Consider the following 72,089-nt stretch of genomic DNA (forward strand, 5'->3'; position numbering starts at 1 on the left):
GTACTCTTACTTGGCCCAATAATTGACAGCGGCCTCTAGCAAGACATGTCAACTCCTATGTACACGTAAAGATCGTATCAGACGAACCATTGCGACATTACGTACATGATGTTCCCTTTGTCTCACGATATTTGGTCTGGCTCTAAGCTGACCTCTCTTTCTCGATACTGTGAATTGGAATCCTTTCAATGGTTAACTCTTAACCCTAGCACGGCCATGCATTTCTTGATCCAATCACTCGAGGGGCCCAGAGATATCTCTCTCACAAAGAGAGGGACAAATTCCATCTTGACTGACCATGCCTCACAGCATGCTTCCTGACAAACCCAAAACTACCTTTATAACTACCCAGTTACGGGATAGCGTTTGATAGTCCCTAAGTAAGTCAATTCACATCTTGAGAACATGCGACAATCTCAGTTCTAAGGATACAGTATTCATGTTGCAAGAAGAGAACTATATTACAATATCTCACGTTGGGTCGGTCTAGCCTCATGTCATACATGCGCCCACATTATTAGTTTAACATCTCCATGTTCATGACTTGTGAAATGTAGTCATCAACTAATACATGTGCTAGTCATCGACTCTGACTAGGGACATCATTTAGAATAACCATATAAGTAAAGAATCTCACAAACAATTCACATAATTGCTAATCAATACAAGGTGCCTTCCATGGATATTCAATTAAGCAATATATATATCATGGATAAAAAGAAATATGCTCATCTCTATGATTATCTCTAGGGCATATTTCTAACAAATGAGAGTGCAATCCGCATGACGGACAATCCTGTTGAACACAGTCGCACAAAGCACATAGACATCTGGCATCACTTTTTGAGAGACCACCAGCAAAAGGGAGATATCAAAGTGTTTTATGTTAGCACTGAGAACCAGGTAGCCGATATCTTTACCAAGCCTTTAGATGAGAAAACCTTTTGCAGGCTGCGTAGTGAGCTAAATGTCTTAGATTCGCGTAACTTGGATTGATTTATAGCATACATGTGTTTTATGTCTTTGATCATGTTTCTTTATGCATTTTGTTGTTTATGGTGCTCAAGTTGTGCAAGCAATCCCCGGACCTCAAAAGTCCATGTGTGAGTGATGCACATATTTAGGGGGAGATGTGCTACAACTTGACCCTTTGAAACTAACCGTGTGCTTGAGTTTACTCAATCTAGTCTCAAAGGTGGATTGAAAGAGAAAGGTGAACTTGGACCATGCAAGACTTCCACTGCACTTCGATGAGAGGGTAATTTACTCCAAGTTCATCTCCATGCTCTTATTGCCTTTTTATTAGTAATTGACGATTTTGGTGAGGCAATGGGGTTTAAGGGGCCAAGATTGATCCCGTTTTGGTGCTTAATGCCAAAGGGGGAGAAAATAAGGCCAAAGCAAATGGATCAGCTACCACTTGTGAAATTTTTGAAAAATAGTAGAGTAGGACTTTTGATTTGTCAGAATACTCTTACTATCAAAATTTGGTCTCTTGTGGGGAGAATGGTTGATTATGGGAAAAGGGGGAGTTTTTGGCTCTTGATCATTTTTACTCTTGGATTATATCTCTTTGAGTCTAAACATGTGTGTTTAACTTAGAGATTGGAAAATGAATTTGATTTGCAAAAACAAACCAAGTGGTGGCGAAGAACGATCCAAATATGTCAAATCTTGTCAAAGACTATTTTTGTTCTCAATTGCATTGATGTTGCACTTCTATTTGTTGCTTTTTGATGTGTTGGCATAAATCACCAAAAAGGGGGAGATTGAAAGGGAAATGTGCCCTTAGACAATTTCTAGTATATTTTGGTGATTAAGTGCCCAACACATATTGAGCGAGTAATTATATGCCAAATGATGGATGAAGTGCAAATCGACAAGAAGGTATGGTTCTAGACTTAGTACATTGGTTTTTATGTACTAATATATTTGTCTAAGTGCTATAATCAGGAAAAGAAAAGGATTGGAAAAGAGTTGGCTATGTACAGCCAACTGCTGCTCAGTCTGGGTGCACCGGACTATCCGGTGGTGCACCGGACAGTGTCTGGTGCGCCAGGCTGGACTCTGGTGAACTGGCCACTCTCGGGAATTCGTCGGCGGCGTACGACTATAATTCACCGGACTATCCGGTGGTGCACCGGGCTGTCCGGTGAGCCAACGGCCGCCAGCGCAACGGTCGGTCGCGCAATCCGGGCGCGACGCGTGGCCCATGCCAACGGTCGGCTGGGGGCACCGGACTGTCCGGTGTGCACCGAACAGTGTCCAGTGCGCCAACCAGCCCGAAGATCCAACGGTCGGCTGTGCCATGAATGGAAGGAGATCCGCACCGGACATGCTACAGTGACTGTCCGGTGGTGCACCGGACTGTCCGGTGCGCCACCCGACAGAAGGCATGAATTGCCTTCCTTGTTGGGTTCCAACGACTCCTAGCAGCCTTGGGGCTATAAAAGGGACCCATAGGCGCATGGAGGAGTTACCCAAGCATTCCTTGATCATTCCTAAGCACCAAGACTCCTTTCTCGCGCATTCGATTCTTTGAGATAGTGACTTGAGCACCATTTGAGTAGAAAACTCCTCGAGTTGTGTTGTGAGCTCAAGTTGTGGCTTGTGTGCGTGATTGTGCTCGTGCTTTGAGTCTTGTGTGTGTTGCTCTTCCCATCCTTACTTATGTGCTTCTTTGTGATCATCAATTGTAAGGGCGAGAGGCTCCAAGTTGTGGTGATTCCTCGCAAACGAGAGAGAGTATAAGAAAGAAAAACATCGTGATATTCAAGTCGATCATTGGATCACTTGAGAGGGGTTGAGTGCAACCCTCGTCCATTGGGACGCCATAACGTGGAGTAGGCAAGTGTTACACTTGGCCGAACCACGGGATAAATCACTGTGTCTCTTGTGCTTGTTTTCTTTGTGACTATTGTGTTTCACAAGAGATCGGTCCTTAGCCACTTGATTCCATTGTGCTAACACTTAACCAAGTTTTGTGGCTACAAGTATTTGATTTTTACAGGATCACCTATTCACCCCCCTCTTGGTGCTCTCATCTGTGGCCTCAACTATGGAAACCAAAACATGCACATCGGGTATGGAATGTGCCTCCAATATGGAACCACCGTTTTGTTGTGCCATCTGCACCCGTCGTCCTAAAAAAGACGTCAACCCGCTTTCATCCTCCTCGCATCCTCATCTCAATCTCCACGACGGACAATTTCATCTGGTGAGCATCCAGTCAATTTCATTTGTCGTGTGTGTGCACGGTTTGTGCTTTGACTGATAATTCTGCTTCTGTTAATGTGAAATGGTGCGTCCAATGAGTCACCGGATGTGCTTGTTTCAGTTGTTTCTTGTAGTCTGTTTCACACAAATGCACATTTGTCTGGTGCATTTGGTGCATAATGTTTATTTGTAAAAATCTGGTTGCAATCTTGGGACACATGCAAATCAAGAGGTAGTGTTTATTTGTGTTGCAATCTCAATCTTCACGCTTACCACCAGTCAACAAATTACTACTATTTTTTCTCACTTGGTACTGCTCTTTTGGTACTGCGATGAAGCCAGCTTTATGAAGGTTTTTTTATAATTTTCTAGACTTTTGTATTTATACCTTCGATTTGTGATTTATAAAAGTACTATTTAGAAAATGATTGTAGTGTTATAGTGATGGTTACACGATATGGTTTACCTAACCCTGGCTGATCATTTGTGGGGTAAGCAATTGATATAGATGTGAAAATCACAGTCACTAACCACGCATACTCATAAGATTGCATCATACCACGCGCACTTAGCACAGATCATCATATATGTTGGATGAATACATTTCTCTGGTTACTTGCCTAGGATTTAAGTTTCGTTGTTGTTTCATTTTTTAATTCAAAACTCGGGTGGGAAGTTGCACCAGGCATACCTTCTCATGATGTATGTTTGCTTGTATATATTTTGCTGGCTGAACATTATATATATGTACAAACTGGTTAGCTTCTCATGATGAAATGCAAAAATGTCTCTATCTCATTCTTTGGTTATCGTGTTATTATATGATTCTGTTGCAACGCACGAGCACTCAACTAGTTTGACTTAAGAACGTAGTTCCCCATAAACTTAACAAACAAAGTTCACTGGCCTCACGAACTTAGCGCCACCATCCTTGCAGTCCTCTTAAAAATTTTGGATGCTCATTGAAAAGTTTTAGAATGTTTTCAAACAACTATCCTACTAAACTATAACTCACAGTCCAAGATCACAACCATAGTTTTATCCCGCTTTTAGAATTGACTAGGTGAGTGCCCGTGCGTTGCAACGGAACCGTATAATAACACGATAACTTATGTACATATGTGTGTTATAGGTATATGTCTGTGCGTTGCAATGGCACACAAAAATACTCAGCAAAATATTAGTGCATAATGGTTATATAAAAACGAACAACACTTATATTATCACCGACTTTAATATCTCAAAAATTGTTTGCTAACAAATACATTGTTACCCTTATATGATTAGTGGCAGCGACATGAACACATCTGAGAGTAGCCATGAAGTAAAATTATTTTGGTACTTCTCTCGCAAAGATTGAAATAACTGAAGTTGTGTAATCTGACATGACAGATAACATGACCCATGAAAAAGATGAACCTTAATACGATCCCCTGTAAGCCAAGTACGCCCTCTCTCTCTCTCCTTCAACGCAAGCAGGGTCCATCCCATCTAGATCCAGTCGAGCCTGATGACACCGTCCAACTCCATCAGCGCTATGATGTTGTCCTGGGCAGCACGCATAAACTCGAAGAAGAGTGAGATCGACCTAAACGCCTCTTGTGATGCACAGAACTCCGAACCACCTGGAAATAAAGCGTGTGAAAAAATATAGAATAAGATGAAACTAAAAACGGGGTAAATGCATGTAGTTCTTTGTGTGAACACACACCTCCTTTATAGAGTTTGGTGTATCCACAATCTCTGCAAAGGTTGGTCTTAGAGCAGGATCTTTCTGCCAGCATCTCTGTAGTAGTTCAGCGAGCATAGGATGGGTATCAATGGCAATAGTAAGACTCAGACCTTGCATGCAGAGTTATCGTGTCTGCCAAATTAGGATTCGAAACAAAAACTCCACGACACTTTCATAAGGAGTATTTTACTTCCCACCAAGCACCGAAAAAGATACAAATGAGTTACAACTCAACATTCACCTTCTCTTTAGAGCCTTTTCCTTTCAGCAAATTAAAGTAGAATGATAACAAAAAGATGTGCTATTGTTCTTTTTTTGGCAACCCGCAATAACTTGTGTTAAAGTACGATACCTTTGAACAACGACAACTGTTGCCTAAAGAGGTGCCATGTCTTCGTATGGAAGCTGCATCCGTGAAAGTTGCTAGCAAGCTTCGATCGCCAAAGATCCCATCTAACCGGAACATTGAACGCGTCGCTGCTCTTGAAGCGCTCCAATTCGCCGCCAGAGTCGTCTGTCTGTGGGCTTATATAGAGTAATGTAGAGAGAGGCACACACATAATCAGATCAAGAAGCACAGACAAAGCTGTCAGGCGAGGAGTTAAGGTCTGTCCATACCAGATGGCAGCGGAGGAATCGTCGGCTGCGCGCGATCCATGGCGCGTCGCGGACTCACGGTGAATAGAACCTTGGCACTACTACCGCCAGGTCCACTGGGTGTCTCCGGTCTCCTTCTCTTTCAACGCAGGCATGGGCTTGGCATCCACGACGTCAGCCAGGACGCCATGGCGACGGGGCTAAGAAGCGAGCGGGAGGGTGGATCTGTTGCTCATGCCATATTTCAGATTATAAACAACTAAACACGAATATACATGCACAAAATGGATCTTACTATAGTGTTAACTTAACCTTGCTAATCTAACCATGCAGCCCGTCTGAAGGCCAGCAACTTAATGCACTATAGGATGAGGATGGAGGGTCATGCAGCGTTTGCGGTGGGGAGGGCGCACGCATTGAACGAGGTGGTGTTTGCTGTTGGACGCGACGTGGGAGAGAGGGGGCACATCGGACGGTTGAGATCGATGAGAGGCAGAACAGCAGGCTACCCTTTCAGCCTTAATAGAGTAGTATAGATAGGGTCACATTTAGAGCCTTTCTTATGGATGCTCTAAGAGCACTCTAAATCCTACTATCTATTTCTCGCCTGAACACTTCAGGAAAAAAATCAAGCTAAAGAAGTTCCAGGAAGTAGCATCATGGTACATCATTGATTATCAATATCACGAGTGTTGGGGACTTGTTCTCAAATGCTTCGGTCTTAAGAACAAGGCAACACGGAAAATGTTAAGTATTAATGTCCTTCGTCCTTCATAACGATATATCCCTTCGGGATATATGGCATCTCGGACGAAGGTTACAAAGAACATACCTTCGTAAGCATAACAACGAAGAATAAAGCATTCACATAAATCATGAAATAAACATGTAAATATTATCATAGAATTATCTCTACTTGTATTAATGAATATAAATGACTTTGAAGTACAAATGTACCTTCGGTCTTGCGGAAGGCAAAAAGTACGAATGTGATGCGAAGGCAAAAAGCAGGTTCGCGTGAACAGTACAGAGGTACTGTTCATCTATTTATAGACACAGGTCGCAGCCTGTGACAAATTACAATTATGCCCCTTGCGGAAGTTTACAACATTGACTCGGACATACATGTATAAAAAGGTCATTCTGCCTCTATGTCGGTTTAATACGCCGAAGCTCCATGAAAAGGGACCTTCGGCCATCTCTTAGAAACGACTTTGGCCGAAGCTGCTTCTTCGTGTGAGACCTTCGGCGTACCGAAGCACGACCCCAACAGTAGCCCCTTTCGCGGTGCTAGATCGTTCTTCGTAACGAGCTTGGCCCGTGAAAAAAACCTCTTCAGCTTCGGGAAGCCGAAGGTCCAAAAAACACCTTCCCTGAGCTCGTTGCGGAGAAACGATCCGACTTCCGAGCGCGTGCCAAGCCCACTTTGTAGAGTTACTGTTTGGTCTTTGCGGTCCACTGCACAGCGGGTATGAGTTACTGCGCGCCTGGTGTAACAGTTCCACCGCTTCGCCTTCCTACCTGCAGCACTATATAAACAAACAGGTGGGTGTGAAGTTACCACAGCATTCATTGCTATTTGCACTGTTTCGCTGCCAAAATTTTTCACCATAGCCGAAGCTTAAGTCTCAGAATCGAACGAAGGTGCTTCTCAACGTCCGCTTCGTCAGAAAGAAGAGCTTCGGAGAAAAGAAAAAAGGAAAAAGTTTTTGACTTCCCAAACTTAGAATCAAATGGCGAGAATACGATCTACTGCCAAAGTTGTACGTGAGGGAGACGAAGCCGAAGGTTCAGACACTGTGCCCATCTCCGAAGCAATGCAGCGTTCCGGTCTACTGACTACAGAAGAAATGCCTGCTGCTGAAGCAGGCCCAACAACTGCCGAAGGAAAAGAAAACATTGAAGGGACTGACTCCGAAGATGACTATCACCTTGCTATGCCCAGCAAGCCCAGTCACCTGGATTTTGGGAAATCAACTGTTTCAAAAGCTGACCTTTCGAAGATGGTGAAAGCAGGTTATTTCAATGAGGACCAGAAGAAGCTACTCCGCTTCGGGGAAGAAGAAACCACCCCGAAGCCAAGGAAGGATGAGATTGTTATTTTCAAGAGTTTTTTAAAAGCCGGGCTTAGATTCCCTCTCCACGATATTGTTGCGGAGATACTAAGGAGGTTTGGTATCTACTTTCATCAATTGACTCCTAACGCCATCGTTAGGCTCAATGTTTATATCTGGGCCCTCCGAAGCCAAGCTGTGGAACCATTTGCTGACAGCTTCTGCCGAGCTCACGAATTACATTACCAAACAAAGGCCAGAAAAGATGGGCTACATGATAATTTCGGTTGCTATAATTTTGCCTACCGGAAGACAACAAAGTGCCCTGTCATCAGCTACCGAAGCAAATGGCCAGCAGGTTGGAAATCTGAGTGGTTTTATGTAAAAGTCGATGAAGACAAAGAAAAATTGGTACAAAGCCCTCTGGAGTTAATCTTCGGAGAGACAAGGCCACAATGCCACATTGGCGACCTAAAAGGTCCCACCTGGGCTGCTCTGGGTGAATTTGAAATTATCTCAGAACATATTGGCACCAGGGATCTAGTTCAAGAGTTCTTGGCATTCAGAGTTTTCCCTACTCTAAAAGAGTGGGAGATGCCGAAGCTGGAGGGAGAGAAGAAGAAGGGGGAGCTTGTCCGGCTTCCCTATTACTTCAAGTTCAAGAAGTTCTTCAAAAAACCCTGCAAAGAATGGTTAGACACTGTTGAGGTGATGTGCAACGAAATCCTGGGGAATTACTCCAAAAAAGAGGATCAACTAATGACAGCAGCCTTCGGTGCCCGACCGAAACGAAGGCTGAACCGAGTGCTTGACGCCCTAGGCTTCGAATACCCAGACTACGAACAATTGAACAAGGGCGCCGAGGGCCTCAAAAGAAAAAGAGTAGCCGAAGCTCTGATCAGGGATGAAGAAATACCAGCAAAGGAGAAGAAAGTTCTCAAGAAAAGAAAAATATCTGCTCCGAAGCGCAAATCACCCGAAGAAGAGGAGACCCCCACACCGCCTTCTACCAGCGACGTGGAGGAAATTTTAAAGGTAATGACTGAACCCATGCCTACGAAGCTAAGTCCACTAGGGCTCCAACTGACGAAGCTTTTTGAAAAGGTGGACGAGCCGGATCAACCGAAGATAAACAAACCCAAACGGCAAAGAATTATTGCGGTAACTGAGGTTATCGACAAAACTCCACCTAGGTTGTCAATTCAGAAAACGGCAGCTGCTGAAGGTAGAGCTTCGGAAGTCGCGGCTACCGAAGCTGCCACACCCGAAGATGTAAATTTAGAAACTACTCTTGAAAATATTGACAAAATTTTGACGGAAAACATTGAAGAAGCTGCCACCGTCACTGAAGAAATCCTGGCCACAGTGCCAGGGAAAGGGAAAGAAATAGTCAAAGAAACTCCGGACGACGAAGCCTATTCTTTCCAGAATCTAATTGGGCAAAAACTGACGAAGGACGAAATAGAAGAACTCAAAGACTATGCCAAATCTTGCGGCTACAAGCCAGGAGCCCTTCTATTTGGGGGTGTAGATGATGAAAAACTAGGCTGTATTCGAGACCAGACTGGAGCTAAGGTAATCTGTACTCTATCGAAGAGTATCGGTTTTCCGAAGTTAGAGACAGACATCAGCCGCTACCGACGACAACATATCGTCGGCAGCTTGTTTTATTCTAACTTCAAGGTAAACAACCTTTTTCTCTGGTTTTTATTGCCGTTAACAATGAAAATATTACTTAACATAAGTTGTTTCTGTTCAGAGCATGCTACTGAGCAAAGCTCTGAAGATGCAACAAGACTTGGAGGACAAAAAGCACGAAGCTATAATTGAAAACTTGGAAAGCAAAATAAAAGAGCAAGCTGCCATCATTGAAAAGAAAGACTTCGAGCTCCAATCGACCGAAGGCTTGCTGGCTGAAACTGAGGCTAAAATATTAGAGTTAAATTCGAAGCTTATCAATCAATCAAAACAATTTGATCAGGAGAAGCTAGAACTGAATTCGAAGCTTAAAGCCGAAGTCCAGACCAGCTCAGAATTGAAGAAAGCATTAACAAGCCTTCAAGACAAATGCTTGAACTTTGGCAATAATTGTATTGGACGATTAAAGAAGATATTTTACTCTGTTGGAGCCAGCAGTGGGAAATTTAACCCTTCGGCGGAAAATTTACCCCAGGCCTTCGATCATATTGAAGCTGAAATCGAAGAGCTTGACGAAGTTATAGCCGGGCACGGCGACTTCTGTGCCTGGGTAGCTTCTCGGGGTACCGCTGCTGCATTTCTGAAGGCCGGCTGCGAACATGGAAAGGTTGTCAACAGGCCCAACTTCACCTTATCTTCATCAATCCTGGATGATATGCCCGACCTCGCCCGAAGTATCTCCAATAGATTTATAAAAATGGTATGGACAAAGGGCGGGCGAGAGAAAGCTGGAGACGAAGCCCGAAGTCATCTTGAACCAGTAAGAAATGACATTTCGTGCTTACCTTTTCCTTTGGGCTTGATTCTTATGATTCCTTGACTCATGTAGGATGACGAAGGTGAAGATGATGCCTAGGATATGTCGCCGAAGTTGTCGTCGAAGCTGAAGCTTAATGAAGACTAGCAGAAGTGTGCTTTAGAAAAACTCAGGATAATTTTGTAACAACTCTTGTAAATAGAATTAAACTGTTCTTCAAGGAACTTTGTACATACCTTGTAATATATTCTTACCCTTCGATTGAGGTGCTTTGATGTGGACGAAATCAGTTTTTTGAGCCGAAGGCGAAAAAACACCTTCCCTTCTTTTCGTACACAACGAAGCATAAAAGGCCGCTTCCTCTTTTTGCCGAAGCCTTTCCTTACATAACAAAACATAAAAGACTGCTACTCTTATCTGCCGAAGCTTTTATTTACATAACAAAACATAAAAGACTGCTACTCTTATCTGCCGAAGCTTTTATTTACATAACAAAACATAAAAGACTGCTACTCTTATCTGCCGAAGCTTTTATTTACATAACAAAACATAAAAGACTGCTACTCTTATACACAACGATTCATAAAAAACCACTTCTTCGAAACCTTTCTTTTACATAACGAATCATAACAAACCATTTATCCGAAACTTTTCTCTGTGCCGAAGCAACCATTTAGGAACACAAATGCTATGAATGAATGCTTATGCATGCAAATGCCATGATGTAATGTGCAAATGAATGTCCGAAGCGTATGTCCGAAGCCACACTCATCCATCATTTTCTTAGGAGCAAACACACGTCAGCTCTGCATTCCCTTAGGAACGACTTTGGAGCATCTTTGCCTTTTACTTAGGCAGTATCAGCGTTGACTTTTCGCTGTAAGCTCTGCATCCCCCTAGGGACGTCTTTGGAGCTTCTTCGTCTTTTACTTAGACGGTATAAGCTCTGCATTCCCTTAGGAACGACTTTGGAGCTTCTTCGCCTTTTACTTTCGGCGGAATCAGCGTTGACTTTTCGCTGTGAGCTCTGCATCCCCTTAGGGACGTCTTTGGAGCTTCTTCTCTTTTTTAGTTTCGGCACTCGATGGTGCGCTCTCAGCTTTTACATTTACATTCTTTGGGGGATTTTGCTCTTATAAAACTAAAAAGGAAATTACATATGATGGCCCCATTAAAAACCTTTCTCCCCCTTTAGAAAGGAAAAGGGTGCCATGAAAAAGAAAAGAAAAGTCAAAATTACATCGAGTTATACATAAAACCGCCGAAGCTCATCCGCATTCCAAGATCTTGGAATTTCATTGCCATCCATGTCCTTCAGTCTGTACGAACCAGGCCTTGACGAAGATGCTACTAAGAAAGGCCCTTCCCATTTCAGTTGCAATTTGCCCACTGTATCCGGATTGGCCACTCTCTGAAGCACCAAGTGTCCTGGCTCAATATTTTTTAGCCGGACCTTTCTATCTCGCCATTTAACTGTTTCAGCCTGGTACTTATTGATATTCTCCACGGCCTGAAGCCTGATCCCTTCTAAGGCATCTTTTTCCACGAGACAATTATCTTCGGGACCTGATTCTGCCGAAGCTACCACTCCTATTGATCCAGCTTTGGCTTCTTCCGGGGTTATTGCTTCGTCACCAAATAACAACTTAAATGGGGTAAAGCCTGTAGATCTTGATGTTGTTGTGTTATGGCTCCATACCACTTTGGTAAGCTGATCTGGCCACTTTCCCCTTGGTTGATTAAAGATTAGCTTCATTATTCCTGTCATTATGATGCCGTTGGCCCTTTCAACAAGCCCATTCGATTCCGGGTGCCTGACTGACGCAAAGTGGATCTTCGTGCCAATTTGATCACAAAAATTTCTGAATTCTTCGGAGTCAAATTGTGTTCCATTATCTACAGTTATAGCCTTCGGCACTCCGAAGCGACAGACAATATTCTGCCAGAAAAATTTTTGGACAGTGGCCGAAGTTATTGTAGCTAATGGCTTCGCCTCAATCCACTTGGAAAAATATTCCACAGCAACTACAACATATTTCAGATTGCCTTGAGCCGGTGGTAATGGGCCCAGCAAATCGAGGCCCCACCTTTGCAATGGCCAGATGGGTTGTATTAGCTGTGTCAAAGACGAAGGTTGTTTTTGATCTCTTGCACATTTCTGACAACCTTCGCACTTTTGAACTAACTCAGCTGCATCCGAAGCTGCCTTCGGCCAATAAAATCCTTGACGGAACACTTTTCCAAGTAACGGCCTGGATCCGATGTGGGATCCACAAAGGCCTGCATGTATCTCCTTCATCAACTCTATACCTTCGGCTCTAGACAAGCACTTGAGCAGCGGGGCACAAACTCCATGCTTGTATAACTCCCCTTCTATAATGATATACGGATGAGCTCTTGCCTCTATTCTTTTATTATAAGCTTCGTCATCTGATAGGAAGTTGCCCTGAAGGTAAGAAATTATTTCAGTTCTCCAATCTTCACTGTACACAGGAGAAATAGTAAGAACTGCTCTTTCAAGTAACTCCACTGAAGGTGCCTTTATTGTTTCGAAGAATACATCCGAAGGTAGCGGCAGCCCCTGTGCTGCAGACCTGGCTAACAAATCAGCATGTTCATTTTGCCCTCGAGGGATATTCTTAACAGAAAATCCTTCGAAGGAAGCTTCGATCCTTCGGACTGTGTCTAGGTATTTTTCAAGCTTCGGGTCTTTAGCCTTGCAACTTTTGTCAATATGACCCGAAACAATCTGAGAATCAGTTTTAAGGATCGCCCTCCTGATCCCCATCGCCTTTAGTTTCCGAAGACCCAGAAGCAAGGCTTCGTACTCAGCAATATTATTTGTGCAGCTGAAGTCCAGTCTTGCTGCATAGCAAGTTTTAACCTTGGACGGTGAAACCAAAACAGCAGCTGCTCCTGCTCCGAAGGTTCCCCAGGAGCCATCACAAAACACTGTCCATGCTTCGGCATCTTTATTCGCTTCTTCGCCCTGAGCCCCTGGCGTCCAGTCGGCAATAAAATCTGCCAATGCTTGAGACTGGATCGAGGATCTGTGCACATAATCAATGTAAAATTCATTAAGCTCCGCAGCCCATTTTCCAATTCGGCCAGTAGCTTCTTTATTTCTCATGATATCTTTCAACGGCTGCGAAGAAGGAACAATAATATTATATGCCTGAAAATAATGCCGAAGCTTCCTGGATGCCATTAGAACGGCATACAACACCTTCTCCAGTTCTGTATAATTTTTCTTTGAGACACTAAGGACCTCAGATACAAAATATACTGGGACCTGCTTCTTGATTTGTCCATCAAACTTCTCCTGCACAAGTGCCGCACTTACTGCTGAGTGCGAAGCTGCCACATACAACAACAGAGGAGCCCCTGGCATTGGTGGAGTTAATGTTGTTAGATCTATCAGGTATTGCTTGAGTTCTTCGAAAGCTTTTTGTTGAGCTGGGCCCCATTGAAAGACTTCAGCTGATTTTAGCACCTCGAAGAAGGGTAGATTTCTTTCCGCTGATCTGGATATAAATCTGTTAAGAGATGCCAGTCTTCCTGTCAATCTTTGGGCCCCCTTTCTTGTGGTTGGTGGCTCCATTCGAAGTATAGCTTCGATTTTATTTGGGTTAGCTTCAATTCCCTTTGTTGAAACCAAGCATCCAAGGAACTTACCCTTCTTTACTCCGAAGACACATTTTTCTGGATTCAGCTTCAGACCAGCTTGTCTGAAGCTGGCGAATGTCTCCTGCAGATCAGCAATATGGTCTTCTTGCTTCGTGCTTTTTACAATAATGTCATCAACATAGGTTAACACATTTCTGCCTATCTGAGATTGGAGAACCTTCGCAGTCATCCTGCTGAAACTCCCTCCAGCATTCTTAAGCCCCTCAGGCATCCGAAGATAGCAATATGTACCACTTGGGGTTATGAAACTAGTCTTCGGCTCATCCTCCTTTTTCATCCAGATTTGATGATAGCCTGAGTAACAATCCAGGAGACTCATGAGTTCCGAAGAAGCTGCTGCATCAACTAAAGAGTCTATCCTTGGCAGCGGGAACTCATCCTTCGGACAAGCCTTGTTGAGATCTGTGAAATCAATACACATTCTCCACTTTCCATTGGCCTTCTTCACCATAACAGTGTTAGCTAGCCATTCTGGATACTTCACTTCTCTGATAACTCCTGCACTTAGGAGTCTTTTTACTTCGTTGCGAGCCCCTTCGGCCTTGTCATCAGACATTTTCCGAAGCCTCTGCTTGCGGGGTCTGAAGGATGGGTCAACATTGAGCGAATGTTCAATAACATCCCGATTCACTCCACAAAGATCATTGGCTGACCATGCAAAAACATCTTTATTGTTGAATAAAAACCTTATCAAGGTTTTCTCTTGATCTTCAGATAATTGCGAGCCCAATAGCACCTTCTGCTCTGCTATATCCTCACACAGCAGCATGGGCTTCGGCTGATCAGCCGAAGCTGCTTTTTCCCTCCTGAACTTGTACTGTTCACAAGCTTCAACTCCATCTATATTATGGATTGCCTTGGAATCAGTCCAGCTTCCTTCGGCCCTTCTGGCAGCTTCCTGACTCCCATGAATAGCAATAGGCCCTTGGTCCGAAGGTATCTTCATGCAGAGATAAGCTGGGTGAAGAATCGCTTCAAAAGCATTTAGGGTACCACGACCAATGATGGCGTTGTAGGGGTATTCCATGTCAACAATATCAAACACAATTTGCTCAGTCCTTGTGTTATTAACAAATCCGAAGGTTACCGGCATGGTAATCTTCCCGAGTGCCACAATCTGCCGCCCTCCGAAGCCACAAAGAGGGTGCGTAGCATCATGAATCTTGTCTTCAGGCTCTTGCATCTGTCTGAAGGCTTTGGCAAATATAATGTCAGCTGCACTGCCTGTGTCAACTAGGACATTGTGAACCAGAAACCCTTTGATCACACAAGAAATGACCATAGCATCATTGTGAGGATAGTCCTTGAGCTGAAGATCTTCCTGAGAGAAGGTAATTGGAATGTGAGACCATTTTGACTTAATGAAGGGTCCCTGCACTCCAACATGCTGCACCCTTCTCTGAGCCTCCTTCTTCTGCTTTTTGTTAGCTGGCTCTGAGCAAGAACCGCCTGTTATCGGGAGCACCAGCTTCGAAGCCGAAGCAGCTCCAGCTTGAGTGTTGAACGAAGCCATCAGCTCAGAAAGGTGGAAGTGAGTTGACCGGAGGTGGGCGCCAATGTTGGGGACTTGTTCTCAAATGCTTCGGTCTTAAGAACAAGGCAACACGGAAAATGTTAAGTATTAATGTCCTTCGTCCTTCATAACGATATATCCCTTCGGGATATATGGCATCTCGGACGAAGGTTACAAAGAACATACCTTCGTAAGCATAACAACGAAGAATAAAGCATTCACATAAATCATGAAATAAACATGTAAATATTATCATAGAATTATCTCTACTTGTATTAATGAATATAAATGACTTTGAAGTACAAATGTACCTTCGGTCTTGCGGAAGGCAAAAAGTACGAATGTGATGCGAAGGCAAAAAGCAGGTTCGCGTGAACAGTACAGAGGTACTGTTCATCTATTTATAGACACAGGTCGCAGCCTGTGACAAATTACAATTATGCCCCTTGCGGAAGTTTACAACATTGACTCGGACATACATGTATAAAAAGGTCATTCTGCCTCTATGTCGGTTTAATACGCCGAAGCTCCATGAAAAGGGACCTTCGGCCATCTCTTAGAAACGACTTTGGCCGAAGCTGCTTCTTCGTGTGAGACCTTCGGCGTACCGAAGCACGACCCCAACAACGAGATTCCAGTAGCTATTTCAATTGATCTAAGAAAAGAAGACGGTTAAAAGCTCAAACAACAAGAAATGACATCAACTGAATCTAACAGCTGGAGCATTTCCAAACCGCAGTTCAAGTATACAGTAATCAGTGTCAAAACAGGCTGGAAAAAAACAGCCTAAACTCACCAGCTGCCAACCTCTATCCCATTTCCCAAACATCATGAGGAAACACAAATCACATTTATGATGTGGAACAAGCTTCGAGCTTTGGGAGGACGTTGCGCCATGCATCCGCAATGTCTTTAGCTAGCTTAGCCTGACCCTTGGCAAATTCATGGAATGCGAGTCCAGTATCAGCTGTCTTTTGCTCCTGAAAATGAGCGAGCTCTTCATTCATTAGTCTAACTATGTGTTCAAACTTCTTAGTAGCATCCTCACTGTCTCCTTTCAACTGTAAGGAGCAAGACATCAGTGAACAAAAACTTATGTAAACCTCGTCGACAAGATTACCTTAAGAATTCTCAATGAGAAGTTACAGCAAACTTGCCTCTCTAAACTCAGATTCTGCTTCGGCATACTTTTCAGGGTTCATGAACTTCAATTTTTCACTGCAGTGAGAACAACATTAGAAAGTTGCGGTATGTAACAACCATGTTATTAACAAATCAGGGAGTCCTAGTTGGTGGAGGACTCTGAATTTGGTATTGCAAACATAGTGATTCCTATTTTCCTGATCACTTAACATTATTCTGGACTGGACAAAACAAAAAAAGAAAATGGATTTTGCAATACGTATAGATTAAGCTCTTTATACTTCCTCTCCTGATCCAAATCGAAGTGCTGCCTGAAAGCATTGGCTCGATCCAGCATAGTGGCCTATAATGAAACCCAAATTAGTTAAAATTTCTGACATTACAACAAATAATATGATACCATAGAGATGACGAGAGAGGGAAATGCTCACTTTTATAGATTGTACAGCACGCACATAATCTTTCAAGGGTTCTTCAAAGTTAAAGAGAAGGTTGTCTGCCTACAGTAGAAGCGTCTCAACATCATGAGGTCATAGAAACATCAATATAAACCCCTATGCTAAAATGCAGAGTAATGAATCCAAACACCACAGGATGATGGAGAATCTAGACCCCTTACAATTCCTACAACAAAAACAGATCCATTAATGATCATTGCGAAAATCTTCTAGAGTGAGGAACATGAAGAATTCCCATTTGTTCTTCTATAATTACAGTTCGCAAATAGACCAGATGAAAAAACACTGGCATTGAAGAAACAATGTTTTAAAAAACATAATTCCCTTTCTAACGTTAGATGTTGGAGAGTAAGTCAGTAAGATTCCCAGAAAGAGAGAGAGAGAGTACCATAATTTTTTATGTCAACTTTTATCAAATTTCATTGCTGATTATACATTGATGTCATTCTTTCAGGATTTGTTGCTTAAGTATCTTAACTCAAATACAATAGAGAGTTCCTGAAGGAACAAATGCTCATGATTTAGACAACAAAATTTGGGAATATGGTTTGACTTTTGAAGTCCGGAAAGAATGAAAATATCTTACTTTGATCATAAAAGAGTACGAACAGCAAAATAAAACACAATTCCTAACAAAATACAATTTACCACGAGATCTACATTTAACTGCGATGAAGGGCATGTCCCATGCAGTGGTGAGACATTGTGAGAGCATTCTCACTAAATCTCCACATTTGCTAGTTCAAAACAGCCTCTCCATATTTGTGGGAAGGCTCGCCTTGGTTTATGCCTTGCCCAGATCACATGTATGCCCTTCTTATCTGCATCTAACTACGCTAATCATACCATAATAGTGAGAATGGGAGAGAAGCAATACCTTGCAGCGCCAGTTGTCGCGGTAGAAAATGAATTAGAAGTGGTTGCTACAGTCACTCCAAAAAAGGGCAGCCCAGCAGGATAATAGAAAACTCAGATGTGCAGATCTGCAAAAAGCCAAAAACAATTGCAGTTCAGGAAACACTTACCCTGCTTAGGACAGTAAATTCCTTAAACAAATTTATATTGGTCATCCAGGCATCATCATGTTCATATCCAAAACCTGTGATGAGAAGTGATTGTTCCACCTAGAGAATGAGTGGACGAGTGCCAATTAAAAATAATAACTTGAAAACTTACATCTACATACGCAATCGGGTTATGTGACATTTAATTCAGATATCCAAAAACACTTCTTACAGATGATTTGATGTGTGAGCGTGTGGTTTAGGCCCGGGCCATAATTGACTTTAAAAAATCCAATGTTTCTAGTGCAGAGTGCTTGCTAGCTGTAGGTTCCAATGTGGCATTTCAGTTTATATCCCCCTTCGATTGCTTGTTTCAGTGGCTATGCTGCAGCTAATGCTGCTAGCAATCAGCTAGCCTAACTGTAGGTGCACGGCCCGGAAACCATTTTAGTGCAGGCAAACATGGGTGCATTGTTTGTATCTCATATGGTAGACTTGTTTTAGGTAGCGAAAGGTGTGATTCTAGAAAGAAAAAATATTTCATGGTCATTGTTGACTCCTTTAGGTAAATATTCAGTATTTAAGTTCAGTAGTATGTGAATCACTCTTAATCTAAATAAAGGAACTTAAGCACCAACTTACTTCTTAAGCACCAAGCAATGAGCTAGCAAGCTGCTTACAATATTTTAGAAAACTGCTACTAACTAATTGACAACCTAGCAAATAGTCCATGCTTTTCAAATTATAAGACATTTTGGATTTTTCTACAAATGTAGATTTTTTCTATTAACATAGCTATACAGTATTTCTAAAAATATATTTAAAGCAATGTATCTAGAAAAGAGAGAAATGTCTTATAATTTGAAAGAGAGAATAATATGTAACTCATAAGACAACCTACACAGTAAGGACTGCCAAAAACGTTGAACTTCATGTAGGCCAAACAAGATTATTGACACAAAAAGAGTGTTTTGATATTTTTTTTCATGTGTGTGTGCAGGAAAGAAATCATGTTTAGTAACCAGAACTTTCTTTTCACACTATACGTAGAAGACTTTACCTTATATTAAAGGAAAGAAGGTTAATGTTATCACATCATAGTCCTAATTGGTCAAACCTGATTTTTGCATATTGTTTCCTCGTCCATGCTTGCCATGTATACCCCCACGCCGAGCCTCGTGGTAGTATTTAACCAAAAGGTTAACACAGTCAGCCTGAACAAAGCAAGTTTCGGATAAAAATACCCAAAATTCGAGATGGTTGAGATGCGAGGCAGCATAGTATAGGAAAGAAAGCAAACCTTAATTATATCAATGCATCCATTTCGCAATGAAGTCTCTGTCCGGTAACCCGCCATAATTTTCACAAGACGATTTCTCAACCTATCAGAAGCATGAGTGAACACTCGAACCAGGGAATGAAATGGTTGGATTAAGGATCATGGCAGATCATTTCGAGCATTTTTGCCAAGGTTTCAGCCATGCAAGAAATTTTTTAGCTTATAGTTTTTTTGTGATAAATTTTGATGAAAGCATACCGAGTTATTTCTAAGCCATCAGGAACCAAACTGACAATTCACAAAGGATCAAGATTGCCAACTGTATGTTGCAATAGATTCCTTACCTGCCCAACAAACATAGAAATTGAACAAAGAAACATGAGATGACTCAGTCTAAGAAAGATTATGCACCATTTATTTCAGTTACCATTTCAAGCTGGAGCGCTATTTATTTCAGTTACCATTTCTAAGAAAGATTATGCACCATTTGTCTAATCAGTTCTTCCCATAGTTCATCATCAGGCTGCTCCATAAATCCAACAATTTGTATGCATTTTCAAGAGTTATGTTACTGTTCAATCATATATATCAAACGTTGGCTAATATAGATCAAGATGTCTCATAAATGGTAATATAATGGATAGGCAAGTTCATAAATATACCTAGCAGTGACAATACAAAAGACCGTATGAACCGAGAACTTATACTAATTCTTTCCTGAAATAAAAGGCATTGAACACTTCCTTTTCTTAAAATAATTTAAAAAGAAAGAAATTCAGTGAGATTTTTGTAGGTATACTTCATCTGGCTTACATAAGATATTTCAGTTATTTCTATAATCATTTATGATAGTTGCGACAAAAGACAATTTGGACCACTTCGAATAGAAGTCCATGTTACTCCCCATCTAGGTAAGTTCAATTTACTTTTAGTGATCAAGTACCTGCTCTTTGACCACCCAATCGAGGAATGCTGGATTTCTCACACTGTCGGATTCTACAACTTTTTAAACCACTTCGAATAGAAGTCCATTTTTCTCCCCACTAACTAAAATTTTGTTTGGATGTCAGGCTACATACAGGGGACATCTTTAGAATTTCTACTAAGGTAGCAAAAATGCAGGACTCCGGACAGGTCGACAACAGACATTACCTTTGCTACAGGCACTGTCAACGTCCTTCTGCATCTTTCCAACATGACACATAGAAGTCTTGCATTTTTCAGGTCATCATCCTCATCTCCTTGTTCACTAAGAACAGTGTGCAATGCAGATATGATCCTCTCTGTAGTTCCTCCAGTGCCTAGTCTCTGATAAAAAATGTTGATAATATTTGAGAGAATTTCTTAGCGGAGTACAAGTGCCAAAATAGTATAATGGAAAGAGCGGAAAACCTTACCAGTTTCACAGAACGAGAAACTCTTTTAATAATCCTTATTGCTGAACTGCGAGAACGCTTTTTGGTCATATCCAAAACAGGAAGGGGAGCTGCCCCAAGCATCACATCCTCCATGCCCCCAGCACGTGAGCCAAAAACTCTCCTTTCTCGCCATATGTCAACCTAGGACACCTTTGTGCGTTACTAATATGTTTTTTAGATACACGACAATGTTAACAATCCTTATTATTGATCTACATACAGTCTAGATTCGGAAAATGGACATAGCGTCGAACTGAACTAATCACACACACTAAAAATTCTAGATTCGGAAAATGGACATAACGTCAAACTGAACTAATCACACACACTAAAATCCATGAGGTAGAAGTGCGCAAGCATGTGGCAACTAACCGAATCGGTGAGAGGAGTAAGCGTTGAATGTCCTCTTTCATAAACCCCAACAGTCACCTATCAAGGAAGCAGGCAGGCATTACAGCAAGTAGCTGGCAGGACATCACGGACAGTGACCAGGATAAACATGGTGACTAACAGGATTATAGGACCTCACAAAGCTACATAGTCCAGAATCAATTTATGGGAATAACATAGAACCGAACCAATCACACAAACTAAAAAATCACGAGATATAAGCATGTCAACTAACTGAATCGTCGAAAGGAGCAAGGGATGAGTGTCCTCTTGTAGAATCCTCCAACAGCCACCTGTCAAGGAAGGAGACGGGCATTAAAACAGGTCGCCAACAGGCCAGCACATAGTGAGCAGGAGAAACACAGTGAATAACAGCACCTCATGGATGTACATAGGCCATAATTAGATCATAGGCATAGCGTAGAACTGAACCAATCACACAAACTAAAAATTCACGAGGTACAAGCGTGCAAGCATGTCAACTAACAAAATTGTCGAAAGGAGCAAGGGATGAGTGTCCTCTTGTAGAATCCTCCAATAGTCACCTGCCAAGGAAGGAGGCGGGCATTAGAATAAGTAGCTGGCAGGCGAGCAAACACAGAGAACATGTTGAGCATGTTAAATAATATTTAGACCATGTCTACGACCATTCTTCCACCAGTACCTTAGCACAGGAATTGAACTGGTAAAGAAAATTGTAATTTCTCTACTACCTATTAAGGGGCAGGGGGCATCCACAGGCGAGGCCATGCCCCCGCGGCCCCATCCTCCCCGCCCTCGACCCCCATCTGTGCGATGCCCCCCAGCCTCCGCCCCTGCCATCCGCACTGGTCCGTCCCTCCATCTCAAACTCACACGGTTGCACTGGTCAAAGAAAATCAATGGCATAATTTTGGACATGAATATAGAGTTATTCAGTCAGAATAAACGTAGGACCATTAGCACATGATGTTGAACAAATAGCGACAGTTCTATTCCAGAAGAAACAAGGTGGTATATGTGACCACCTGAGTTCACATCACCATTACTGAGGAACATAATGACAGCACATATAGATGGAGTATCTCATGATTATAGTAATTTAGCTAATATGTTGCTGTGAAACAAATCATAATTATTGAGATACACGAATCCAAAACTTTGCAATATGTTTGCCCAAGTGCAACATGATAGTCATAAGACTTTGCTAGCATGATCCAGATCACTCTGTATGATAATCGTAAGACTTTGCTAGCTATAATATAAGCAACTATGCTAGTCATTCATGCTAGGATCAATTTGAATAAACCAAAACTTCAAATACATGCACCCTGGGAGTAAATTAAAACACCAAAAATAGACCTAGGTCTCCCTGCAAGCAAATAAATGAACAGAAAATGAATTAACGCCTTTCAACAAATATCACTTACTAAAGCATAGCCAACAGATTTCAAGAAGATAATTTGATAGTAACAACATCGATGGGATCATGTGCGTAAGACCAGGTGAGCATCTATGCATACGATGCTAAGATGAGGTCTAACTGTCCAAGTGCATAAAACATTACAAGATGGGTATATGGTATAGACGATAGTCACTGAATAAAGGAAGGCATCGATCTATTAAAAGTAAATGCTGCAAAAATAATTCTAGCACCACACAGATCCGCTAAATTATAAGGCAAATTATCCACTGGTAACTATACCAAATCTGTTGAGATAGTTGATTAACTGTATACTATCAGAATCCAAAAAATCAGAGTAATAGCGGTACTGGAGATACATTCGAAGTTAGTGTTAAACCTGTGCGGAAATCTCCTCAGCTGCGAACTGCTTGCCAAGCGTCGGGCAATCGAGCTTGTCGTTGCCGTTGTCATCCCTGATGACGGGATACGAGACCTGCTTGGACTCCTCGTCTACCTCGTTCATCTTGCGGTTCAGCTGCAAGAAAGAAAGAAAATATTTAGGAAACCAAATTGATGATTCATGGACTTCTGTACAAGATCTGGTACCTCAGTAACCTTTTTAACAAATGTATCCATCGGCATGTTAGTATTACGAACATTCTGAAGCATAACTTGGAAATCATAACATCAAATTAGAAACCGGTGCACTACGACAAAATGCACTAAAAATCAGGGACTCTCTAGCTCCAACCCACTCCACCGGGCCACCCCAAAGAAGACATGAAACAAAAGGTGCAGTTGCAAACTTAGATATTTAGTTAGACTGAAACCTAAGAAGCCGCATGATTCAAATGAAGTCAAGTTATTGACTCATATATTACTCTGGCAAACAGAACAAAATATGAACTTAAAAGTAAATGCTGCAAAAATAATTCTAGCACCACACAGATCCGCTAAATTATAAGGCACATTGTCCACTGGTAACTGTACCAAATCTGTTGAGATACCTGATTAACTGTATGTTGTCGGAATCCAAAAAACAGAGTAATAGCGGTACTGGAGATTTGGTACAGTTACCAGTGGATTCCGACAGTACCGCTAATTATCATAAAATTTTCTTTCTGTTGGTTGCTCGATGGGAGCCCAATATTCAGTGCAGGAGGAACACCATCACCAAAATTCTTTCTTATTCAGTGCAGGAGGAACACCCGCATGGTCATTGATCTAGGAGCATCGATCTATTAAAAGTAAATGCTGCAAAAATAATTCTAGCACCACACAGATCCGCTAAATTATAAGGCAAATTATCCACTAGTAACTATACCAAATCTGTTGAGATAGTTGATTAACTCTATACTGTCGGAATCCCAAAAATTATAGGAGATCAAGCAACAGACACAAACCTGACTCTCATGGAGAAGGAATTGATGTCCTTGTTAAGCATATCCAATAAGTAGTATAGATAAGGCTTGAAAGTGAAGGTTCCTATGTGCCTAGGAACTCTCATCTCTCTTGTCTAAAACAAACCAGCCAGATGAGTTTGAAAAGATTCAGTTCTCTGGACTTTAGTGATCAGTGCTCGACAGATATACTGAACTACTGATTTGCATGCTTTGTTACTCCTCAATCGATCAATAACCTTTTATCCAACTACTAAATTAGCCAACATTTTGTTTCCCACCCTAAGTATCACTTAGCAGCATCTAACTGGAAAATGCAAACAACTATTGACTGAAGTTATGAAGTGGCATACATGTATTTTTTTTAAAAAAATAGGTTAATCCTACCGTAGCTATATGTTCTGCAAATTCTAGAGTTTTTTTTTGGAATCAAGAAGTCTAGTTGTAAAAAACTTTTTCAGTCCTTTTGGAATCAAGAAACCAAGTGTGATCTCTGATTCTTTGAATTAATCTAAGATTGAATTGACAAGCTACACTAACCGTTTTTGGTGGCAGTCTGATGTATCTCAAGGATGAGTGCAGGCTTTCCTGTACTGATCGAGCCTGCATGTTTGGATCCATTGTGGCCATGTTTTGTAGTGTTGTCCTGCACATATAAACCATAATGTTCAACTATGAGAATTGTAAGCTTTATATATATATATATATATATATATATATATATATATATATATATATATATATATATATATATATATATATATATATATATATGGACATCATGGAAGATCAATTACACTGTTTTTATGCAAATTTAAAAAGTATAGATAATGGCAAACTAATTTAAACAAATGTTGTTTAACCTTCTTTTCCTGAAACATCTGAAATAGCTTCACCAGATCGTGAAGGAACAGACTGTTCATTTTTTTCAGCAACAGCATGCATAACATCCTGTGAGAACTGAGATTATGTCATAGTTGCTGTTTGGGAAGCCAGTATCTCAATGGGATCTTGAGTAGTAGCATCCTCAGTTACTTTGAAACCGCGGAATGATTTTCTCATGTCCATTAACAGGAGTAATCATGGATCAGGTCATATTTTATCATGGATTCTTTTGAGCACATTGCAGGTAGGTTGAGAGAATGTTAGGTACAGAAAAAGCAAGTCTAATGTTTCACTTTGTCTGCCTCAACCAGTAGCAATAACACGAGGAATAAACCACGTGGGTGCAAATACATCCAAACAGACATGTCGCATGACACAAGCAAATAGAGAATCCAAGCAACCTATGATTTTCTCAGACTATCTTGTAAATAGTCCTCCTTCCTAAGCAATAATACCTAATTGTTCACTCACAGAATATAGAAAGAGATAAGCAGCATACCCACGCAAATCAGGCTGTCTAATGGGTTCGTCTAAAGGATCAAAAATCAATATGCGCTTTTCTGCCTCTCCATTTAGCCGTTTGATCTCATCCTCAGCTTCTGCAATGATGAACCTTTATTAGTGCATTACTTAATGAAGATCAATGAATAAGTGTAAATGATAATTTTTGTTTTATAATCAGAGAGGACAAATAGAAATTAACAAATGTTCTGTGCATTGAACAAAAAAGTAGCAATAAAAAATTGAGCAAAAATTGTCCAGACAGGTATTTTGAGGTTAAAATCCCCTCACGAAATCCAGCAGCCTGAACTCCTGCAAGCACTTTTGATGTGTTTGGTTTGTGGAGTGATGCACAAGCTGAGCAGGTCGGAGATGGACTCCTCCTCTTTTTTCTCATACTTGAGCCATGCCCCAAAGATGAGCTTCTCGTGTATGGTGCTCACATTCTCCTACACATGCTGGAGGATCCTCCGAACAGCTTGGCCTCGCCGAGGCCACGGAAGACCTAGAACTATAGGAGGTACAGGGAGGCCTTGTCGTCAGGAGGGCGGCACTCTAGCTCCTTGTGTATCTGAGCCAGTATGCTGACATAGTCCGCGGGCTTGAAGTGCGAAAGCACAGCCGGCTCTGACATCTTCATCAAGGACTCTCTGCGACACAAACAAAACAGGATGAACATCTCAATCGGCCAACTTTGCACAGCCAAATCAACACCAGTGCCTAAAAGACTGAGTCTTGCGTGACACAATTGAAGCATAAACGAATGAGCATATGTTGACATATCAAGCCAGAAACAAGTGAAGGACTAAGAGCTTACATGGAGGAGCCGCCAGCAGCATGGCCAGAGAACTTGGAGAGCTTCTCCCACACAGGCTAGAGGATCCTCCAAACAGCTTGGCCAGAAATTTGTACATCATATCGATCATTCATTGCTTCTGTTATGTACCGACAGTGAGAGAGAGACCGGTCTATGTTAGGGTGGAATAGCGTCTCCGGCTCTCAGCCTGAGAAGAGGAGGAGGGCACCACCAGTGATCTCAGGTACGCCTTGGGCAGCGCCATCAACTTCTTCGTCTTAGGAACGTAGGCCCTCCGGGTGAAGTTGTCGTAGTCGTTGGCCTCGATCTCGTCGAGGATCTGCCGGTACAGGAGCAGAGAAGACCACACCTGTAACAGCAACAGTCACTCATCTGACCGGGTTCTGAAAACGGCTAGCGTTGTGTGTCTCACCGGCCATCGGCTCTCCTGGTTGAGCTCGGTGGCGCCTTCCTCTCGAGGGGCAGCCATGAGTGGGGCGTGGTGTGGAGCTTGGTCTCCTTGTAGGCCGACTCGGAGAAGAACAACTTCCTCGTGGCACATACCACGGTGGGGGTCCAGATCAGGACTTCACCTTCACTTGTTCCTCTTGAATCCACTCAAATCATCGCCATCCAGGGCCCCCAAATCACCCCGAATTCACAAGGAAACGCCGGGAATCAAACCCCCGCGCCAGCCACGGGTAACAGAGGAGTAAGCTGCGTCGGCTGGTATTTGGGGGGAGCGGGGCGGCAGTCGCGGATCCGAGGACAGGCACAGTGAGCGGAGGACATGAAGGTGGTGTCTCCGGAGCGAGCATGGTGGAGTCCTCGTTCCTCGGAGTTGAGGTGGGCAACCAGACCTGCGGCGACAGAGTCTGGTGAGGAGGAGGGGAGCGCACTGGCCCCAGAGGACAGGCACGAAGAGCGGGGCGCGCACGACGCGTGGGTAGTCCGCCATGGTCGTCGATGGAAGGGCACGGTGGGCGAGGATTTCGGCGTGGCGCAGGGGCGACGAAGATGCAAGGAGGATGCGCGGCGCTTCGGTAGCGATCTCATCGTTGGAAGGGCGGTTAGGGCGACGAAGACCGGGGCGTGCGCGGCGTGGTGGCGGTGGGAGAGGTTTTCGGCGCGGCGCAGTGGATGATTTCGGGGCGGGCGAGCCTGGGGCGGCAGCCGGAATCGGGGGAGGAGAGGGGAGGTCGGGGGCGACGGTTTCCAGGCGAGGCGAGAGGGTTTCGGGGCGCGATCTAGAGCGGGACCGGTGTGCGGGATCAGGGAGCGAGACTGAAACGTAGGATCGGACGGCTGGGATTACAGAATGGTAGAACGGATGGTTGAGATCGTAGAACGGCAGAACATCAGACTACATTTACTGTCTTAATAAATAGTATAGATATAGATTCAGTGACCGGATATTTAAAAGTATTAATTTATACTATTTAAAATTGAATAGTTAGGGCCTGTAGATCCCTCAAATCCCTAACCGACCCGCGACCCCGACCCGATTGCCGTACCTCCTTCCGTGTGGCATATAAATCCGACGCGCCGACGCCTCGATTCCTCGCCTCCCCGAGAGCCCCCGTTTCTGTCACAAATCGCCACTAAAACCCTAGCCTTCCGCCATGGCCACCTCCCCTGCCGCCTCGTCCTCCTCCGCTCCGACCGCCTCCGCGGTGGCTGCGGCTACGATGGCTGTTGAGGCCACCGACGGGCCGGTGCTCAGCGTAGTATCGAAGCGTCTCCGCGCACTGCGGAAGAAGTACAACCGAATCACGCAGATGGAGGAGTCGCTCGCCGCCGGCAAGACGCTCAACCGAGAGCAGGAGGAGGTTCTCCGCTCCAAGCCCGTCGTCGCCGCTCTGATCGACGAGCTCGAGCGCCTCCGCCCTCCGCTCGCCTCCGCCCTCGCGGAGGAGCTCTCCTCCCGCCCCGCCCCCGCCCCCTCCGCCGCTTCCTCCTCCGACTCAGATTCGTCAGTCCAGGACTTGCTTGCGCTCGTCTACTTCGGCTCCCTCTTTGACGTCAAGCAGCAAAGCGACTTCGTCTCTTTGGTTTACACGCGCGAACTCGAGCGGAGCAGCTGCCTCACTTATGACTACGTCGGGGATGATCCGGAGGACAGTCTCGCGGAGACCGATCTGAACGCGGTTTCTGCCCTTGCCTCCCTCGCCGCGTTGCGCCCTCCTGCTGCAGCCGGAGTCTCGCACCGTGACGCCCTTCAGGCTTGTGCTCATCACGCCCGCCTCTGGCTCTGCCGTGCGGATGAACCCATCCATCCTGACTCCACCATCACATGTGGGTATTTCTACAGGGCGTGCGCTTGATTTTGTTTTGAGATGGTATGGTAGTGTGACATAAACTTAATCTGCATTTCCTTTTGGCTGTAGATGCTGGGGTGAGGGCAAAGCTGGATAGGATCATGGCATCGGGCTACTTCACAGCGCAGCTAGAAATGAGGACACCATTGGATCTGGCTGCTGCAGTGGCAAGTTTTGGAGCTGGAGGTGTGCAGGTGCAAGAGAGCATGGTTGTGTCACCTCAGGCACCGGAAGCAGTGGAGGAGAGCCAGGCTGTTGAAGGACACAAGGTGAAATCATACTTTTATTTTGCTTTCGTCAATGTTTGGCTGGCTTTCGTAATATTTGGGTTTAGGTTATCAAAACATCACATGAATATACTACCTCAATTCCAAATTATAAGACCTTTTACCTTTCCTTGTTACATAGCTTTTACTATGCACTTACATATACAATATGTCTAGATACAAAGTAAACAAAGTCAAACATCTCATAATTTGGAATGAAGGGAGTACATCTCTGTGCTCTTTTCCAAACGATTTGTTACTTTGATGTTTTGGAAATAGTAATGCGTTGAATGGAAAATTAGTTTGTGTGCTTGTCTCATTTGTTCTTTTTTTGTGTGCTGAGTAAGAAATGATTTCAGAATCAAACAATATCATGGTTATTAAAGCGGTAAAACGATAAAACGTTAGGAACCACCATTTCAACATTTAAACGCTGAAATGTCTTTTCAGACTTGACGTAAAACGACACGGTAGAATATGTTCATACTCATAAGTTGAGTATTTAAACAAATAACATAAAAAGGAAACAGATCAAGTTCAACCACACAAGTCTACGCAACCAATGATTTCAAGTCGCCTGGTCGCCTGGTCGATCCCTGGGACTGACCAGGCGACTAGTCGCGATTAGGCGACGACTAGGGCGATTAGTCGACTCCTAGTCGGTCCTAGTCGTTCCCTGGTCGTCCTAGTCTAGTAGTTATACTTATATAGCTATATATATAAATGTACATGTATACAACTACATTATATAAATTAGAAAGTCACTACTTAGCACAGGCTTAGGATTAGGGCAGCCAGCAACCATCCACTAATTTGGCAGAACTGCGGAGAAGGGGGAGATGGGGGGAGAGCAGGAGGAACCTTGAGATGACGAGCTCATCTCCTCAATGGTGCAGGTCTGCTGGAGCTTGGGAAGGGGCAGGGTGGAGACTACAGTTGGTGAACCTTAAGACATTCGCCGCATGTGGAGACTGCAGCAGGCGAGCATGAGAAGGGGCAGGGTGGTGTAGCCGCTGATGATGTAGCCGTCGGTGAGCTGTAGGTCTGAAGGGGCAGCCACCGGCGACCAAGTGTGAATAAGGGCTGGAACAGTCGAGCTAGCAAGAGAGGAGAGTAGGAGACGTAGTGCACTGTTTGACGGCTAGGTATTACATTGGAGAGGAGAGGGTAGTCTAAAGTATACTGTAGATGGGTTGAAAATGGCCCAATAACAAAACCCTAGCCAGGACGACCAGGAAACAGTAATCGGGCGATTAGTTGCCCTAATCGGCGATTAGTCGGACGACCAGGACGACCAGCCTATCTAGTCGAGTCGTCCATCTAATCGAGCCCAAATCGCAACTATGTAACATGCAAGCTAGACCTTGCATCTAGGATCAGTAACCATCATCCTACTCATCAATATCAAGAGCATGAACATCCCTGGAAGTCTGGAACCTGATGGTTGCAGCTATTGACGGCGTTGGCTGCTAGAGGAGCTGGCGGGCAGTGTGCTGGCGTTAGAGGCGGCCGGCGCTGGAGGAGGGAGAGGGGAGGGGGCGCTCGGGCGCTGGAGGAGGTGGTCTGCGGTTGGCGCTATTGGGGAGTGTCGTGGAGGTGGCGGACCTGGCAGTGCTGGAGGATGGAGGGTGCAGAGGAGAAGAGGGAGGCACGAGGCGGTGGACGGGCAGAGCTGGCGGCGCTGGAGGAGGGAGGCGAGCGACGGCGTAGCAGGAGCTGGACGAGAGGAGGAGGCGGGCTACGCTGCACAGGTAAGAGGCTGTCTTGACCTAGTTTTTTGGGGCCTTTGAGAGGCCAACAACATAAAACGTCTGAAACACACCTAAAACGTTTAAACGACGCAAAATGACGTTTAAACGTGTTTAATGGACGTTATACGCGATTTGTTTAAAACGTTCAGACATTCTACCCTGTAATCACGTTTTATCGTTAAACGACGCTTAAACGGCGTTTAAGCGTCATTTTAAAAACCTCGAACAATATGTTGATTTTAGAGTATTACAAATCTGTATTCTGTGGTGGAACTAAGACCAGGTCTTTTTGTTTTTTGGGGTGTTCATATCATTAATGGGGTACCATGTCAGTGTTTTTGTTTCATGCATCCTGGATGGCTGGATCTTAGTGCTGAATTAGACTTGTATTGTAAGACATTGATGTTACTTTTTGTATTGTTCTAGTGACAGGAAGCTAGTTCCTTTTACATTATATCTTGTCATGGAACAAAACATACCATTACTTGTTTTGTTTAATACAATGATTTTATGATTTTCAATGGTCTTGCTGATAACACTGGCTATTGTTGATTTTAACCTTTTACTGTATTCTCTCCGTCCCTGAAAGAATGACATTCTAGATTTTCTTTAATTATACTATCTTAAGTTTGACCAAGAATGCCTATTTTTCTTAGTAAATAAGAGTCAACAGATTCATCATGAAATGTAGTTCTATGATGGACCTATATTAGTGTCCTAAATTTTGATAAGCTTCCTATAAACTTGGTCAAAGTTAAAATAGTTGGACTTCAGACAAACTGGTGTCATTCTTTTTTGGAATGAGGGAGTATCTTGGATATTGTTTTGTATCATCATACATATGGGGACGTTGAAAAGCCATAACAGATAGGTTTTAGCTAAAGAAAATGTGATGTAACTATGTAGGCTCTAGGGTTTATTAGGAAAATCAGTAGTACTTATTTGTTTAGATGTTGGAAATTTAGGTTACATCTTTTATTTTGGGCAGTAGATACTGACTTTCAAATTGATATTTTAAAATTTACTAATAATAGTTTCCATTGCCGCAGCAATTTTATGTCATGACAATGAGATTGTAGTGTCTGGAGCTGTTATCTCATGTTGTCCTAGACATAGTTTGGGGTTTCTATGATGACATAGCTAAACTTTTTAATAAAGGCTGGGGTTTTTTCCCATAGACACCTGGGTTTCATAGATTTAAAAACTTGGTCCATGAAGTCATGAGAGCTTAAATAGAACTTTTCTCTCTGTTCAGTCAAATTACAAAAAAATGGTTCCTTGGTCTGTCCTGTAGATTTCCTGAGTCCTGACATTCATACTACCTCCGTTCATAAATATGACACCGTTGACTTTTTTAGAAAACTTTGACCACTTGTGTTATTCAAAAAAATAATGAGTTATCATTTATTTTTTGTGATTTGTTTTTATCAAATTAAGGTAGTTTGTGCTTAACTTAAAATTTCACATTTTTTAATAAATATTTTGAATAAGACGAGCGGTCGAAGTTTTTGAAAAAAAGTCAACGGTGTCATATATTTGTGAACGGAGGTAGTATTTGTCAGTCATGCCAACTCCCTTCACACCTATAGCTACTGCATTAACAATATGTATGGCATGTTGTTATCCCTAGTATATGTTTTTTTCCTTTCGATGACACTGACTGAACCGAGACAAATGCAGGTTCATAAAAAAGTACATTTTTTCTGTATATATGTTGTAAAAGTTATATCAGGATATTGTCTGATCAAGTCTTCTGTCAGATGCGAATGCCACCATCAGTCTTAACTAACTGGAAGTCATAAAATTTAGAGCTCATCTTAGTTTTTGCATAAAACAGACACACTGGCCTATCCATCATATATTGGGGGGAAATGTCATTTTTGTGCAAAAATGCATCTGCAGTAATCATGTGATTTAGTCTACTGATAGCTCTACAAATGAGACAAATAAAACCTGTGTGTAAAGTGTAAACATTAAGGAGAACAATCTATGCGTGGGATGAAAACATTATGGTAGCTATTTAAGATAATTTAGTAAGCCTCACATTTTAATTAGTTCTAAAAAATTGGAAAAAACAAGAAGGAAAACTTTACCCGCCTTAAGTTATCAACTTCTTATACAGGGGACAGACATATATTCAGTTCTGAATTATGTAGCATTGTACCAATAGATGACAAATGCGTACTAACGGAATGAACTTTAGACTGGAATCCATAATCAGGCCTTAGTCATCTAATTGAATGTTTGTATACAGGATAATGCTCACAATTCACAAATTTGTTTATGAAATTTAACTTGCAGGTTCATTCATTATAGTAGGAAGAACAATTGTAGCTGTAGCTTTTTGTAGAACATTTTTTAGCATGCAGATTCATTTTGTTGTCAGAACAATACCCATTGTAAACCTGACAGTATTTCTTACACTTATGCTTTTATTCCTTTGATAGCTTGCTTATTTATAGATTTTAGTTTAACATAGTTTATAACATGTAGCCAGAGTGGATAGAGCGGATGATAGCTAGCATTTTGTGGTTTTCAGTATACAATAAACTTTAGTAGGTTTGAAATTGAGCTAAACAAATTTGGTCACCAGACAAGGTTATCCTATGTCTACATAACAGGGATAAACTACCCTTGTAACGACCTAGATAGGTGACACGTAAGAACCATGTTGCTGGAAAATGTGTATCACCAAATTCATCTGTAGTCAGTGCATGGCTATCAGTTATCACGGCGCCCCAGCGAGGCAAGTCGCCTCTGGGGCGCTTGGACTCCTAGGCGCCTGCCGAGGCGGTAGTTAGGCGACCAACTAAGCAGAGCATCTTGCCTCGCGCACAACAAAGCAGAGCATCTCAAGAAGGCAAGGCGGTGGTGCGGAGGCGCGCAGCAGAGGGCGGAGCCACGCTGGCGCGTGGAGGGGCGGAGTGGAGCCACATGTGCGGAGGTGAGGCGCGCTGCAACGCACGGTGATGCGGCGCAGATGCGCTGAAGGGGGAGCGCTGCAGGTGAAGCTAGCAGGCGCTGCACGGAAAAGCAGAGCGGGAAGGGGAGGAGGATGGGCATGAGGATTACCGGTGTCATGCGTCCATCGAACAAGCAAGAGCAACTGAGGGAGTCGAGCGAGCATGCGTTTTGCGGCTGGCGGCTGGAGGCAGTGGGGTTTTCCCTTCTTCAGCCTTAAATACCAAAGTTGTATTGACTTCCCTAGACCTAGGCGCTCTACTGGGTGGCACATGCACTAGACGACGCCTAGGCATCCATGCCGCGACGGCTTGACCTGCAGGCGTTCGCTTAGATGTCTTCTGGCGAGGCGCAACATCATGGCGAGCTTAGCCGGGCACCTAGACGCCTAGTCGGTGCCTAGGCGTCACCATGATAACCATGAGTTAGTGTTTTCCTAAACACTAAATGGTAAACAGTCAGCAACCTACCATTTATCCATTATTCGGGTAGAACAGCTATTTCAATGGGTGGGATAAACAGATGATTAAGTGGAAACTGCATGCCACCATGTGGTGTTTACCCGGTGTATAAACGTGCTAAATGACACTTCAGATGTATAGTGTTTGTATTATGCAATATCTCATGAGTTAATTCTTTGTATTTAGTGATTGTTGAAATGTATCTTTGAAAATGTAGGAAAATTTTTTAGTTGCTAACTGGGTTTCATAAAAAATAACCAAAATCATATCTCATCTTAAATAAATGATACACAGCTCTCCTATGTCGTTCAAGGGAAGAAAGCAATAACCAAAGTCACTGAAACAGTGAAAAATAGCTTGTTATCATATATATATATATATATATATATATATATATATATATATATATATATATATATATATATATATATATATACATACATACACACACACACACTTGAATGTGCTCATATATATATTTACTTACGCCCATCATGGACATTGTTTTCGTTTTACTATTTTGTCTCCCCTGGATTTCATCTCTATTTTTTTTACTGATGTATGTGTTCACTAACAGAATGAGAAGGAAGATTCTCAGGCTACAGAAATCTACAATGATCATCCTGTTGTTGACTCTGAACATGTGGTACTGCTTTGTACTGCTTTTATGATTACTAATGCGTCTCTGGTTTGAATGTTTCCGCTTTGTACTAACTATATGTGGTTTCAGGAGGATGAAGTCCTGGTGCATCCAACTGATGAAGTTCCTCCAGCTGAGACAGAGCAGGAGCAGGAGACATTTGATGCTGATGTGAAGGATCAGGAGCAAAAGGACCAACAATTCATCCAGCGGCGGTCTTACCAGAACCAGCGTGGTGGTGGTCGTGGTGGCAGCAGGAGAGGCTATCCTAATGGTCGTGGAGGACGTGGTGGCCGAGGTGGCGGGTACCAGAATGGCCGTGGTGGATACCAGAATGGTCGTGGCGGTGCTGGCGGGTACTACTACGAATCTGGATACTACCAGCCGAGGAACTACAACAGAGGCCGGGGTGGTCGCTCCGGCGGTGGCAACTCTTACTACAACAGCCATGGTGGAGGTGCACAGGGGCATCATCCTGGGAGTGTTGAGCTGGGCGCAAACGCCTAGCTTCGCTGACTGTTCTGTTTGATAATGAGGAGCGAGTGAGTCGTGCCATTTTGTTATTATAGAACTAACTTAGCCTGTTATTACGTCACCGTTGGTCCCATCCGTGAGTCTTTTTGCTGCTCGAGTGACTGCATATGGTCGGTCGGTATTGAGGAAATACTCTGGGAAAGTAGTTTCAGGTCATATTCGTTTTCTAAGTTACGTTTTTTTTTGTGTTAATATGCCCTTATTTCTTAATTATTATATACTCTGCTAGAGGTGTCGATGCCGCCACCAGATTTTGTCGTCGCATCAGGCTGCTACTTACTAGTATGTTCTATCGGACCTTTGCAGCATTTGGAGGTGATTGTTGACCTGTTCGTTGGCCTCGAAGTGTTTTTTTTTGTTGCAACGCCTACCAATCCGAACCGCTGGTACTACGGGAGACGAATGGTTGGTGCCTTGATGGCTCCAGCTCCAATTGAAATTGTCGGACTTCTGCCTTCATGGAGTCTCACCGCTGTCCTATATTGATTTGATGTACAGTTGACTATTGTTTGGAGGCTTGCCTGGTTGTTTGCCTTCTTTAAGACTGGTAGCAACGTTAGCCTGTATATTGCATCCCCTAAATACTAATTTAGAGATTCCTCCAAAAGAGTTTTCCCCTTAAATAAATTTTATCCGCAGCGGTATCCTGTACGGCGTATCCTCTATGTCATACGGGCCCATGCCCAGTCACGCAAACGAGAGGAGCCGGGAGCTAGGACTTGCCGGATGCTCCCTCGTCCTCCATATCTGCGGGATGGAGCCGCCCCCTGGATAATACGGAACGAAGTACCGGGTACCACTGCAGACGTTTTTTATTCTTAGATCCGGTATTCTACAGGTCCAGGACGACATACAGGCCACCGCTGCTACCAGTCTAAACTTTGGCGTTGTTTGTCTTCGGAATGGATTTAGATACTTATTCATGTTAAATTGTCTTTATTCGAATGCGAGCAAATAGGATATAAAATTTGTTATGTAAATTTATATTTTTGTTTTTTATATTGAGTTTATTGAGATTCATAAAAAGTAATTTTCAAATTCGTTCTATATATTTTTTAAATAATTGATACAAATTTCGGATATGAATGTGATTCGGATTTAGATGTTTTTCACTTTTTTTTCTTGTATGGGAAAATAATGTAAAAAAACATTGTGCACAGGTTTATTCTTGTCCTTAAATAATATGCTTGACAATATGACTAAAGTTTATTAAATTATATATATATATATATGTTAAAATATTAAATTTATTAAATAATTCGGATATTTAGGACCGATTCGCCTGTGCCCCACGTGAGCCGCAACAGGTCGTAGGTCGGGCTGAGGCGCATGTTCTCGACGACAGCGACACGAAGCAATTATGATTTATCTTTTGGCTCGCGCGTGGTCGTGTCAATATAGCTAGCGTTTTGGTAGGATTTGTCGATTTGATCAGACAGCTCACATATGTTATCTTTAAAAACAGATTTAAAAAGGCTAGAAAAACATGTCTGATCAAAAGTCAAGAATTAAGTAGTCCTTCAGCCTACAGAAGAGAACGCCAGTTCGTCTAAAGGCTTTTCCTTCGATACAACGTGGCTTGAGCCAAAATGCCTGAGACCCAAAACATATCACAGCGACTCGGCCCATAGAATCAGGCCCGACAGTATTTTCAGGGCGGGCTTGTTCTATTGGACACAAGTTGTTATCCTCCCCTACACCCACACACCGTGCTTGCATTCATTAGCCTTGTTAGTTGCGGTACGGACGTCGCTATACCTTTCAGGCCGCAACAGACACCGCAGGAGGAAACAAGCAGGGAATCACTGGGCCATACGATACACAGGGGGAAAGGCGATAGCGATGATGACACTGCGATCCGAGTAGTCCACTGCACATACTAGCACGTTGCGAGTTCCGACAATACGCAGCAGTACGATCCGAATGGACGCAGCCACAACGACAATGTATAGCAGACGTCTTTATCAAAACTCGAAAGAATAGGGGGGAAAGGACAACGCTACTGCATAGAAGTAGCAGCCATCAGCAACGGCCAAGCAGTATCTGTGTCGATCCGATTCGAAGATGGACGAGGGAATCAGGTTCGTCACCGCATCCATCTCAATCGGTAGTGTCCTTCTGTGAACAATGCGGACCCGTGTTTCTTATGTGAAAATAAACTTGTTCCTATAAAAATTTATGTATGGTTTCTCTGGAATTCATCAGCCTGTTTGGTTTCCGATGCCTAGGGATGAAAACGATCGGAAACACCGGTGTCGGCGTTTCGAAACCCGGGGGTCCCTGGACCGACAAGTAAACTGTCGCCGCGTGCCCCAGCCCAGATGGGTCAGCGCGAGACGGAGCGCGAAGGGGGAGGCAGCCGAAGAGGAGACGGGTGTGAGAGGTAGAAATCCCGCGGCCTTCGTGTTTGTCCCGCGCCCAGGTCGGGTGCGCTTGCAGTAGGGGGTTACAAGCGTCCACGCGGGAGAGAGCGAGCGGCCTCACGCGAGCGCCCGTCCCGTCCTTCCCCGCGCGGCCAACCCTCTGTAAGAGGGCCCTGATCCTTCCTTTTATAGGCGCAAGGAAAGGATCCAGGTGTACAATGGGGGTGTAGCAGTGTGCTAACATGTCTAGCGGAGGAGAGCTAGCGCCCTAAGTACATGCCATCGTGGCAGCCGGAGAGGTTTTGGCACCCGGTTCGTGTGGTGTCGTGCCCGTCGGAGGAGCGCCGGAGCCTGGCGGAAGGACAGCTGTCGGGGCTGTCGAGTCCTTGCTGACGTCCTCTTGCTTCCGTAAGGGGGCTGAGAGCCGCCGTCGTCATAGAGCGTGCGGGGCGCCATCATTACTTGTCTGGCGGAGCGAGCCAGATGGGACGCCGATCTTGTTCCCCGTAGCCTGAGTCAGCTTGGGGTAGGGTAATGATGGCGCCTCCTGTTGACGTGGTCGGTTCGTGCCCTGGGTTGGGCGATGTGGAGGCTCCTCCGAGGTCGAGGTCGAGTCTGTCTTCCGAGGCTGAGGTCGAGTCCGAGCCCCTGGGTCGGGCGAGGCGGAGACCGTCGGCTAAGGCCAGGGCTGAGTCCGAGCCCTAGGGTCGGGCGAAGCGGAGTTTCCTATGGCGCCTGAGGCCGGGCCTGGCTGCTGTCAGCCTCACTCTGTCGAGCGGCACAACAGTCGGAGTGGCGCAGGCGACGCTGTCCTCTTGTCAGACCGGTCAGTGGAGCGGCGAAGTGACTACGGTCACTTGGCTCTGTCGACTGGAGGGCGTGCGTCAGGATAAAGGTGTCAGGCCACCTTCACATTAAATGCCCCTGCGATTTGGTCGGTTGGCGCAGCGATTTGGCCAAGGTTGCTTCTTGGTGAAGGCTGGGCCTCGGGCGAGCCGAAAGTATGTCCGTTGCTGGAGGGGGCCTCGGGCGAGACGTAGATCCTCCGGGGTCGGCTGCCCTTGCCCGAGGCTGGGCCCGGTGAGGCGTGATCGAGTCCCTCGAATGGACCGATCCTTGACTTAGTCGCACCCATCAAGCCTTCGCAGCTTTGTGCTGATGGGGGTTACCAGCTGAGAATTAGGAGCCTTGAGGGTACCCCTAATTATGGTCCCCGACAACCGGTAAACACTAAAACCATTACCATTTTCATATTTTTTTATCAGAAACAAAATCGAAAACGGTAACTTCGGAAACAGAAACGATATCGGTATTTCGGAAACATCGAAAACGACAGTTCGGTGCGGAAAATACACCGGTAACGGATCGAAATCTAAAATACGATCGGTAAACATATCAAACTTCACATTACAACAAAGTTGACAAAAGATCACAAAGACCACAAGTTCACAATTCATGATACAACAAATTCACAATATAACAAGTTCACAAGGATCACAAATTTATAATATAAAAAGTTTACAAATATCACAAGTTCACAATATAACAAGTTCACAGCATAACAAGTTCATAAAGACCACAAGTTCACAGACTCAAAGTTCACAATTTACAATATCCACTCGATTTAGCTGACATGACATGCTTACTCATGAAATATTTTTCCTCACATAAAGGGTTCTTTCACAGTCTCACAGGAAAACCCTAAAATCTAGTGTGTGGAAAAGACAGACTATCGGCTCTCTATCATTATATATTACTAATACATAACATATGCATAGAAAATGGTGGATTCATTCGAGAGACCAAATCATTAATCTCAACTGTCTTCCAACACCATCTATCCCCCAAAAAATCTTAAAGCGTCCAGAAAATACAAAATAAGTAATCCTTATCCAGAGACGTACAGGCGATGCGAAAAAATCACATGCTGGAAAATTCCGAAAAAAAAATCTGAGACACAATTCCGGAAAATTCCGAGAGACAAATCTGGTAATTTCCGACAAAAACCGGTAACCGAAGGAAACAGTCGGTAAAACACCACGCCGATTCTGATAGAAAATTCTGAAAACCGATTCCGTTTTAAAAAAATACCGTTACCGGTGAATCCGATCGAAAAATTTCGAAATTGGTTTTCGGAATTCCGAAAAAATCCGAAACCATTTTCATCCCTACTGATGCCTGAGGCCTGGGGCAGAGGCTCCGAACAAACGGTCTCTAAATCTGCCACACTATCATCTCCAACTTCAACCCAGCAACACAGATCGACGGCATGCGCAGGCAGCCCTACTGCGGCTTAGACCTGTTCAAACGTCAGGTCTAAGTCGGGTCGGATCAAAGTTGGATCGTGGACCATTTATTATAGCTCGTACCTGACTCGTGTCTAGTGTCGGGTCGGGTTAGTCCGTGCCTTCCTGTTTGACGTGTTGGGTCAGATTTTTTTCGGGTTGAGTCGGATTTTTAGCTTTGAGTCAGTTTTTTCGGGTTGGATCGGGTTTTGGGTCAAAAATCACAGCTCATAACCGGCCTGTGAATTATTATGGGTTTAAAATTATGACCCTTACCTGACCGTTGCATTGATCGGGTTGAGTCGGGCCGTGTTTTTTTCGGGCGGGTCGGGTGGCCCATGATCAGGTCTACTACGTCTGGCCTGCTTTCCTCTGTTTGATCTGTAACGCCCACGACATCACTCTCTGTCCCTGCAGAACCGACGGCGCCCATCGTAACAACGTGCCCGGTCGTATGGTATCCGAGGCTAAGTGAGTCTTACGATGACAATTTTACCCGCGGGTTCGGATATCTGTTGGATATTCGACATGTCGGTTTCGAGTTCAGATACGTAGTTTGACCCGCGAGTCTCGTCCGTACCCGGCTCATAATAAAATCGGGTCTGGTACGAATTTTATTTCTCACCGGTGGGTATTAGATGGATATCTAAAATTAGTCACAAATTTTAGCTAACCAGGCGTTGGCCCAAGGCCTATCACTATTCACCAATGTATAACTTTAGTCCTCACTCCGTTGGTTTATAGGTGTACGTTCAGGCCACCCGGCCCGGCCCGACCCAAGCCTAAAAAGGCCTTTGAATTACGGGCCGACCCAACCTATAATTATTACAGGTCGTGCCAGGTCGGCCCATGGGTTAGCCCATTGCCTATTAAAAGGGAAATGTGCCCTTGGACCATTTCTATATTATTTTGGTGATTAAATGCACAACACATTATGTTTAGGCTAACATGATGTATGAGAAAAGGTATATGAAGCAAATTGAGCTCATAAAAGGACATAGTGCAAATCTATATGGATCAAGTAAAAAGGTAAGCTCTAGACACTTAGTCAATTATTTTGTGTACTGATCATATTTGTCTAAGTGCCAGAGACTTTATGAACTCAAGTCAAAAGGAGCAAAAGAGAACGAAGAAAGAAAAAGGAAACACGTTCTAGACTGAAGAGCACTGGACGGTCCGGTGCCACTCACCGGACAGTTCGGTGCACGGTCCGGCCAACTGCCTGCTCTCGGGAATTCTAGCGTCCGTCAGCTATAATTCACCGGACCGTTCGCGCGAAGCGTCGGACAGTCCGGTGTGCCAGCCGCCAAAGGCTAGCTGTCACGTTTGATGAGGGTCAACGGTCAAGTGGAGCACCGGACAGTCCGATGCCCCCCACTGGACAGTCATGTGCCCCCCAGAACAGGAAACCAGCCAATTAGGGATTTCGTAGCCGTTGCACTGTTTACTGTCCGGTGTGCACTGGACAGTCCGGTGCACCCACGGACAGAAGACAACCAGGCCCTTCTAAATGGAGCTCCAACGTCTCCTAGGTCCCTTGGGGCTATAAAAAGGGCCCCTGGGCGCATGGAGCACTACACCAAGCACCCATTGAACACTCTACAACGCCGAGACTTTGCAAGCACGCAATTGTTTCATTGAGATAGAGATTTGAGCGCTTATTTAAGCTGTGACTCCACTGTGTTGTTTTCGTGTGCTCTTTTCTTGACTTATGTGTGAAAGGGAAATAGTCTCAACATTTTCTATAATCGATTTTGGTGTTTGACGACCATCACAAACCTTGTGGATAACCAGCTTGCCCAGTTGATCATTTCACAGGTGCATAAGTTCATCTACAACCATTCTAAGTCGACTGTCCGGAATATCATAGATTATTCCGGACAGGAGAAGCTTTTTGGGAAAACACCTAAGCGCGGACCATCCGGGCCCTTGCGGCGGACCGTCCGCGACACCAAGGTGACCCTCGGACAGGAACACTGCATAAACGCGAGTCTACACTACGGACCGTCCGATGCAAAAGCAAGCACCGTCCGAGACCAAGAGCGGACCGTCCGGCCTCAGGTGCGGATCGTCCGGTCGGCGCAGAACCAAAAAACCCAAAAGTGACGGGTTCGGTAAAATGAATTTTAGTGTCCTCGCGGACCATCCGGGGTGCACGACCGGACCGTCCGCGATTGCCTTTATCTGACACCTGACGACGCATTAAATGCTATATAGCCGTTGATATAGCCGTTACTGCTGACCATTGTGATTTCAGCCATTGATGTGCAAGGGCGGACCGTCCGGACCAGGGGCGCGAACCGTCCGCGGTCGGCAGAAAGGGAGCAACAGCTAGGAAGTGGTTGGGGGCTATAAATACAACCCCAACCGCCTCCATTCACTTAAACCCAAGCATTCCAACCTTTCACATTCAATACAAGAGCTAGCAATTCATTCCAAGACACAATCAAAGCTTCCAATCTCTCCAAGTTCCACAATTGAGACAAGTGATCATTAGTGATTAGCGACTTGAGAGAGAGAGTGAGTGATCCGTGTGTTATTTGTCGCTCTTGTTGCTTGGCTTTTGCAATCGTGCTTTCTTCTATTCCCATTCTTATTCTCAAGTGACTTGTAATCAAAGCAAGAGACACCAAGTGTGTGGTGGTCCTTGTGGGGTCTAAGTGACCCGTTTGATTAAGGAGAAAGCTCACTCGGTCTAAGTGACCGTTTGAGAGAGGGAAAGGGTTGAAAGAGACCCGGTCTTTGTGACCACCTCAATGGGGACTAGGTTCTTTGGAACCGAACCTCGGTAAAACAAATCACCGTGTCATTCGCTCTATTTCTTTGCTAGATTTGTTTTCACCCTCTCTTTTGGTCTCGATTTTATTTCTAACGCTAACCCCAGCTTGTAGTTGTGTTTAAAGTTGTAAATTTCAGTTTCCGCCTATTCACCCCCCCTCTAGGCGACTTTCAGTGTGCGTATTGCTGCTGCGACTTATGTTCTTGTGTGTGTTTCTACTCCCCTTACTTTGGCGTTCATTTTAGATCGATTGTATAAGGCGTGAGAGACTACAAATTGTGGAGATTCCTCACAACGAGATATTCTTAAGATAAAGAGAGAACCATGGTATTCAAGTTGATCTTTGGATCACTTGAAAGGGGTTGAGTGCAACCCTCGTACATTGGGACGCCACGACATGGAGTAGATAAGTATTCTACTTGACCGAACCACGAGATAAAACTTGTCGTGTCACTTGTCTTTATCTTATTGCGATTTTCTCTCTATTCACTTCACTTACATAATTGCTCTAAGTTTAATACTCACTTAGTGAAGAGCAATTAAGTGAATAAGTTCACTCCTCTCATTCTCTTCATTCGAACTGCTCTTGCTTTCACTAATCCAATATTAGTCCAAGTTTGTTTTGTTGAGCTGTTTTACAGGATCACCTATTCACCTCCCTCTAGGTGCTCTCACCTATGGCCCGACACATTATTGGTTAAACGTGCCAGACTCAGTTTGGGCGACCCAAAATTGTAAAAATCCCGAAATTCACATCGAGGCCAAAAATCATATCATAGCCTAAAATTCACACCAAAGCCCAAAATTCACAACAAAGCTCGAAATTCAAAACACACATATCATTTAGTAGATATTAGCATTCCAAGCTTTATAATTAAAAAAATAAAACAACACGAAACCAATGGGTGGTTGACACTTCATCTACATGATTAAGCATGTAGCTAGCCAAATTAGAGTGAATGATTTCCATTATTAGAAGCGGATGACCAAATGAATATGGACCTTTTCGTGCCTGTAAATAGGCTATTTCGTGCCTCCATAAACGGGTCGTGCTCGTGACTGCCCATGGGTCGCGACCTCGGCCCAAGCATGGCCTGATGTATAATTTTGGGTCGCACCGTGTTTGGGCCGTGCTTTTTTCGTGCTTCAGACCTGACCCAAATGTACACCTCTACCCTGGTCCCCTTCTAGCTCGCACTCCCACGCCAAATGAGCACCACTCTGGCTGCCAGCCCGCCATGTGAGCCACGCACAAACTAGCCCATCCACAGATCAGCATGGCCACAAGCGCAGTAAGGCTGGTGCCAATGGGGGCGACAGTGCGAGCGGTAGGAGACCGCTGTCGCCCGGCACGAGGCAAGAGGGGATCGAAAGGGTAGCTACGGGTGACACGCCTGGCGAGAGCGGGCGATATCGTCCCGCTCTCGTCCACGCAGGAGCGCGTCCCCGGGTGAGAGGTGGGCGACACATTGGCGGAGGCGTCTCACGAGCGAGAGTGAACGGACGAGAGCAACATGGCGGCTTGTGATTGGTCTACGTGTGGTAGCCGTGTAACTAGCCATTTTTACCATTTGGAGTGCAAAAAATTTGAAAAAATTGCAAAAATCACAAATGGACAACAATATGACAGACACATCGATGTGTACACAACCCCAACATGATTTGGTTGAGCATGTATGGGGACCTAATAATCATTAGATTTATGTAATTTTCTATTAATCATTATGTAATTTTTATTTGTCATGTACTTCTCTTTTAATTAGTATGTGCTTTGTATTTTTAATTAAATAAAAAATTATGTTGTGCGATTTTTGAGCGTGAAATAAATGCGTATGAATTACTTAATTCTGAAATAGAAAAGATGATGTGGCTATAGAGTGAGGCTATAGGCCGTTGTAGGCTGTACACTAAAGTGACAGAAACAATAGTGAAGTCGAGAGATAACGTGGCATGGGCGAGAAGATGGTACTTAAACCAACCTAAGCCACCGCCCATTGGCCCTAGGCCAGCAAGTCACCGACCACCCACCACGCTGTCTCTACCGTCGCCTGGTTGGCTCGGCCGACTAGAGGGCACCTAAGCCCCTGTTTGTTTCGGCTTTTTGCAGTTTCTGGCCACCAAAAGCTGCTGCGGACTGTCAAACACTCAGCTTTTCAGCCAGCTTCTATAAAATTCGTTTAGATAAAAACCATTCAAAATCAACATAAACATATAATCGGTTGAGTCGTCGCAATTGTAGTAATCCGTCACTTTATAGATCCTGAGCCCCATGGACAACTTTATCTTCCTCCGCACGTAATCCTAATGATACTCAGATTCTCTACAGCCAGATTATCCTTACAGCTAGATTCTCGGAAAAGTTGGTTAGAAAAAAGCTAAACCAAACAGGCCCTAAGCCACCTGTGCCGGCCTTGCTACTGCACAGTATCTCCCACGAGGATAATTGCATTGTATATGTATAAATTTTATATTAGTTGTTGCACTACATCTCCCACGGCGACTGTATTATTTATGTCTAGTTTGGGAATCCTATTTTTTCAAGGGATTTTTATTTTTAAGAGAAATTAGTTTTTTTTTAAAAAAATTACAAATCTCTTAAAAAATAGAATTTCCAAACTAGCCTTTATCAAGAATTTTTATATTACCTGAAAATTTTCCGTCAAAAGTGTAACCATATACATATAATTTGTAAAAATAAAATATGTTATTGACTTGCTATGGTATCCGATACTCGACGAGTAAGCACGGGTACAAAATTATACCTGCGAGGTATAGTCGCAGGCGGGCATAAATAATCTTCGCGATATGATTGTCGGGGACCATAATTAGGGGTACCCTCAAGGCTCCTAATTCTCAGCTGGTAACCCCCATCAGCATAAAGCTGCAAAGGCCTGATGGGTGCGATTAAGTCAGGGATCGGTCCATACGAGGGACTCGATCACGCCTCGCCCGAGCCTAGCCTCGGACAAGGGCAGCCGACCCCGGAGGATCTCCGTCTCGCCCGAGGCCCCCCTCCAACGGCGAATGTGTTCCCGGCTCGCCCGAGGCCCTGTCTTCGCTAAGAAGCAACCCTGACCAAATCGCCGCACCGACCGACCAAGTCGCAGGAGCATTTAATGCAAAGGTGGCCTGACACCTTTATCCTGACGCGCGCCCCCCAGCCGGCAGAGCCGAAGTGACCGCCGTCACTTCGCCGCTCCACTGACCGGCCTGACAGAAGGACAGCGCCGCCTGCGCCACTCCGACTGCGGTGCCACTTGACAGAGTGAGACTGACAGGCAGTCAGGCCCTGCCGAAGGCACCATAGGAAGCTCCGCTCCGCCCGACCCAGGGCTCGGACTCGGGCTAAGTCCCGGAAGACGGCGAACTCCGCCCGACCCAGGGCTCGGACTCGGGCTAAGTCCCAGAAGACGGCGAACTCCGCCCGACCCAGGGCTCGGACTTGGGCTAAGTCCCGGAAGACGGCGAACTCCGCCCGACCCAGGGCTCGGACTCGGGCTAAGTCCCAGAAGACGGCGAACTCCGCCCGACCCAGGGCTCGGACTCGGGCTAAGTCCCGGAAGATGGCGAACTCCGCCCGACCCAGGGCTCGGACTCAGGCTAAGTCCCAGAAGACGACGATCTCCGCCTCGCCCGACCCAGGGCTCGGACTTGGGCTCGGCCCCAGAAGACGATGAACTCCGCTTCGCCCGACCCCAGGGCTCGGACTCCGCCCCGGCATCAGCCGGTGATCTCCGCCTCGCCCGAACCTGGGGCTCGGACCCGACTTCGGCCACGGAAGACAGACTCGACCTCGGCTTCGGAGGAGCTTCCACATCGCCCAACCTAGGGCGCAGACCAGCCACGTCAACAGGAGGCGCCATCATCACCCTACCCCGAGCTGACTCGGGCCGCAGGGAACAAGACCGACGTCCCATCTGGCTCGCTCCGCCAGATAGGCAATGATGGCGCCCTGCATACTCTATGACGACGGCGGCTCTCAGCCCCCTTACGGAAGCAAGAGGACGTCAACAAGGATTCAACCGCTCCGACAGCTGTCCCTCCGCCAGGCTCCATCGCTCCTCCGACGGCCACGACATCACACTAGCTGGGTGCCAAAGTCTCTCCGGCTGCCACAACGGCATGTACTTAGGGCGCTAGCTCTCCTCCGCTAGACACGTAGCACCCTGCTACACCCCCCATTGTACACCTGGATCCTCTCCTTACGCCTATAAAAGGAAGGACCAGGGCCCTCTTAGAGAGGGTTGGCCGCGCGGGGACGAGGACGAGATACGCGCTCGCTTGAAGCCGCTCGCTCCCTCTCCCGCGTGGACGCTTGTAACCCCCTACTGCAAGCGCACCCGACCTGGGCGCAGGACGAACACAAAGGCCGCAGGATTCCCACCTCTCTCACGCCGGTCTCCGGCCGCCTCGCTCTCCCCCCTTCGCGCTCGGCCTCGCGCTCGACCCATCTGGGCTGGGGCACGCGACGACATTCACTCGTCGGCCTAGGGACCCCCCGGTCTCGAAACGCCGACAGTTGGCGCGCCAGGTAGGGGCCTGCTGCGTGTTGACGAACAGCTTCCCGTCAAGCTCCAGATGGGCAGTCTCCAGCAACCTCTCCAACCCGGGACGGTGCTCCGTTTCGGGAGTCTTGAGTTCATGTCCCTCGACGGCAGCTACGACATGATACTCCTTCCACCGCCGCGCGACAACGACAATGGCGGCCGACAGCCCGCCCGCCGGCGGCGGAATCGACGACGTCTTCCCCGCGTGGTGGAAGAACAACGTTCGAGCTCACCCCGTCTTCTCCCCCGCCGACGGAGGAGGAGGCGGGGCAACCAAGGCCAAGCAGGAGGCAGCGCCTCGTCGACTGTCGAGCGAGTCGACGGCCCCAGCGCCCCAACGGGGGGCGCGTCGGGCATCGACCTCGCGTTTGAGGCGAAGGCGAGCGCCGTCTCCCCGCGACACGCCAATCTCGAGCAAGCGGACGACGCCAGCACGCTCGCGAAAGGCTTGCTGGACGTCACCCTCGTACCCGAGACGACGGTGCAGTCAGTCCCCGACGTGACCTCATCGCCGCCCGTCGACCAGAAGGTACCGACCGATTCCCATCCCACGTCTTTCGGATTCAGCCTCAACCCGCCTAGCAACTTCGCTTTGGCGGGCGCTCTCGTAGAGGCAAGTCCAAACCCTCTGGGGTTTCGTACGCGATCACCTTGGACCGGCTGACGGACGTCTCGACCTACGGGCCCTCTGGGTCCGAGGAAGACGACGAGCCCAGCATCTGTTGGGATTTCTCTGGACTTGGCAACCCCAGTGCCATGCGGGACTTCATGACCACATGCGACTGCTGCCTTTCCGACTGTTCCGACGGTAGTCGTAGCCTCGGCGACGAGGACTGCGGCCCAAGTCGCGAATGCTTCCACGTCGATCTGGGGGGTCCCTCCGAAGGCAACCATCTCGGCATGCCGGAGGACGGTGATCTCCCTAGGCCGGTGCCTCGCGTTGACATCCCACGGGAGCTAGCTGTGGTCCCCGTTCAGGCGGGGGGTCATGACCCACAGCTCGAGCAAATCCGCGGGGTGCAGGCCAGGCTCAACGAGGGAGTAGGAGCGCTTGAGCCGATCCGCCGGGACGCCGGGCAGGCATGGGCGGGCCAACCCCCGACCGGAGAAATACGTCATCTACCCCAGGGCTTCCAGCACCGCGTCGCCGACGACGTCAGGTTCAGGCCACCACCCGCATCTAGTGGGGTCGGCCAGAACCTGGCTGCAGCAGCGATGCTTCTCCGCGCGATGCCGGAGCCATCAACCACCGAGGGACGGCGAATCCAGGGGGAGCTCAAGAATCTCCTGGAAGGCGCCGCGGTCCGACGGGCCGAGAGCTCTGCCTCCCGAAGGTAGGGGTACCCCTCGGAACCTCATGCCGCGACTTCCCGATTCATGCGGGAAGCCTCGGTCTACACCGGACGCACGCGCAACACCGCGCCTGCGGCCCCAGGTCGCCTCGGCAACGAGCACCATCACCGCGACCGTCAGGCCCACCTCGACGAGAGGGTGCGCCGAGGCTACCACCCCAGGCGTGGGGGGCGCTACGACAGCGGGGAGGATCGGAGTCCCTCGCCCGAGCCACCCGGTCCGCAGGCCTTCAGCCGAGCCATACGACGGGCGCCGTTCCCGACCCGGTTCCGACCCCCGACTACTATCACGAAGTACTCGGGGGAGACGAGACCGGAACTGTGGCTCGCGGACTACCGTCTGGCCTGCCAACTGGGTGGAACGGACGATGACAACCTCATCATCCGCAACCTCCCCGTGTTCCTCTCCGACACCGCTCGCGCCTGGTTGGAGCACCTGCCTCCGGGGCAGATCTTCAACTGGGATGACCTAGTCCAAGCCTTCGCCGGGAATTTCCAGGGCACATACGTGCGCCCTGGGAATTCCTGGGACCTTCGAAGCTGCCGACAGCAGCCAGGAGAATCTCTCCGGGACTACATCCGACGATTCTCGAAGCAGCGCACCGAGCTGCCCAACATCACCGACTCGGATGTCATCGGCGCGTTCCTCGCTGGCACCACCTGCCACGACCTGGTGAGCAAGCTGGGTCGCAAAACCCCCACCAGGGCGAGCGAGCTGATGGACATCGCCACCAAGTTCGCCTCCGGCCAAGAGGCGGTCGAGGCTATCTTCCGGAAGGACAAGCAGCCCCAGGGCCGCCCTTCGGAAGATGCCCCCGAGGTGTCAACTCAGCGCGGCGCCAAGAAGAAGGGCAAGAAGAAGTCGCAAGCGAAACGCGACGCCGCCGACGCGGACCTTGTCGCCGCCGCCGAGTACAAGAATCCTCGGAAGCCCCCCGGAGGTGCCAACCTCTTCGACAAGATGCTCAAGGAGCCGTGCCCCTATCACCAGGGGTCCATCAAGCACACCCTTGAGGAGTGCGTCATGCTTCGGCGCCACTTCCACAGGGCCGGGCCACCCGCGGAGGGTGGCAAGGCCCGCGACGACGACAAGAAGGAAGATCACCAGGCAGGAGAGTTCCCCGAGGTCCGCGACTGCTTCATGATCTATGGTGGGCAAGCGGCGAACGCCTCGGCTCGGCACCGCAAGCAAGAGCGCCGAGAGGTCTGTTCGGTGAAGGTGGCAGCGCCAGTCTACCTAGACTGGTCCGACAAGCCCATCACCTTCGACCAAGCCGACCACCCCGACCATGTGCCGAGCCCGAGGAAATACCCGCTCGTCGTCGACCCCATCATCGGCGACGTCAGGCTCACCAAGGTCCTCATGGACGGAGGCAGCAGCCTCAACATCATCTACACTGAGACCCTCGGGCTCCTGCGTGTCGATCTGTCCTCTGTCCGGGCAGGCGCTGCGCCCTTCCATGGGATCATTCCCGGGAAGCGCGTCCAGCCCCTCGGACAGCTCGACCTTCCCGTCTGCTTCGGAACACCCTCCAACTTCCGAAGGGAGACCCTGACGTTCGAGGTGGTCGGGTTCCGAGGAACCTACCACGCAGTACTGGGGAGGCCATGCTACGCGAAGTTCATGGTCGTCCCCAACTACACTTACCTGAAGCTCAAGATGCCGGGCCCCAACGGGGTCATCACCGTCGGCCCCACGTACAAACACGCGTTCGAATGCGACGTGGAGTGCGTGGAATACGCCGAGGCCCTCGCCGAGTCCGAGGCCCTCATCGCCGACCTGGAGAGCCTCTCGAAGGAGGTGCCAGACGTGAAGCGTCATGCCGGCAACTTTGAGCCAGCGGAGACGGTTAAGTCCGTCCCCCTCGACCCCAGCAGTGACGCCTCCAAGCAAGTCCGGATCGGCTTCGAGCTCGGTCCCAAATAGGAAGCAGTGCTCGTCGACTTTCTCCGCGCGAACGCCGACGTCTTCGCGTGGAGTCCCTCGGACATGCCCGACATACCGAGGGATGTCGCCGAGCACTCGCTGGACATCCGAGCTGGAGCCCGACCCGTCAAGCAGCCTCTGCGCCGATTCGACGAGGAGAAGCGCAGAGCCATAGGCGAGGAGATCCACAAGCTAATGGCGGCAGGGTTCATCAAGGAGGTATTCCATCCCGAATGGCTTGCCAACCCTGTGCTTGTGAGAAAGAAAGGGGGGGGGGAATGGCAGATGTGTGTAGACTACACTGGTTTCAACAAAGCATGTCCGAAGGTTCCCTACCCTCTGCCTCGCATCGACCAAATCGTGGATTCCTCTGCTGGGTGCGAAACCCAGTCTTTCCTCGATGCCTACTTGGGGTATCACCAAATCAGGATGAAAGAGTCCGACCAGCTCGCGACTTCTTTCATCACACCCTTCGGCATGTACTGCTATGTCACCATGCCGTTCGGCTTGAGGAATGCGGGCGCGACGTACCAGCGGTGCATGAACCATGTGTTCGGCGAACACATCGGCCGCACGGTCGAGGCCTACGTCGATGACATCATAGTCAAGACGAGGAAAGCCTCCGACCTCCTTTCCGACCTTGAAGTAACATTCCGATGTCTCAAGGCGAAGGGCGTCAAGCTCAATCCCGAAAAGTGTGTTTTCGGGGAGCCCCGAGGCATGCTCTTGGGGTTCATCGTCTCCGAGCGGGGCATCAAAGCCAACCCAGAGAAGATCGCAGCTATCACCAGCATGGGGCCCATCAAGGACTTGAAAGGCGTACAGAGGGTCATGGGATGCCTCGCGGCTCTGAGCCGCTTCATCTCACGCCTCGGCGAAAGAGGTCTACCTCTGTACCGCCTCTTAAGGAAGGCCGAGTGCTTCACTTGGACCCCTGAGGCTGAGGAAGCCCTCGGGAACCTGAAGGCGCTCCTCACGAAGGCGCCTATCTTGGTACCCCCAGCTGTCGGAGAAGCCCTCTTGGTCTACGTCGCCGCGACCACTCAGGTGGTTAGCGCCGCGATTGTGGTTGAGAGGCAAGAAGAGGGGCATGCATTGCCCGTTCAGAGGCCAGTTTACTTCGTCAGCGAGGTACTGTCCGAAACCAAGATCCGCTACCCACAAGTTCAGAAGCTGCTGTACGCGGTGATCCTAACGCGGCGGAAGCTGCGACACTACTTCGAGTCTCACCCGGTAACTGTGGTGTCATCCTTCCCCCTGGGGGAGATCATCCAGTGCCGAGAGGCCTCGGGTAGGATTGCAAAGTGGGCGGTGGAAATCATGGGCGAGACAATCTCGTTCGCTCCTCGGAAGGCCATCAAGTCCCAGGTCTTGGCGGACTTCGTAGCTGAATGGGTCGACACTCAGCTCCCAACAGCTCCGATCCAGCCGGAGCTCTGGACCATGTTCTTCGACGGGTCGCTGATGAAGACAGGAGCCGGCGCATGCCTACTCTTCATCTTGCCCCTCGGGAAGCACCTACGCTACGTGCTACGCCTCCATTTCTCGACGTCCAACAATGTGGCCGAGTATGAGGCTCTGGTCAACGGGTTGCGGATCGCCATCGAGCTAGGGGTCCGACGCCTCGACGCTCGCGGTGACTCGCAGCTCATCATTGACCAAGTCATGAAGAACTCCCACTGCCGCGACCCGAAGATGGAGGCCTACTGTGATGAGGTTCGGCGCCTGGAAGACAAGTTCTACGGGCTCGAGCTCAACCACATCGCTCGGCGCTACAACGAGACTGCAGACGAGCTGGCTAAAATAGCCTCGGGGCGAACGACGGTTCCCCCGGACGTCTTCTCCCGAGATCTGCATCAACCCTCCATCAAGATCGATGACACGCCCGAGCCCTAGGCACCCTCGGCCCAGTCCGAGGCACCCTCGGCTCGGTCCGAGGCATCCTCGGTTCGGCCTGAGGTACCCTCGGCCCCCGAGGGCGAGACGCTGCACGTCGGGGGGGAGCGAAGTGGGGTCACGCCTAATCAAAACTGGCAGACCCCGTACCTGCAATATCTCCACCGAGGAGAGCTACCCTCCGACCGAGCCGAAGCTCGGCGGGTGGCGCGGCGCGCCAAGTCGTTCGTCTTGCTAGGAGATGAGAAGGAGCTCTACCACCGCAGCCCCTCAGGCATCCTCCAGCGATGCATCCCCATCGCCGAAGGTCAGGAACTCCTGCGAGAGATACACTCGGGGGCTTGCGGCCATCACGCAGCGCCTCGAGCCCTTGTCGGGAATGCTTTCCAACAAGGTTTCTACTGGCCGACGGCGGTGGCCGACGCCACTAGAATTGTCCGCACCTGCGAAGGGTGTCAGTTCTACGCAAGGCAGACCCACCTGTCCGCTCAGGCTCTGCAGACGATACCCATCACCTGGCCTTTTGCTGTGTGGGGTCTGGACCTCGTCGGCCCCTCGCAGAAGGCACCCGGGGGCTACACGCACCTGTTGGTCGCCATCGACAAATTCTCCAAGTGGATCGAGGTCCGACCCCTAAACAGCATCAGGTCCGAGCAGGCGGTGGCGTTCTTCACCAACATCATCCATCGCTTCGGGGTCCCGAACTCCATCATCACCGACAACGGCACCCAGTTCACTGGCAGAAAGTTCTTGGACTTCTGCGAGGATCATCACATCAGGGTGGACTGGGCCGCCGTGGCTCATCCCATGTCAAATGGGCAAGTAGAGCGTGCCAACGGCATGATTCTACAAGGGCTCAAGCCTCGGATCTACAACAACCTCAACAAGTTCGGCAAGCGATGGATGAAGGAACTCCCCTCGGTGGTCTGGAGTCTGAGGACAACGCCAAGCCGAGCCACGGGCTTCACACCGTTCTTCCTAGTCTACGGGGCCGAGGCCGTCTTGCCCACAGACCTGGAATACGGCTCCCCGAGGGCGAGGGCCTACACCGACCAAAGCAACCAAGCTAGCCGAGAGGACTCGCTGGACCAGCTGGAGGAGGCTCGAGATAAGGCCTTACTACCCTCGGCGCGATACCAGCAGTCCCTGCGACGCTACCACGCCCGAGGGGTCCAGTCCCGAGACCTCCAGGTGGGCGACCTGGTGCTTCGGCTGCGACAAGACGCCCGAGGGTGGCACAAGCTCACGCCTCCCTGGGAGGGGCCGTTCGTCATCGCCAAAGTTCTGAAGCCCGAAACATACAAGCTGGCCAACAGTCAAGGCGAGGTCTACAACAACGCTTGGAACATCCAACAGCTACGTCGCTTCTACCCTTAAGATGTTTTCAAGTTGTTCATATACCTCGCTCCCACGCAAAGTTTAGTCATCAAGGAAGGGTCAGCCTTGCCTCGGCAAAGCCCGACCCTCCCTCGGGGGCTAAAAGGGGGGAACCCCCTCTGCGTCGATTTTTTTCCTCGAAAAAGGTCCTTTCTGCCAAAATGTCTGTTGGGGACTTGTTCTCAAATGCTATAAATTAAGAACAAGGCAACATGAAATGTTAAATATTAATGCCCTTCGTCCGCGGAAGCATTATTTCCCCAAGGATTTAATGAGCTCCGGACGAAGGCTATAAACGAAATATCACGAAGATCATACCTTCGTGGTTAGACTTGAAAAACAATATGAGGTAAAATACAGAACACAAAACATTATTGAAAGATATACCGAAAATGAATAACAATATTTTTATATATATTTTATTATATGAACCTAAATATTAAAACATAATATTTAGGTATATTTGTACCTTCGTCTTAGCAGAAAGCAAAAATCCAAGCGTAATGCGCCAATGATTACAAGATTGCGTGAACAGTACAGAGGTACTGTTCACCTATTTATAGGCACAGGGCGTAGCCTGTGAGGAATTACAATTATGCCCCTCATAAGGGATTACAACGGTGACTCAAACATATATGGACTAAAAGGTCATTCTACTTTTATGTCGGTTTGTAAATTCCGAAGCTTCATGAAGAGGAACCTTCGGTCATCTCATACGAACAGCTTCAGCCGAAAACCGCTTCTTCCTACAAGACCTTCGGCGACGAAGCATAGTCCCAATAGTAGCCCCTTTCGCGGCGCTAGATCGTTTTTCGTAACGAGCTTGATCCGTGAAAAAAGTCTCCTAAGCTTCAGGAAGCCGAAGGTCCAAAAAACACCTTCCCTGAGCTCGTTATCGAGGAACGATTCAGTTTCCCAGCGCATAGCGGTCCCACCTTGCAGAGTTACTGTTTGGTCTCTGCGGTCCACCGTGCAGCGAGTGCAAGCGGCTGTCCGCCTGGTGTAAAAATCCTGGCGCTTCGCCTTCTTACCTGCAGTACTATATAAACAGACGAGTAGGTGTGAAGTTACCACAGCATTCATTGCTATTTGCACTGTTTTGCTGCCAAAATTTTTAACCATAGCCGAAGCTTGACTCTCGGAATCGAACGAAGCTCCAGCTTGAAGCCTGCTTCGTCAGAAGAAAAAACTTCGGAAGAAAAAGTATTTAATTCCCACAAATTCAGAATTAAATGGCCAGAGTGCGTTCTACCGCTAGGGTTGAGCATGAGGGAGGCGAAGCTGAAGGTTCGGAGACTATTCCCATCTCCGAAGCAATGCAACGATCCGGGCTGGTAACTTCGGAAAAAATCCCCAGTGCCGATGCAGAACAAGCAACTGCCGAAGTAGAAGAAGAAAACATTAAGGAAACTGATCCTGAAGATGATTATCGTATTGCTATGCCAAGTAAGCCCAGCCACTTGGACTTCGGAAAGTCTACTGTTTCGAAGGATGATCTCTCCAAGATGGTAAAGTCAGGTTTTTTCAGTGAAAGTCAGAAGAAGCTACTACGCTTCGGTGGGGAAGAAACTACCCCAAAGCCAGAGAAGGATGAAATAGTCATTTTCAAGAGCTTTCTAAAGGCTGGATTAAGATTCCCCCTTCATGGGATTATTGCAGAGGTACTGAAGAGGTTTGGTATCTACTTTCATCAGTTGACTCCTAACGCTATCGTTAGGCTTAGTATTTATATCTGGGCCCTCCGAAGCCAAGCGGTGGAACCGTTTGCGGACAGCTTTTGTCGAGTTCACGAGCTGCACTATCAGACGAAGGCTAGAAAAGATGGATTGCATGACAATTTTGGTTGCTATAATTTTGCTTATCGGAAAACCACAAAGTTTCCTGTAATCAGCTACCGAAGCAAATGGGCAGCAGGCTGGAAGTCGGAGTGGTTCTATGTCAAGGTTGATGATGACAAGGAGAAGCTTGTGCAAAGTCCACTTGAACTAATCTTCGGAGAAACCCGACCTCGTTGCAACATGACACCAGAAGGTCCAACCCAACAAGCGTTGGATGAATTCAAAATTATTTCAGAGCATATCAGTACAAGAGACCTGGTTCAGGAGTTTTTGGCTTTCAGGGTTTTTCCTAGTTTAAAAGAATGGGAAATGCCGAAGCTAGAGGGGGAGAAAAAAGAAGGAGAACTTGTGCGATTACCTTACTATTTCAAGTTTAAGAAATACTTTAAAACACCTTGCCAAGAGTGGCTGGATACAATTGAAGTAATGTGCAATGAAATACTTGGCAATTACTCCAAAAAAGAAGATCAGTTGATGACTGCGGCCTTCGGCACCCGTCCGAAGCGAAGATTGAATCGAGTGCTGGACGCCTTGAGTTTTGAATACCCTGACTACGAAAATTTGAATAAAGGTGTCGGAGGCCGGAAAAGGAAAAGGATAGCCGAAGCTTTAAATGAAGATGAGAAAGAACCATCAAAAAAGAAGAAAATTCCGAAGAAGAGGAAAGTAACATCTCCGAAGCAAAAAGTATCCGACGAAGAGGAGACTCCCGCATCACACTCTGCCACTGACGTGGAAGAAATTTTGAAGGTAATGACTGAATCCCTGCCTGCGAAGCTAAGTCCATTGGGGCCTCAACTGACAAAGTTTTTTCAGAAGGAAAAGGAGCCGGAAAAAACGAAGAAAACGACTAAAACAAAGAGACAAAGAATCAAAGCAGTGACAGAAGTCATTGACAAGACACCACCGAGAGCTTCAGCTCAGAAGATACCAGCAGATGAAGAAATAACAAATATTGAAGTCACACCTTCGGAGGTCGCGGCTGCCGAAGCTACCTCAATTGAAGATTTGAACTTGGAAAGCACAATCGAACACATCGACAAAATGCTGCTAGACATGGCCACAGAAGAAGCTACTACTGCCGCCAAAGAGGCCATGGCCGCAATGCCTAGGAAAGAAAAGGAAATTGCTGACGAAGCTGACGAAGCTTCAGAGGACGAGGCCTTCATGTTTCAAAATTTAGTTGGAGAAAAATTGTCAGAATCCGAAATAGAAGAGCTTAAAGAGTATGCCAAATCTTGCGGATATAAACCAGGAGCACTCCTCTTCGGAGGTATTGATGATGAAAAATTAGACTGTATCCGGAATCAAACTGGAGCTAAGGTTATCGGTACTCTGTCAAAGAGTATCGGCTTTCCGAAGCTAGAAACGGACATTAGCCGCTACCGACGACAACATATCGTTGGTAGTTTATTTTATTCCAATTTCAAGGTGAACTACTTTTCCTCTGACTTTTATTGTGTTGGATAATGAAGACATGTCTAACGAAGGTTGTTTTCGTGCAGAGTATGCTGTTGAGCAAAGCTTTGAAAATGCAGCAAGATCTGGAAGACAAGAAACACAAAGTTATAATTGAAAATTTAGAAGGTAAAATAAAAGAGCAATCAGCTACTATTGAAAAGAAGAACTTCGAGCTTCAAGCGACTGAAGGCTTATTGGCGGAAGCCGAAGCTAAAATAACAGAACTAAACACGAAGCTTCTCTGCCAATCTGAACAATTTGAACAAGAGAAGCAAGAACTTAACGCAAAACTTGAAGCCGAAGTCCAACAAAATTCAGATTTGAAAAAACTATTGGCGGGCCTTCAAGACAAATGCTTGGAATTTAGCAACAAATGTATTCAACGACTGAGAAAAATTTTCCACTCAGTCGGAGCTAGAGTGAGAAATTCACCCCATCAGCTGAAGATTTACCAAAGACCTTCGAACATATTGAGGGTGAAATTGATGAGCTTGACGAAGTTATAGCCGGGCATGGTGACTTCTGCGCCTGGGTAGCTTCTCGGGGCACTGCTGCAGCTTTCCTAAAAGCTGGCTGCGATCATGGAAAGATTGTCAATAGGCCCAATTTCACTTTATCACCATCAATTCTAGATGACATTCCTGATCTCGCCCGAAGCATTTCCAATAGATTTGTAAAGATGATATGGACAAAAGGCGGGCGAGAAAAGGCTGGAGACGAAGCTCGGAGTCATCTTGAACCAGTAAGAAATCATACCTTGTGCCTACCTCTTCCTTCAAGCTCGATTTTGACTTACAACAACTTAATTCATGTAAGATGACGAAGCCGAAGCCGATGCTTAAAGAGAATGACGCCGAAGCTGAGGTCCCTTGAAGATTAAATAGGAGTAGACTGTAGACAGACTCAAGAAACTTTTGAGATAACTTTTGTAAATGTGACTAAACTTGTTTTTAATGAATTCTGTTCATACCTTGTAATATGCTCTTATCCTTCCATTAATGTATGAGAGGTGCTTTGATATGGACGAAATTATCTTTTTGAGCCGAAGGCGAAAAAACACCTTCCCTTCTTTTCGTACACAGCGAAGCATAGAAAACAACATTTCTCTTTCTTCCGAAGCTCTTCTTTTCGTACACGAAGAAGTAAAGAAGACAGTTATGCTATGATGATGGTTATCCTACATATGCCTGGATGAATGTTTATGAATGCAAATGCTATGATGTAATGTGATGTGCAAATGAATGTCCAAACACATATCCGAAGCCATAATCACAGCCATTATTTCCTTAGAAATAATCACATATCAGTGCTAACTTTTCGCTATAAGCTCTGCATTCCCTTAGGAACGACTTTGGAGCTTCTTCGCCTTTTACTTTCGGCGGAATCAGCGTTGACTTTTCGCTGTAAGCTCTGCATTCCCTTAGGAACGACTTTGGAGCTTCTTCGCCTTTTACTTTCGGCGGAATCAGCGTTGACTTTTCGCTGTAAGCTCTGCATTCCCTTAGGAACGACTTTGGAGCTTCTTCGCTTTTTACTTTTCGTCACTCGATGGTGCGTTCTCAGCTTTTACATTTACATTCCTTGGGGGATTTTGCTCTTATAGAACTAAAAAAGGAAATTACATATGATGGCCCCATTAAAAACCTTTCTCCCCCTCTAGAAAGGAAAAGGGTGCCATGAAAAAGAAAAAACATAAAAATTACATCAAGTTACACATAATATCGCCGAAGCTCATCCGCATTCCAAGATCTAGGAATGTCGTTGCCGTCCATATCCTTCAATCTGTATGAACCGGGTCTTGACGAAGATGCTACCAAAAAAGGTCCCTCCCATTTCAACTGCAACTTGCCCACTATATCTGGGTTAGCCACTCGCCGAAGCACCAAATGTCCTGGCTCAATATTCTTTAGCCGAACCTTTCTATCACGTCATTTGATTGTTTCGGCTTGATACTTATTGATGTTGTCCACAGCTTGAAGCCTGATCCCTTCTATAGCATCTTTTTCCACAGAATAAACAGCTTCAGAATCTGACTCTGCCGAAGCTACTACTCTTATTGATCCGGTTTTGGCTTCCTCCGGAGTTATTGCTTCGTCACCAAACAATAGTTTGAATGGAGTAAAACCCGTTGACCTTGATATTGTTGTGTTGTGGCTCCATACCACTTTGATTAATTGATCTGGCCACTTTCCCCTAGGTTGATTGAAGATTAACTTCATTATCCCTGTCATTATAATGCCATTGGCTCTTTCAACGAGTCCGTTTGACTCTGGATGCCTGACTGATGCAAAATGGATCTTCGTACCAATTTGATCACAGAAATCTCTGAAAGCTTCGGAGTCGAACTGTGTTCCATTATCTACAGTGATGGCCTTTGGTACCCCGAAACGACAAACAATATTCTGCCAGAAAAACTTTTGAATGGTGGCCGAAGTTATTGTAGCTAAAGGCTTTGCCTCAATCCATTTAGAAAAATATTCTACATCCACTACAACATATCTTAAGTTTCCTTGGGCCGGTGGTAACGGACCTAACAAGTCAAGGCCCCACCTTTGCAATGGCCAGATGGGTTGTATGAGCTGGGTTAAGGACGAAGGTTGTTTTTGATCTCTTGCACATTTCTGACAACCTTCGCACTTTTGAACTAATTCCGCTGCATCCGAAGCTGCCTTCGGCCAATAAAACCCTTGACGGAAAACTTTTCCAAGTAACGGCCTAGATCCAATGTGAGATCCGCACAGGCCTGCATGTATTTCTTTCATCAATTCTATACCTTCGGTTCTAGATAAACACTTGAGTAGTGGAGCACAAACTCCATGCTTGTACAGCTCCCCTTCTATCATGACATATGGACGAGCTCTTGCCTCTATCCTCCTGTTATAAGTTTCGTCATCTGAAAGGAATTTACCCTGAAGGTAAGAGATGATCTCAGTTCTCCAATCTTCGCTATAAACAGGAGATATATTGAGGACTGCTCTTTCAAGAAGTTCCACTGAAGGTGCTTTTATTGTTTCGAAGAACACATCCGAAGGTAAGGGCAGCCCCTGTGCTGCTGACTTAGCTAGCAAATCAGCATGCTCATTTTGTCCTCGAGGGATATTTTTGACAGAAAATCCTTCGAAGGAAGCTTCGACTCTTCGGACCGTGTCTAGATATTTTTCAAGTTTCGGATCTTTAGCCTTGCAACTCTTGTCGATATGACCCAAAACAACCTGGGAATCAGTTTTAAGAATGGCCCTTCTGACTCCCATTGCTTTTAACTTCCGAAGACCCAAAAGCAGGGCTTCGTACTCAGTAATATTGTTTGTACAACTAAAATCGAGTCTTGCCGCATAACAAGTTTTAACTTTGGATGGTGAAACCAACACAGCGGCTGCTCCTGCTCCGAAGGTTCCCCAAGACCCATCGCAAAACACTGTCCATACTTCGGCATCTTTATTTGTTTCTTCATCCTGAGCCCCTGGCGTCCAATCAGCGATAAAATCTGCCAACGCTTGAGACTGGATCGAAGATCTATGTACATAATCAATGCAAAATTCATTGAGCTCTGCGGCCCATTTTCCAATGCGCCCAGTAGCTTCTCTATTTCTCATAATATCCTTCAACGGCTGCGAAGAAGGAACAACAATATTGTATGCTTGAAAGTAATGCCGAAGCTTCCTGGATGCCATCAAAACAGCATATAACACCTTCTCCAATTCTGTATAGTTTTTCTTTGATATACTAAGAACTTCAGATACAAAATACACTGGGACCTGCTTCTTGACTTGGCCATCAAGCTTCTCCTGAACAAGCGCTGCACTTACCGCTGAGTGCGAAGCTGCCACATATAACAACAAAGGAGCCCCTGGCGTTGGTGGAGTTAATGTTGTTAAATCTATCAGATATTGCTTCAGTTCCTCGAAGGCTTTTTGTTGGCTTGGTCCCCATTGAAAGACTTCGGCTGATTTCAGCACTTCGAAGAATGGTAAATTTCTTTCTGCTGATCTGGATATAAATCTATTAAGAGATGCCAACCTCCCTGTCAATCTTTGGGCCCCCTTTTTTGTAGTTGGTGGCTCCATTCGAAGTATAGCTTCAATTTTACTTGGATTAGCTTCAATTCCCTTTGTTGAAACCAAGCATCCAAGAAATTTCCCCTTCTTTACTCCGAAGACACATTTTTCTGGGTTTAACTTTAGGCCAGCTTGTCTGAAACTGGCGAAGGTCTCCTGCAAATCAGCAATGTGATTTTCCTGTTTTGTGCTTTTTACAATGATGTCATCAACATAAGTTAACACATTTCTGCCTATCTGAGACTGGAGAACCTTCGCAGTCATTCTGCTGAAACTTCCTCCAGCGTTTTTGAGCCCCTCAGGCATCCGAAGGTAACAATATGTTCCACTAGGGGTTATGAAACTGGTCTTTGGCTCATCCTCCTTCTTCATCCAAATTTGATGATAGCCTGAATAACAATCGAGAAGACTCATATGCTCTGACGAAGCTGCTGCATCAACTAAAGAGTCTATCCTTGGTAAAGGGAATTCGTCCTTCGGACAGGCCTTGTTGAGATCTGTAAAATCGATACACATTCGCCATTTGCCATTGGCCTTTTTTACCATAACAGTATTAGCTAGCCATTCTGGGTACTTTACTTCTCTGATAACTCCTGCACTGAGGAGTCTTTTGACTTCATTACGAGCACCTTCGGCCTTGTCATCAGACATTTTCCAAAGCCTCTGCTTTCTGGGTCTGAAGGATGGGTCAACATTGAGCGAGTGTTCAATAACATCCCTGTTAACCCCGCAAAGATCATTGGCTGACCATGCAAAAACATCTTTGTTGTTGAACAAAAACCTTATCAAGGTTTTCTCCTGTTCTTCGGATAATTGAGAGCCCAACAGCACCCTCTGCTCTGCTATGTCCTCACATAAGAGCATGGGCTTCGACTGATCTGCTGAAGCTGCTTTCTCCCTTCTAAATTTGTACTGTTCACAAGCTTCAGCTCCATCTATGTTATGGATTGCTTTTGAGTCAGCCCAGTTTCCCTCAGCCCTTCTGGCAGCTTCCTGACTCCCATGAATAGCAATGGGTCCTTGATCCGAAGGTATCTTCATGCAGAGGTAAGCAGGATGAAGAATTGCTTCGAATGCATTGAGGGTGCCACGACCAATAATTGCATTGTAAGGGTATTCCATGTCAACAATGTCAAACACAACTTGCTCAGTTCTGGTGTTGTTGATGAATCCGAAGGTCACTGGCATGGTAATCTTGCCCAGTGCTACAATCTGTCTTCCTCCGAAGCCACAGAGAGGGTGTGTAGCATCATGAATCTTATCTTCTGGCTCTTGCATTTGCCTGAAGGCCTTAGCAAATATGATATCAGCTGCACTGCCTGTATCAACCAAGACATTGTGGACCAGAAACCCTTTGATAACGCAAGAAATAACCATAGCATCGTTATGAGGAAAATCCTTGAGCTAAAGGTCCTCCTGGGAGAAGGTGATTGGTATGTGGGACCACCTTGACTTGATGAAGGGTCCCTGCACTCCAACATGTTGTACCCTTCTCTGCGCCTCTTTCTTTTGCTTTTTGTTGGCTGGCTCTGAGCACGAACCACCTGTTATCGGGAGCACCAGCTTCGGAGCCGAAGCAGCTCCAGCTCGATCATTGAACGAAGCCATCAGCTCAAAAAAAAGTGGAAGTGAGTTCACCGGAGGTGGGCGCCAATGTTGGGGACTTGTTCTCAAATGCTATAAATTAAGAACAAGGCAACATGAAATGTTAAATATTAATGCCCTTCGTCCGCGGAAGCATTATTTCCCCAAGGATTTAATGAGCTCCGGACGAAGGCTATAAATGAAATATCACGAAGATCATACCTTCGTGGTTAGACTTGAAAAACAATATGAGGTAAAATACAGAACACAAAACATTATTGAAAGATATACCGAAAATGAATAACAATATTTTTATATATATTTTATTATATGAACCTAAATATTAAAACATAATATTTAGGTATATTTGTACCTTCGTCTTAGCAGAAAGCAATAATCCAAGCGTAATGTGCCAATGATTACAAGATTGCGTGAACAGTACAGAGGTACTGTTCACCTATTTATAGGCACAGGGCGTAGCCTGTGAGGAATTATAATTATGCCCCTCATAAGGGATTACAACGGTGACTCAAACATATATGGACTAAAAGGTCATTCTACTTTTATGTCGGTTTGTAAATTCCGAAGCTTCATGAAGAGGAACCTTCGGTCATCTCATACGAACAGCTTCAGCCGAAAACCGCTTCTTCCTACAAGACCTTCGGCGACGAAGCATAGTCCCAACAATGTCTTTCGTGCTTTTTGACTACTTCGAAAGCGGATCCTGAAAACGACAGAGTACACGTAAGCAGCCAAGGCTGACCGAGCCGAGGGACTCCTACGCCTCCGGGATACGGATACCTCACTCATCACCTTCTGCGATAAGTAACTCGTGTTCGGATAGGTGATTCCGCGGACTGAACAAGTCTTCATGTTCGGAAGCTCTTCTGCCGAAGCGATTTCTCGAGCCTTCTCGACTGCGTCGGGAACAGAACCCCATGGACGGGTAAGAGTGCGCGTAAGCGGCAAGGCCGACCGAGCCGAGGGACTCCTACGCCTCCGGGATACAGATACCTCACTCATCACCTTCCGTGAGAAGCAACTCTCGCTCGCACAAAACAATTCTGTTACCGACAAAAAAAGTCCAGATACTCGAAACAAGAGGAAAAGAGACGCAGCTTTACAACACGGCGAGGGTGTGTTTAGGCCTCGGCGGCCGCAGAAAACACACGCTACAAGATAATCCGATCCTGCAGGCTCGGATCTTGATGGCTGAAGGGAGCAGCAGCACCCTCGGCATCGACGACACCTTCGGCGAGGTCCGACCTAGCCTCGGACGGCGACTCGGCCCGAGGATCTCCACTCTGAAGGTCGACATCATCGCCACACCCGGACCATCGCCGCCAGGGTCTTCTCCGAGAATCCGGCCCGAGCAGGCGGCTCGGCTGGTCAACTCCGGCGTCGGTCCCGCTAACGGACGACCCGGCTAGGCTCTGGCCAACCAGGTTTCCTTTTCGAGCCAACCCCGCCTCTGTTCGTGCTGACACCGCTACCCCTGGCCTCGGCTCATCGAAGAGCGGCCGAGGGGTTCCTTTAATTAAGCTAGGGAAGCCTCGAACAACAAGGCCGACCGAGCCGAGGGACTCCTACGCCTCCGGGATACGGATACCTCACTCGTCACCTTTACACGGGGCGACTCACGCTTGGTGAAGCGGTTCAGACAACCAACAGGCGAGTCTTAGTGCTCGGAAAGGAGGAAAAAACACGGCTCCGTGCCAAAATTACATACATGTTCAGGCCTCGACAGCCACAATGAACAAACACACTGGCATCCAAAGTGCCATTACAAATGGAACTCTGGTTCCGTCCCCGCGGGTATGAACAACCTCGAGCCTGCGGGGTGACGAACACCGGGGGACCCGCCAGCGACCTCTGCAGCAGCAGCCATGGTCCCAGGACGGACGCGGCCGCTGGAGGGCTCTCGTCCGCGTTCTCGCTCAAGGGACGCGAACCAGCTATTAAAGCCAAAGAGCGGGCCGCTCCCAAGCGCACCGGCAGGTCCTCGCTGCCGTCCTTGCCGCGAATGCAAGGAAGAGGGCGGAATGTTGCATCCTAGCTGGGCAGCAACAGTTCGCCTTCCCCGGCATGGCTGGAGGACGTCTCCTCCGCAGAGCTGGAGGGTGTTTGCCACCACCAGAAGCTAGAAGAAGAGGTGGCCCGCCGGCCCGTGCGGAAGGTAGAGCCCCGGCTCGCCTCGCTCCCCGCCCCAGCGAGGATGACGAACACCCTCGAGGCTGAGGGCGGGACCAAGATCACAGCCCGGCTTGCCTCTCCCCATCCAGGGGCTGGAGGTCACCGTCTTGGGTGACCACCAGCGGAGGGGTGCAACCGGGCTGTGTGATGAAAATCCTTGAAGCCGAACGATGGCTGAAAGGTACCAACTCCCACGGAGTTGCGTTCCTCCAACGACAAGGCGGAAAGACGGCGGATATCCCCCATCCGGAGGCTTGGAAGGTGGAAAGACACGATGCATAAGGGAGCGCGAAGACAGGTCGCCTTCCAAAGGGGGTCACCCTCCTTTTAAAGGCGACTCTCCCTACTTGCGCCCCCAACCGTCGCGGGCTGAGCCTTCTCCAACACACTCCAAGGTCCTCCCCTGCGGCGCGGGGGCTAGGTCCCGCACGTCATGCAAGCCGGCTCAGAGCAGAAGAAGCCAAACCGCCGTGCGCGGTGCGTACAACCGCCCGGCGGTTACAAGCGACTCTCCACTTTTGCCCAGACCAACGGGCGAAAGGGGCGGGCAACCATGCAGGCGACATGCAACCGCGCCAAGTGGGCGCGCTTCTCCGACTCCCAACACGCCCAGCATGGAGGGCCAGGCCCACGCGTCATGCAACCGGCGCGCCGAATGCTTCGTGCATGCAACAGCACCGCCACTCGCGCCACTACCGTGCCTCCTCGACTGCGGAGCCGATACCGCGACTCGAGGCGACCCAGCGCACGACCCAGCAGCGCCAGCCTGGCGCGGCAGTCAATGCGGCCAAAAATGGGCCGGCAGTAATGGCGGTGGCAGGCGGGCAGGAGCAGCGGCCACATCGTCAGCCAAGCTCACGTCCCGTCCGGGGGCAGCGAGAGAACCCTCTCGCACGGCGTGAAGACAATGCGCCCGTGATCCATTCCTCGAATGGCTCGCGCACGTGCAACGACCGCCCCGCCAACCACTCGCCCCGTCACATTAACTCCGCGGCGGGACAGACGGCGCCTCTGGCAGGAGAAGCGGGCGACGCTTCGCCTTCGCCATAATGACCGCGTCAAAAAGGTACGCCGCGTCGTTCGATTTCGTATCCTTTTTCCTTTTTTCCTCTTTCTTTCTCTTGCAACAGGGACCGGGAAAGGGGGATACCCCGAAAAGGATCCTTCCCCGTGGAGGAACCAGGCTCCGAGCCTCCCTACTGATTAGAGGTTCGAAGGCTGGCCCCCCGGAAGGGTTCGACAGCCGCCTCAGATCGCGTGGGCCCTACACCCACTACTGGTCAGAGGTTCGAAGGCCGGCCCCTCGGAAGGGTTCAACGGCCGCCTCAGGCTACTCGGGCTCCGCGCCCATTACTGATCAGGGGTTCGAAGGCTGGCCCCCGAAGGGTTCACAGCCGCCTTAGACGCCGAGCGAGGGATGACCATGGGTACGTTCGATACATAGCCGAGGCTCGGGCTACGCTCTCGAGGTACCCTAGGACATTTCCGAGACCAGCGGGAATGATCTTGTAACGGAATCCCATCGGAGGGAGGCATCGAGCCCTCGGACCCCGTCGCCAGGGGACCGGGTCCGGCAGATCACCCGCATGTACTTTTGGGCGTGCCCCTGGGCCCCTAGCCGACCCCCAACGAACGGGGCACGGACGTCCACTCGGATTACCCGCTTGCAGCTCACCGGAGACACCATGTTCGGCGCCCATCGAGGGCAACATGGCGCTTTCCCCCTCCTCCTTGCGGAAAGGCGACGCAGGGGCGTATATAAAAAAGTCGAGTCTGTCCCTGATCGTCCTCTCGCCCTGTGCAGAGGCTCGGGGGCTGCTCTCGCAAACCCGGCCGAACCGTTGACAGCGTCAACATACCAGCCCGAGAACTTGGGACCCGACCGTACACCCGGGCTACGGCCAGCTCGCATGAGGGACGACCAGACCAGCCGAAGCATTACGCGAGGCATTAAGACCTCGGAGGAGTGAAACCACTCCTCCGAGGCCTCGGGGGCTACACCCGGCGGGTGCGCTCGCGCGCACCCACCGGAACAAAACGCAACCGAGAAAGGCTGGTCCCCTTGCAAAAAAGTGCGACGAAAGCCTCCAAGCGAGTGCTAACACTCCCTTTGAGGCTCGGGGGCTACTGTCGGGGACCATAATTAGGGGTACCCTCAAGGCTCCTAATTCTCAGCTGGTAACCCCCATCAGCATAAAGCTGCAAAGGCCTGATGGGTGCGATTAAGTCAGGGATCGGTCCATACGAGGGACTCGATCACGCCTCGCCCGAGCCTAGCCTCGGACAAGGGCAGCCGACCCCGGAGGATCTCCGTCTCGCCCGAGGCCCCCCTCCAACGGCGAATGTGTTCCCGGCTCGCCCGAGGCCCTGTCTTCGCTAAGAAGCAACCCTGACCAAATCGCCGCACCGACCGACCAAGTCGCAGGAGCATTTAATGCAAAGGTGGCCTGACACCTTTATCCTGACGCGTGCCCCCCAGCCGACAGAGCCGAAGTGACCGCCGTCACTTCGCCGCTCCACTGACCGGCCTGACAGAAGGACAGCGCCGCCTGCGCCACTCCGAGTGCGGTGCCACTTGACAGAGTGAGACTGACAGGCAGTCAGGCCCTGCCGAAGGCACCATAGGAAGCTCCGCTCCGCCCGACCCAGGGCTCGGACTCGGGCTAAGTCCCGGAAGACGGCAAACTCCGCCCGACCCAGGGCTCGGACTCGGGCTAAGTCCCGGAAGACGGCGAACTCCGCCCGACCCAGGGCTCGGACTCGGGCTAAGTCCCGGAAGACGGCGAACTCCGCCCGACCCAGGGCTCGGACTCGGGCTAAGTCTCGGAAGACGGTGAACTCCGCCCGACCCAGGGCTCGGACTCGGGCTAAGTCCCGGAAGACGGCGAACTCCGCCCGACCCAGGGCTCGGACTCGGGCTAAGTCCCAGAAGACGACGATCTCCGCCTCGCCCGACCCAGGGCTCAGACTTGGGCTCGGCCCCAGAAGATGACGAACTCCGCTTCGCCCGACCCCAGGGCTCGGACTCCGCCTCGGCATCAGCCGGCGATCTCCGCCTCGCCCGAACCTGGGGCTCGGACCCGACTTCGACCACGGAAGACAGACTCGACCTCGGCTTCGGAGGAGCTTCCACATCGCCCAACCTAGGGCGCAGACCAGCCACGTCAACAGGAGGCGCCATCATCACCCTACCCCGAGCTGACTCGGGCCGCAGGGAACAAGACCGGCGTCCCATCTGGCTCGCTCCGCCAGATAGGCAATGATGGCGCCCTGCATACTCTGTGACGACGGCGGCTCTTAGCCCCCTTACGGAAGCAAGAGGACGTCAGCAAGGATTCAACCGCTCCGACAGCTGTCCCTCCGCCAGGCTCCATCGCTCCTCCGACGGCCACGACATCACACCAGCTGGGTGCCAAAGTCTCTCCGGCTGCCACAACGGCATGTACTTAGGGCGCTAGCTCTCCTCCGCTAGACACGTAGCACCCTGCTACACCCCCCATTGTACACCTGGATCCTCTCCTTACGCCTATAAAAGGAAGGACCAGGGCCCTCTTAGAGAGGGTTGGCCGCGCGGGGACGAGGACGAGATACGCGCTCGCTTGAAGCCGCTCGCTCCCTCTCCCGCGTGGACGCTTGTAACTCCCTACTGCAAGCGCACCCGACCTGGGCGCGGGACAAACACGAAGGCCGCGGGATTCCCACCTCTCTCACGCCGGTCTCCGGCCGCCTCGCTCTCCCCCCTTCGCGCTCGGCCTCGCGCTCGACCCATCTGGGCTGGGGCACGCGGCGACATTCACTCGTCGGCCTAGGGACCCCCGGTCTCGAAACACCGACAATGATCATTACAGATATATAGTCTATCCGATTAAAAACCGACCCGTTGTCATCCCTAGTCGCTCAGGCAGTCAATACTGGGCTGCTGGTAGGCTTTGGAGCTTTGCAACTTGGCCACACCAAATCGCTTTCTTAACTCATCAACAAACGACAACAACTCAACGAGTCAGCTTCATGACAAATCTCGATCGCTTTCAGCGGATAAAGCTCCTCGTGCTGTGTCATCACGAGCAAAGCTTTCGGAACTACTATTATGGAGCTCATAATTAACTAGCAAATAGCTACGAACTATCAACAAGCTAATAATTAATAGAGAGCCGCGGGGATGGAGCCATAAAGAATTTTAGAAGAGCCTGTATTAAACTGCTAAATCGATATAATCTCACTAAATTATTCATAATAGACTTAAAATAATATTATATTAAAACATGGATAGACAATAAAAACCATAGAACCGGTTCTAGGCTCGGGAGCGATAGGCCACCCCATCGCTAGAACCGTCCCTGGAGAGCTGTTTAGATATGATTGATCTATAAATAAGTTAGCAATGGATGGTTGTCATGTATTAGCAGTCTTAAATCTGGTAGTAAAACTAATAGTTAGTATATCTTTAGCTAGTAGTTAGTTGATATATCAGCAAATATGTTTAAATTCACGAATACTAGCGTCGGTGTTTCGTACCTCGCTCCAACAAGTAAATTTATTGTGCGCGTTCCGGACTCTGTAGGGTGTGCACGGTGGGCGCAAGATTTATACTAGTCCAGGTAGAACGTCCCTACATCCAGTCATCGGTGGCTTGCGCTACCAACACCATTAATGATCAAAGATCGTAGTATGGGTTATAAGCAAGGCGAGAGAGAGGTGAGGCTCCCAAGTCTCTTGTTCGTGGCTGAGGTGGTTACAAAGTGGAGTCCTAGCTAAGTCTTGGCTTGTGGAAAGAAAAAACCAAAAGGTTGAAAAAATGTTGAAAATATTAATGTTGAAGGTAGATATTTGAAATTAAAAAAGATTTGATGGAGAAAATTGACATTTTAGATAAAAAATGCGAAATTATGGGTATTTCGGACTCTGAGAGAATTGAAAAGCTTGATATGGAGTGGAATCTGAAAAAAATCATGGAAGAAGAAATCTGTAAAAAGAAGCAAACTGCTAGAGAGAAATTCATCAATGAGGGTGATGAAAATACTAAATTCTTCCATCTTCTGGCTAAGGGGCGGAAGCGGAGGGTTAAAATTCCCTTCTTGAATCAGGATGGTGTCTCTGTTAGTGATGCTGATGGAATAAATAAAATTGCTATTTCTTATTATAAAGACCTTTTTGGTCATTCGGTGCTATCTAGTATTAACATGTCTCAATTCAATATGAACAAGTTATTAGACTCTGATAGATCTTTCCTGACGGCTCCTTTCTGAGTTGATGAGATTAAGAAAGTGATTTTTGAGATGAAACATAATAGTGCCCCTGGTCCCGATGGCTTTCCTGCTGAATTCTTTCAAACTTTTTGGGATACCATTAAGTTGGATATTGTGCACTTATTCAATGACTTTTATAATGGAAATCTCAAATTGAGAGACTGAATTATGGGATGGTTACTTTATTACCAAAAGAGGATAATGCGGCTGACATGAAGAATTTTAGACCTATCTGTCTTCTGAATGTGTGTTACAAGATTATTTCCAAAGTTCTGAATAATAGACTTGCGGGCTGCATCACAAAAGTGATAAGCGATTCTCAATATGGTTTCATTAAAAACAGATACATTATGGATGGAGTTATCTCGCTCAATGAAATTCTTCATGAGGTTAAGAGGAAAAATCAAAGTGGAGTGGTTTTAAAAATTGATTTTGAAAAAGCTTATGACAAAGTAAATTGGCATTTCCTCTATAGTATGATGGAGAAAAAAAGGTTTTGGTAATACTTTGTGTGATTGGGTCATGAGGATTGTGAGAGGTGGCAAAGTTGCCATCAAAACTAATGATATTCTGGGTCCTTATTTCACTACTCACAAAGGAGTTAGGCAAGGGGATCCTTTTTCTCCTCTTCTGTTCAATTTGGTTGCTGATGGTTTAGCTTGTATGATTAAGAAAGCTCAAGATGAGGGTCTGATTGAAGGTCTGATCCCTCATATCATTCATAATGGTTGCTGTTGTTTACAATACACCGATGACACCATTTTTCTTATTCAAGATTGCTTGGAAGGGGTCAGAAATCTTAAATTCATTTTATGTTTGTTTGAAAGCATGTCTGGTTTGAAAATAAATTTTCACAAAAGTGAAATATTATGCTTTGGTAATGCTAAAGAGATAGACTTTTTGTATGCTGACATTTTTACTTGTCCTATAGGAAATCTTCCTATGAAATATTTAGGGGTGCCAATTGATAAGAAGAAGATCAATAAAAATCTTTGGATCCCCATGATTGAGAAGCTGGAAAAAAGACTAGCTGGGTGGCAGGGTAGATTCCTGAGTCTTGGTGGTAGACTTACTCTTCTAAATAGTTGTCTTTCTAATGTTCCTTTATATTTGCTTTCGATTTATCCTGCCCCTAAGACTGTTATCAAAAAAATTGATTTGTTGAGGAGGAGACTTCTGTGGCAGGGGGGTCGACAGTCCAAAAAATTTCATTTAGCTGATTGGGAGTCAGTGTGCTCTCCCAAAAATTAGGGTGGTTTGGGTGTATTAAATATGGAGTTTATGAATGATTCCTTACTTTCTAAATGGCTTTGGAATATTGAAAATTCGAAAGGCTTATGGCAAAAAATTATTGCCAGTAAGTACATTAAGGGAAAACCCCTTATTTTAGTTAAGCAAAAACAAAATGACTCTCATTTCTGGAAAAAATCCTGAGTTTACGAGACAACTTTTACAAATATTGTAAAACAGAAGTTGGTAATGGTTTGAAGACTAGTTTTTGGAAAAGCAATTGGATGGGTAATCAACCTCTGTCTTACCAGTTTCCTGTTCTTTTTGACTTGACCTATGACAAAGATGTTTCTGTTAATGAGGTTTTCACATCGAATTTTGAGTCTCTTACTTTCAGAAGAAGGATTGTGGGTAATTTGAAGTTGTTATTCGATGAATTGATTATTTGCTGTAATCAGGTAAGACTATCTGATCAAGAGGATAAAATTGTGTGGACTCTGGGGAAAAAAGGCTTTTCAGTTAATTCTTTGTACAAAAAGAAAATGGAAGATCAAACTTTGATTCCATATAAGTTTTTGTGGAAATCTAAATTGCCTCATAAAATCAAGGTTTTCTTCTGGTTAGTGGTAAGAAATAAAATTCTTACTAAGGACAACTTGAAGAAAAGGTGTTGGATTGGTTCTTTGAATTGTTGCTTCTGTGGGGTGGATGAATCTATCGATCACCTGTTTTTTAAGTGCCCCATTGCTCAATATATGTGAAGAGTAATTCAAGTTGCCTTGAATTTGAGGATGATTCCAAAAAATATTAAAAATCTGTATGACAATTTGTTATGTAAACCAAAAGACAAGATGGCTCATCTAGTGTTATTTGGTTGTGGTGCTTTATTCTGGGCTATTTGGCGCACTAGAAATGATTGGTGCTTTGGAAAAAAATCATTTACTTGATCCGTCTAACATCATTTTTCTTTGCTGCTTCTGGCTGGACTCTTGGGCGATTCGTCAGAAAAAGAAGGAGCAAAGAATGGTGGTGCTAGGAAGCAAGCTAATTCGAAAGACGACAAGTGAAGCTTTCGGAAGGGCCTTGGGGTGGTGCCCTCTCGACAAGCGTATT

General features: G+C 46.9%; 2 protein-coding genes across 3 annotated transcripts; one reads left to right on the plus strand and one right to left on the minus strand.

Moving 5' to 3' along the window:
• Positions 1 to 26,055: 26,055 nt before the first annotated feature.
• LOC103645541 (phytoene synthase 3, chloroplastic-like) lies at positions 26,056 to 26,402 on the minus strand. Its single transcript, XM_008668577.2, has 2 exons — positions 26,346 to 26,402; positions 26,056 to 26,282 (listed from the first exon to the last, which is right to left on the minus strand). The coding sequence occupies exons 1-2, from the start codon at positions 26,400 to 26,402 to the stop codon at positions 26,085 to 26,087; spliced, it is 255 nt and encodes an 84-aa protein (XP_008666799.1). The 3' UTR covers positions 26,056 to 26,084.
• Positions 26,403 to 27,426: 1,024 nt separating this feature from the next.
• On the plus strand, positions 27,427 to 35,107 carry LOC100382366 (uncharacterized). Of its 2 annotated transcripts, NM_001175111.1 has the most exons (4): positions 27,483 to 28,207; positions 28,300 to 28,499; positions 34,247 to 34,315; positions 34,400 to 35,011. In NM_001175111.1, the coding sequence occupies exons 1-4, from the start codon at positions 27,535 to 27,537 to the stop codon at positions 34,814 to 34,816; spliced, it is 1,359 nt and encodes a 452-aa protein (NP_001168582.1). In that variant the 5' UTR covers positions 27,483 to 27,534; the 3' UTR covers positions 34,817 to 35,011. The 2 variants fall into 2 exon arrangements, with proteins under 2 accessions (XP_020393588.1, NP_001168582.1); XM_020537999.3 differs by lacking the exon at positions 34,247 to 34,315 and having other exon boundaries at positions 27,427 to 28,207; positions 34,400 to 35,107.
• Positions 35,108 to 72,089: the final 36,982 nt, after the last annotated feature.

The sequence above is a fragment of the Zea mays genome, chromosome 1 (genome assembly GCF_902167145.1).
Source record: "Zea mays cultivar B73 chromosome 1, Zm-B73-REFERENCE-NAM-5.0, whole genome shotgun sequence".
NCBI classification, from domain to species: domain Eukaryota; kingdom Viridiplantae; phylum Streptophyta; class Magnoliopsida; order Poales; family Poaceae; genus Zea; species Zea mays.

What these genes read in the sequence shown, in the direction of transcription:
- LOC103645541 (XM_008668577.2), bottom strand. Translation starts at nt 26,402, where the DNA reads ATGGCTGCCCCTCGAGAGGAAGGCGCCACCGAGCTCAACCAGGAGAGC. An exon ending in ACCAGGAGAGCCGATGGCCG is followed by an intron (nt 26,283 to 26,345) that starts GTGAGACACACA and finishes TTGCTGTTACAG; the next exon opens with GTGTGGTCTTCTCTGCTCCT.
- LOC100382366 (NM_001175111.1), top strand. Translation starts at nt 27,535, where the DNA reads ATGGCCACCTCCCCTGCCGCCTCGTCCTCCTCCGCTCCGACCGCCTCC. An exon ending in TCCTGACTCCACCATCACAT is followed by an intron (nt 28,208 to 28,299) that starts GTGGGTATTTCT and finishes TTTTGGCTGTAG; the next exon opens with ATGCTGGGGTGAGGGCAAAG. An exon ending in TTGTTGACTCTGAACATGTG is followed by an intron (nt 34,316 to 34,399) that starts GTACTGCTTTGT and finishes ATGTGGTTTCAG; the next exon opens with GAGGATGAAGTCCTGGTGCA.